A 72,089-nucleotide genomic window follows, 5' to 3' on the forward strand; every position below is an offset into this window, starting at 1 on the left:
TATATATTTTTCCAAAATAGAAAAATGTTCAATGTCCTCAATATAGGGCTGCCTTTTCTATTATACCAATTACTGTCAGTTTTGAAACATGTGAAATAAAATACCACAAGTAAGACTAGATTTCTTTGTAAGAAAGATACAGTATTAGCTCTATAATCCTTTCCTGTTACATTTATATCATCCCATCTTCGCAAAGAACAGCACTTTATCTATGATTAGCTGCACCACACTGAAACATATATTTTCCACCAGATCTTGCTGTTTGACGCTTCAACCCATCTCACAAAATGCCTCCATCTCACATTTCAGCAACATTAGATGTGCAGGTCTGCAATATAGTATCAGAAAAGGTAAGAATAAAGGACAACTCATTCTATCAAACACTATTAAAATCACCTTAAAATTAAATTTTATTTTATCTTATGATACATAGAATTAATGGCAAAATTAGTAAAGTTTTGTGTGGAAGAAAGGAGAGGAACATGGAGTAGAATTAAAGTTTGCTTTTTTTTAATATTATTTTATTTTATTTGAGAACATACTGTACAGAGGGGCTACAATTACATGGGCAGGATAATGCATACATTTCTTACCAAGCATTGCAGCCTCTTCCTTTGTTTACCCTTCACCTCCCTTCCCAGCCTCCCCCCTCCCCCCACCCAATTATACCACCCTCCCCCCCCCACACCGACATTGTAAAGCTGGTTTTGACATGACATTTTGTACTTCTCATTGTTGCAACAGGTCCACCTGAATCCTTAAACGACTTGTTTGTCCCCATCTCCTCCACATGTTATACTGACATCAAATATAGTGAAAGCGGGGGTTACACTGTGGGGGAGGGACATACAAAGCAACAAAGAAATAATCTTATAAATGCGTTAGAAACACATGCATGAAAGAAACGAAAACATTAAAATACATATTTAAGGGTTCATTTTCCTAACATCACATTATCTGACCTTTTCCGCTTGACTCATACCTATACTAGATATTGCAAATAAGGGAAACCATGGGACCTATGCTTCTTTGGGCCAGAGCATTTTTCTGCCTCTTCCAACCAACCGACTTAAAGTTTGCTTTTTAAAAGTGTATAATATACAATAAACAGCAGGTATTATCTTATTAGAAATCAAGGAAAATTAGCAGAACCAAGACAAGAAAAGAACAAATAATGGTTACCTGTCTAGAACTTGCTGTTTGTAGTAAAAGTATTTGCCTCATCTGGGAACTTGTTAAGAGGTAAATATTCCAGCCCATCCATAGACATTCTAAATCCAAACACACATCTTGACAAATTCTCCAGGTTCTTGTGTGCATAGTACTGTGTGGGAGACACTGAGCTACAACACAAGTTTCTATGCATCCCTTTCTTTCATTAAGCTTTGAATACATTTTTAAACCTTTCAAAAAATCTTTACTAATCCTATCAACTTGCTTTAAGAAAGATATTTAAACCAAAAGCAGTGTGTTTCATTTTGTAATGTGTGTTTATTATCTAATATACTTGAGGCCAATATTTATGAGCTAACCAAAAACAAGTATAAAATGGATTGGTGCTTACAATTTAAATATTTAGTTATAAATTTATAAACTTTTGCAATTAATTTTTGGTATGAATTAAGATCTTTTAAGTGAATCTTGAAATCTGTTCAGGAACCTCTATGGAAAACGTTTTTGATTGCAGAACTTATATAAAATGTAATTTAAGCACACTTTCTATAATTTTGCTCTTCTTTCTTTGAAGTGAGAACTAATTTATTTCAAGAAATTACTAACAGTTATAGATTTTGCAATTGAGACTACCTTTTATACTCTTTTGCTTATACATGATTACATTACAAACTTTTTTGACAAAAAAGCAAAATTTTCTATTTGTACTTTTCTTTAATAGTTTCAATTGATATTTTTATTGTTTTTTATTGTGAAAATACCATACAGAGGGGTTACAATTACATTAGCAAGGTAATGAGTACATTTCTTATCAAGCATTGTTGCCACCTCCTCTGTTTCCCCTTACCATTCCTTCGCCCCCATCCCCTGCAAAAGTTGTAAAGTTCGTTTTTCGACATAACATCTTGTACATCTCATTGTTGCAATGAGTCCACCTGCATTTAAACAATTTTTTCCCTTCCCCTCTGCAACCAATACCAATATCAAATACAGTGAAAACAAGGGTTATACCATGGGGGAAGGACATACAAAGCAACAGAAAAATCATCTTATAAATATGTTAGAAACAATAGCAAGAAAGAAAAACCATTTGGGTCCTTATCTTGGGGTTCATTTCACCTAATATCAACTTATCTGACCATTTCTGCTTGTCTCAGACATATACTAGTTATTGCAAATAAGGGAAAACATGGGATTTATGTTTCTTTGGGCTTGGCTTACTTCACTTAATTTAATTTTTTCCAAGTCTTTCCATTTCTTAACAAATGGAGCAATGTCATTCTTTCTGATGGAGGCATAGAATTCCATTGTGTATATATACCACATTTTCTTGATCCATTCATCTATTGAGGGGCATCTGGGTTGGTCCCTAGCCATAAAAGAAATGCAAATCAAGGGTTGTGAAGGTGGCTCAGTGGTAGAGCACTTGCCTTGCATGCCTGAGGCCCTGGGTTCGATTCCCCAGCACCACATAAGCAAAAAGAAAAAAAGCCGGAAGTGGCACTGTGGCTCAGTGGTAGAGCGCTAGCCTTGAGCTGAAGAGCTGAGGGACAGCGCCCAGGCCCAGAGTTCAGACCCCATGACCGGACCCCCCCCAAAAAAGAAATGCAAATCAAAGCAATATTGATATACCACCACACAACCGTTAGAATGGCTATAATCAAGAACTCTAATAACAACAGATGCTGGAGGGATGTGGACAGAAGGGAATCCTATTGTATTGTTGGCAGGAGTGTAAACTTGTTCAGCCACTGTGGAAAGCAGTATGGAGGTTTCTCAAAAGACTCCACATAGAGCTCCCCTAAGACCCAGCAATCCCACTTTTGGGAATTTACCCAAATGATCACAAACAAGACCATACTAAAGCTACCAGCACAACCATATTTATTGCAGCATTATTTACCATAGCTAAGATATGGAATTAATTGATATTTCAATAGCAAGAATAATAAATAGATTCCGGAAAGCACATGTGATTCTTCATACTAATAATACATGGTTAACCTATGATAAAGTTATGGGCACACATAAAAGCAATCTAAAATTCATGAGACTTGAATGTGAATTTCAAGTTGATTTCTTAGAGAACAAACTAAAATAGAGAGGATAATTTGAAGAGGGATTATTAGAAACTGATCTTGCGAACCACATCCATAGAAGGAAAAGAGAAGGAAGGAAAGATGACAGATGCAGAGTTCAGATGTGATGCTCGCTGAGAAAATTAATAATTATGCACTTTGCATGCATAATGTCCTGAGTTCAATCCCAATTATCTATCTATATTGATAACTACATGGATATATCAATATATCATATTCTTTTTGACATTTGTGTAATATTTCAATACATATACGTATACATATACATTATGTATACATGTAGTTGAGCTATTTTACTGTGATTATAATAAAATAATAATTTAAACATAAGTCCAACAATAGTGTATCTTGATGTTTAAAATGAATTGAAAGAGCTACTTATGAGACATGGCTACTTACAATAAGATTTGCTTTTCTAAGCTTTGCAAACATTGATTTTGTTGGAGAGCCCTATTTTTCACTGAAACTGGGTTTATTACTTAAACACAATTCACAAGCTCTCATTATCCATGATCTAAGACAGCCTGAATATTTTCTTGAAACCCAGTGCTTATTTTAATTGAAAAAAAAATTGACCCCTAAACTAGAATGTTGTTTGAAAAATTATATCTTACTATAACAAATGACTCTGGGCTGTGGTCTCCTCCCTAAAATGCTGCAGAACATTCACCCACTCTTTCATTACCAATATTGCTTTAGCAGCAGTGCTAAACACATTAGGAAAAACATTTTTATATCTCAAGTGTAACAAGTCACTTTTGATTCCTTATAGAGCTTACAGAATTAAGAGGTAAATAAACATCTCCAATGTGTGTGTGTGTGTGTGTGTGTGTGTGTGTGTGTGTGTGTGTGTGTGTGTGTGTGTGTGTGTGTGTGTGTATCCCCAGAGAGAAAACTTGAGTGACAGTTTTTCTAAAAATTATTGTGTTTTTCTTATTGTAAATAATTTGGAGGCTTTAACACCTCAGGAAAAATCAATCTCTCTCTTTCTCTTCAGCCATTTAAACAACATTTAATCAATATTAAGTAATATAAGCACTTATCACAATGTGAGGTAAAGGCAATTTGGGAAGGACCTTTGCCTACAGCTCTTTAACATTTTAATCTATGTGGAAAAAAAACCCATCACCCTGATAAGCTCTTCCCTCTGATACTCAGGTGGAAGAAGGTTCTCAGCAGCTGAGCTTAAGGATCCTTGAAATTTAACACCCATAGCAACAATACTTTTGAAATTCTTAGACAGTTCCTTCTCTTTCTGTCTCTCTCATTGTCTCTCTTCTTCTCATTTTATTGAGGAATAATTATCGAAATAAATTGTATATATTAAGGCACATTAGATCATTTGGTAAGCAATGCATTTTGTAAGGATTATTACAATTATTCTTCATTTCATCCAATTTACCCCTTTGAGGTGATTAGACATGCTTGATTTTCTCAGAGCATTCAGCTTAGTAGTACAATAGGTTATACTTAGTACAGCCAATCTACTGTGTAGTAGATCTACAGTATTTATTCATCTGTAACAGTAAGTGTATGACCTATAACCACATCTTCACTACCACCCCACCCAATCCCTGCTATCATTATATACTCTGTTCCTCAGTTTGACCCTCTTATGCTCCATGCATGAGTGAGATCATGTAGTGTTTGGATGATTTTATCTAACATATTGTCATCCTAATATTGTTTTAGTCATGAATGTTGAATAGTGTTCAACATTTACTCTATAAGTTATTACCAGTATAGTTATTAAGTTGTGGGCAGTTTGAGTGTGCTTTAAATAAAAAATTAAAAATTGTTGTAAATAGACCCATATTTAATGAAAAGACCTTAACTTTAATAAAAAATACATAATATACAAATCACAATTTCTGTGTCAGTTCATCAAGCTCAAATTAACTATCTTAGCTTGTAATCACATCTTGGTTATTATGTATAATTCTGTAATAAACATGTCGACATAGATAGTTCTTCAAATTTGTGATTTTTGTTTCCTGTGGCTTTAAAGCCAAACATTGGGATTGATGGATCACAGACGAGTACTATTTTTTATTTTTTGAAGAATTTCCATGCATACTTGCTATAAAATTATGAAAGTTTGCAATTCTGTATAATCTGGGCATTTCTCTTATTTGAGGAATAATCATCACTTACATTAAGAAAGAATTTTTATTTCTAAAATACCTCTTGGTTTTCAGGGTGTTAATGGTAAGGAACTATTGAGAATATGATTAGCATAAATTGTCTTTGATGTACTCTACAATTACAATTAAGTCTTTAATTGGATTATACAGGCCACAAACATAGAAACATAACATAACAATTGCATTAAAGCAATAGCAAATAAAGTCTGAAACATAGTAAAAATTAGGGAAGAATAGAATTAAATTAGAAATTTTAACTCCTTAAATTATATCAAAATGTCTCTGTACTCTGTGAGTTCTAGAAAATGCTTCAAGGAAGAAGAAGGGGCAGGAGGAGAAGAGGGAAAAGAAGAAGGAGGAGGAGAAAGAAAAGAAAGAAAGAAAGAAAGAAAGAAAGAAAGAAAGAAAGAAAGAAAGAAAGAAAGAAAGAAGATCTAATTAAATATTAAATATTTGAATCTATGTACAAGAAATAATTTATAAAACTGGGTTGCTATTTATTTTTATGGCTTCACTATATATACTACAAGCACAAAAATTCAGCTATATTATTTCCTGTTTTTTAAGTTACAATTACATAGCCAATTATTTGCTTCATTCTCATTTGCATTAAATGATAAACCCTCCAAATATTAGGACTCATAGCTAGTTATTAGTATAAGACACAAATTTTAAGCTGTAAGAAATAACCCATCAGACATATTGATTGAAAGAGTAGCATGACATAATTTCAGGGAGGGAAGACAGGAAGATGGTGGAGGTGCAGCTAACTGAGCTCTTTTCAAGGAACCAGAGTTTTAGCATTGCAGAGATAAGTCCACATTTAGGGAGTTAGACTAAGTGAGCAGTAATTATACATAGATTTTGGCTAAAAAGGAAAAAAACAGGCAGCCTGCTTAAGGTTCGGCTGCAGCCAGAAAGAGCTTGGACAAAGGGATCAGAGACAGAGTGAACACAGCATTTAAGTCACCTCCAGTGCAAACTGGATGATTAAGAGCAGAAAACCACATTCTACTGGCCACAGACTGCAGATTGTGGACAGGCTGAAACACCAAGGGAAAGCGCCTTGAAAACAAGCAACAAGCCAAACCCCAATCCAGTCGATGGAAATAAATAATTAAAATTAAATCAGAATTAAATGAATCAGAGTAAATAACATAACAAAGATCAACAAAACAAAGAGTTGGTTCTTTGAAAAAAATAATAAAAATTGACAGACTTAGCAAATCTGACTAAAGGGAAACAGAGAGAGAGAGAGAGAGAGCACCCAAATAAATAAAAGCAGCAGTGAGAATGTGAGAATATGAACATCACTACAGAAACAAGATTCAGAACATCACAAGGGAATACTTTGCCAAACATGTTAACAAATTTGAGAATCTGGAAGAAATGGAAGCAATTTTAGCAAATACTGATATACCCAAACTGAACCAAGAAGATCTAAACCACTTAAATAAACCTTTATCAAGAATTTATACGGCAAAATAGAGCATCCCATCCAAGCTCAGCCCAGGACCAGATGGATTCACAGCGGAATTCTATAGGGCTTTCAAAAAACTCACTCCATTACTCCTCAAATTATTCAATGAAATTCAAAGGGAAAGATCACTAGAAACACAACAAGTCAAAGAAAGATTGGATAATTGGGATTGCATGGAACTGCAGAGCTTCTGCATGGCAAACAACATAGCTAGCAAAATAGAAAGCCCACAGATTGGGAGATCTTCACTATCCATACAACAGACAAGGGCCTCATAACTAAAATATACTTAGAGCTCAAAAAATTAAACATCCCCAAAGCAAATCTTCAAAGAAACAACTGCCCCTCTAATAAGTAGGCTAAAAACTTAAAGACAGATTTCTCTGAAGAGGAAATGAGATGGCCAATAGACACATGAAGAAATGTTCATTATCTCTGGCCATAAAAAGAAATGCAAAGCAAAACCACATTGAGATTCCACCTCACCCCAGTTAGAATGCCTATTATCCAGAAAACAAATGATAAAAGATGCTGGCAGGGATGTGGCCAAGAGGGAACATTACAACACTGTTAGTGGGAATGTGAACTTGTTCAATGACTCTGGAAAGCAGTATGAGAAGTTGCTCAAAAGATTAAACATAGAGATCCCCTATGATCTACAAATTCCATGCCTGAGCATTTACCTAAATATTCACAAACATGGACACGCTAAAGCTATCAGCACAACCATGTTCATTGTAGTAGTATTTTCCATAGTTAGGATATGAAATCAATCCAGATGTCCTTCAGTGGATGAATCAATCCACAAAATGCAGGAAATATACACAATGGAATTCTTTGCTTCCATGAGAAAGAAAGACATCACCCCATTCATAAGGCAATGGAAAGACTTGGAAAAATCATATTAGGTAAAGTAAGTCATACCTAAAAACATAGGATGCCAGATTTCCCTCACTTGTTATATATGTCTAGGATAATTCTAGCAAAAGATTGCAAATAACTTAAATCTATGTGCATATGACCTTATAAATACGATCTTATAAATATGACCTTATAAAATGATACTAATCAAAATGATATGAAAACAAGAGCTCTTTCTTTTTTTTTAACCTCCTTTGTTTTACCCCCTGTTGTCAATGTTTTTTATTTCAGTACCCTTTGTATTGTATATAGGATTATCTGCTTTGAGGATGGGAAGTGGAATCATAGAAATGGTAAGACAAAACACGAAGAATAAACCAATGCAACAGTGATACTGACAAGACACTGTGTTGGAAATGAACTTTACAACTTGGGGGGGGGGTGATGGGGGTTGGGTGAGGAAGGAAAGTGGGAGAAAATGAGGGTGTGTTAAGACCGTTCAAGAAGAAATATATTTATTACCTTACTTATGTAACTGTGACTCTGTACATCACCTTTCCAATAAAAAAAAATCTAGGTTGACAATCAGGAAAAGCATCTCAAAGTTAGAAATATATCTGTTCTATAAAACCTGAGTACTCTTATTAATATCAGTGAACTGTATTGCAAATCTCTAATTCTATAATGTAAAAGCTAAGATTTCTTTACATAATCTTCTTATGAAGCAATGATATTTTTTCTATGATTTTCATTTAATTTTCTCCAGTATGTTCTAGTATTATTGTTTGGGTTCATGCCCTTCTTAATCCCATGGGTTGCCATGGTGTCCAGTCCATCCATGGCCCTCATGGGAGTAGTGGAATCTAGGAAATTCAGCCTTATGAAGGAATTAGGTCATGGTAGGCCTGCTTTTTGATGGGATAATGGACAACTGGTTACTTCCTGCCTCTTACCTTGGCTTGCTGTTGTCATGAAATGATTAGATTCTCTATACATGTTTCCATCTCCATGTACTACCTTCTTACAGCTCAATAGCCATTTGTCAGCAAACTGTACATTAAAACATCTACATAATTGAGTTCCTTGCTTTCATCAGAAAGAGCAAAGGAGGGGGTAACAATGTTCAACAAGAAATGTACTCATTACCTTACCCATGTAACTCTAAACCCTCTGTACAGCATCTTTACAATAAAATAAAAATTTTAAAAAAGAGGGGGGTGTAGTTGAGGAGGTGGGAAAGATGGGATGGTAGGGGGAAAACAAAGAAGGAGGCAACAATGATGGATAAGAAATGTACTTATTACCTTGCTCATGTAACTGTAACCCCTCTGTACAGTATTTTCACAATAAAAACTTATTTAAAACAAAAAAAGAAAGAATGATATTTCTCCATTCATAAGGAAATGGAAAGATCTGGGGAAAGTATATTTAATGAAGTAAGCCAGACCCAAAGAAAAGTGGGTTGTATGGTTTCCCTCATTTGTAAGAACTAGAATATGTCTACTTTTTTATATTTTATTGTAAAGATACTGTACAGAGGGGTTAGAGTTACATGAGTAAGGTGAGTCCATTACCTATTGAACATTGTTACCCCGCCTTTGTTTTTCTCCTACCATCCCTTCCCTCCCCACTTCCCCAACTGCTCTCTCCTCCCCCTCAACTCCCCACTTCCTCACCCTTCCCCACCCCGCCAAGTTGTAAAGTTCATTTCAACATCGTGTCTTGTACAGATCATTGTTACAATGGGTCAAACTGTATTCTTGTTTCAGGATTTTGTTATTTCCCTTCCCCTCCCAAATTAGAAAAATGTATATATACAGTGACAACAAGGGTTATACCATAAATAAATACAGTGACAACAAAGGTTATACCATAGGGGAAAAACATACAAGAGACAAAAATCACATACTACATTAAAAACAACAGTGACAAAGATAAAACCTCTTGTGTTCATTTCATATAGCATCTTGTATGTACATAGCTTTTGACCTTTTCTTCTTGTCTGGTAATATTATCCTAGACGTATATTAGTTATTGCAAATAAGGGAAACCATGGAACCTATGTTTCTTTGTGTCTATGATATTTTTAACAGGAGATCTCAATAATCCAATTGCTTAGTGCATAGGACCATATAAAATAAAGTGTATCAACATGAACTCCAATATATGGAAACAAGAGGTTCTTATTAGACCCTGCATGTAGGTTTTTTTCATTTTTTTTACTTTTCTCTATCTTGTGTCTTGCATATAAGATTAATTGATCCGTGGAAAAGAAAAGGAATCATAGGAACAGCAGAGCAAAGGATGAACTAATGCAACATTGATATTCACTTGATGCAATGTTGGATATGAACCTTACAACTTGTGGGAGGAGGGGAGTAGGGAGGAGTAAGCAGGAGAGAAAATGAGGGATTGGTTAACAGTGTTTAAAAACAAATGTACTCATTACCTTACTTATGTAGTTGTAACTTCCCTGCTCATCATCTTTCACTAAAGATTATTAAAAATAACAAATAAAACCTCCATAATTATGAGCTCAAATAAACTATTTCTCTATTTCTCTTTCTAAGTTGGTTATTGCTGCTATTTTACCACAGTGACAATAAAATAAGAAACAACCAGCACATTTAGTTCACTTTCTGCTACCTACTAACACAGTACAAGAAAGTAGAACTACTAAAGTCTCAGTCCTTTAATTACATTTGTTTATTTCCCTTCCTCAAATACCACAAAGGTAAATCTGCTAACAACACATGTTTGTCTTTTCTCCTCTTTCTATTCAAGCGTACCTTATACCTAGTTTAACAAATACCTTTGTGCTATCCAATCTTTGCTAAGATCCTAAAGCCACTAAGTACCTCAGGTGTTGGTGGTCTGTAACTAGCACTCATTAAATGCATGTGTGCTTACACCTAATAACAGATTTTAAACAATTGTTTCCCATCTGAGTTGCAAGCATCTTTGTAATAGGGGATTAAAGCTTGCAACTTTTATATCAATTTTCTTTATTTAATAGTGATTTATAGTGATTTTGTTGATTAAGTTGTCAAATAACTTCAGAACAAAATAATACTAACAGAATGAAAATAATTGCAGATGAAAAGTTTCTCAGAAATTTCAAATACTTTAAAATTAATTTTATTCATTTATTTTTATTGACGTGGTACCAAAAAATCAGACTCGGTCTCATACATGCCCAGCAAGCACTCTACCACTAATCCATATTCTGAGCCTTAATTTGCAACTGCTTTAAAAATACTGATGGCTTCTATTCATGAATAAAATATTTTTTAAATTTGGACAACTGCAAAGATTCACTGGATAAAAAACTTTAAAAAAAAGAAATTCTTTTAAGAGGATACTGGTTTTGTGTCCCTTCAAACTTGATTTGAAAAATGACCAGAAATTTCATTTTATAGATTTAAGTAATTATTGCTTCTCTTGTCATAATTTAAATATTTAAAATCTTTTAGAACCCTGAAGAGTAGTCCCAAATTGACTACAAGTATGTCCTGAGTGTTTGCTTTTCTTGTATATATTTGTAAAGTTTTTGGAAAACCCTTTAATTCTTTAGCATAAGCTTTACTTCTTTTTATTATTTAAATGCTTTTTTTACTTAAAATGTATTTTAATAGAAAATGAACTGTACCATTCAGTGACTATAATATTGTGTTTTAATAGAGTAGATAGGATTAGATTTGTGTTTCTCTGACTTATTTTAGTGAAAGTTCTGGGGGAAATAGAAGATGAAATTAATGAGCAGATTGAGCCACTCTGTTCTTTCCTTAACTTCTATGCTGCTAATAGCCCACATGTACACATAGGAAGGGCTCACACTCTGACTAGATCCTTTATCACTTCACAAAGGCTGAAAGAACTGAAAAATCAGGGCAGGAGTGGGGATGCAATCAGTGCCAGCACAGACAGAACAAGCTCTTCAGTCCTGAGGAGTTTCAACATTAGGAGTTGCTTTTGTCTAGAATGTTAACAGTATTTATTCAATTGAGAGATGGTTAATGTACTTCATCAGTCTCTCTTGATGAGACACATTTCTTGCAAATCCCAGTGGCAAGAAGAATTGACTTTTGCCAGGCAATTTGCTTTTGCCTTAATGACTGTAAGCTTAGAAACCGATTTTATTTCCCCCTTTGTTGCTTACAGGCTTTGATCTAAAATGCCTGTCTACCTCTGCAAATAGAGAAGCAAGGCATGCCACATATTTTATGAATTAATCCTATACCTATATTTCATTCAACTTTAATCCTTTCTCCTTCTGAATCACACTACTAGCTTCTCTGACGTACCAGAATCATCTTTTTTCAGATCTCTTTAGCCACTTATCTAAACCTAATCAATCTACAATAAACCACCAGATATATACGTGGTTTGTTGACCTTTGCTAGAGGTAGACCATATGTGAACAGGAGTATGAGCATGGAACAAAACAAAGGATAAAAGTAAAAATTTTATAAAACTGAGAAGGCAAAGGATACATGGTTAGAAAATGTATATAAAGTAGATTTTCAATAGACCTTAAACAGGGCCTACAAAGTGCATTCTGTAGCTATGTGTTTGGAAACCACAGTTAATTAGGATGCAGATAGAACGTTGTATTTTAAAATCTTATAGTGAAGCTCTAGGTCATCCTAGATTTTGAACCATTCTTTGTTCTCTGTGTCAACTTAACTTCCATATTCCAGGCAAGCATGTAATGCTTAATTCTTACTGATTCATTTTCAGAGAGCAAAATTTCTGATAATTTACAGTTGTTGAGAACAGTTTCTTGCTCAGTAAAAGGCAGCCTTCACTTGATTGAAGCTAGTCATTATGGAAGTTTCTAGCTGCAGTATATCCCTTGGCAGAAATACCATTTCCTGTTAAATTAGCTGTTATCTGTGTCTGTATTTGAGCCTATTCAATAGCAGGGTAGACTTTTACTTTCTTAGTTCAGCCAGATTTTTATTTTCTCACATTTTAGAATGTAGCAATATACAAATGAAAAATGAGGAATTAAATTATGAAATGCTAATTCATTTAAGAATTTCATGAAACTCTTGGCAAAATATCAAACTACAAAACTAAGAAGGTTAAATTGTTAAGTCAGAATTAGGCTTTTACTACATGCAAAAAATGCTATTTATCCAACAAATTTTCAGCCAACTTAACCCATACTTACCAAGGAGTTTTGTTCTCTTCTTTTTTTTTCTGTGTCTGTCACTGAACTAACATGACAGTCATGCACTTTTCTAGTGTGTTGCTCTATTTCTATGAATGAGGTAGGTGATGACCAGTTCATGGAGTTAGGCCTGACTCCGTACCTCAGTTTGGTTTTCTTCATCATGCAATTTACAGAAGTAGGTTCCTGTTAAGAGATTCACTACAAGCTGGGTGCTGGTGGCTCATGCCTGTAATCCTAGCTACTGAGGAGGCTGAGAACTGAGGATCACGGTTCAAAGCCAGCCCAGCCAGAAAAGTCCGTGAAACTCTTATCTCCAATAAACCACTAGAAAACCGGAAGTGGCACTGTGGCTCAAGCGGTAGAGCCCTTGCCTTGAGCTGAAGAGCTGAGGGACAGCGCCCAAACCCAGATTTTAAGCCCCACAACCGACACAAAAAAAAAAGAGAGAGATGCACTAGCAGCTTCCTTGTACAGTTCCTGAAGAAATTTTAACTAAATCTACCTATATCTATATACATGTGTTTTTAATCTCTCTCACACATACACATACAATGTACACACACACAAACACAACATACACCTGTTATGCAGAGAAAGAAGGGAAACAACAAGTACTTCAATTGTGCCATATTTGGAAGAGTAGTAATAAAATTCAACTTTGTTCTTGATAATGAAAGTAATTACCATTTATCTTCTTCATAGGCAACCTCAGTAAAACAGAACTTAGTCCTGGATTCCTGCAGATTTGTTAGAAAGACAGTATGTGTACTCCTGCCCACCCAAAGGAGACTGCAAATCTAAAAGTGCATGCAAGAATAGAGAATTGGTTGTCATATCCAGTCGTTTTTCAGGTAATGATAGGTTTGTGATGGAGTTGGCATGGAAACCAGTAACTTCCCTTAGATGCCAGTGTTCAAGGAATCAAGCAATCTTTGTGCTCCTGCTACCTTCATCTCTCCCTTCCTCTCTCCTTCTATCTTTCTCTACCTCTCTCCTCTTCCCTCTCTCTATTTCCTTTTCTCCTTCCCTCCTTCCTCTTAATTCCACACATTCCTTCATCTCCAGATCTTAGGGCAGAAGGAAGCTCAGATGTCCTCCTTCTGCAACTAGAGTCAGGCTATGTTGATTCAAAGTCTGGTACTATTAAACCTCTACTAGATGCTTTGGGTAAGAGTCTTAATATCTTAAAATTTAAGAGTAACTATTATTATTCCTTTACTTATTAAATAGAGATATTGATGATATTATTTTTCAAATTATTATTTTTTAATAAAAGTAAATTTAAAATTTTAACAGTACCTATCAAAAGTATACACTCTATCAATAATGCTACTTTGTATGTTATATTTTCAAACTTCAGATGAATAAAACTTTTACTCCAGTAGCCATAGAATGTCTTTATGAAAAGAGCAGTTATTTCCAAGACAGCAAATCTTATGTAGTTCCATGAGAAACCTTGTTTCTAGAAGTACTATTTGAGTAAAGCATAACTTTTCCTCAGATATTCAATGAATATCTCATATAAATAGGGAATTATTTTAATAGCTTATTTAAATAAAAATGGCATTGTGGTATGTCTCCATTTTTAAAAGTGTATTAACTATATCATACATTCCATAGAGAATTATGACACATACATAGTAGACAAGCGTACTGTTACATCTTTTATGGATAAGGTAAACATTCTAATATGACTACCTCAAAGGAGAATACAACATCACACACATACTGTACAGTAACACCTACTCTAATGGAAGAGAGGTAAGTAAAGGGAGGGAGGCACTTATGGCCAGGTGGCTTATCTTCTCACCATTCACAATGGGAACAATATTTCCAGAGATATGTGGGGTATGATATTTGGCACAAACAGATGAACTTCAGTGAGGAGCTTTAATGAGGATTAAAGAGTAATGAATGTCTAATAATGTAGAATTCTTATAACTGAAGCCAATAAGCATATATTTAGAATCTTCTACTTGCTAGTAAGGGTTAGTACTGCCGTTTTAAACAAAAGAGATAAGAAATGTTTTTATTTTTTAAGGCTAGGCATGGTGCTATATTACTATAATCTCTGCTACTCAGAAGACAAAGATGAAGAGGATCACAGTTTAAATTCAATACAAGTAAAAGTATCTTAACCAACAAGAAGTATGCATCTGGAAGCCATGGATATGGCAGCAGGGAAGAGGCAGATGATGGTTCACAGTCTGAGGCAAGCACTAAGCAAAAGTGTGAAACCGTATCTGAACAGCAATGGGAGAGAAAAATGGGCTAGAGGAAGTTTCTAATCAGATAGGAAATAAGTATTCATGTTCATAACATTTTATAGTCCTTAACAATTAAGACCAATATCTTCAGAATGGAAAATTCAAATCACCCTTAAATAATGGAAAGTTCAAATCAACCTCAAAACTTTAGAATTGCTTATATAATAATAACTACAAACCAGGTACTGTTATCCCATGCCTGTAACCCCAGCTCTACAGGAGGCTAAGACCAGGAGGATGGTTCCTTTCTGAAGGAAAGGCAGAAATGTCTCCAAATTTTTATCTCTAATTTAAAAAAACAAAGAGAAATACACTGGGGTATTATTTTTCATGTATCCAGATTGGCAAAATGCAACAGTTAAAGAGTATCTAATGTTTAGCATAGCTGGGTACATTCTAGAGGATTGTTTGGCATGAAAACATTAAATGTGAACTTCATACAACAATTTCACTCCTGGGGATTTATTCTACAGATGGCCTTCCATAATGCAGACTGATATAAATACAGTTACTAGTTGCAGCTTTCCTTGTAATAGCAAATATTTGGAAACAACTCAAAACATATCAATAGATAGACAGTTAATAATATTATAGGAGGTCTGGATTAATATCTCAGTGATAAAGCCCTATCCTAGTGTAGAAGACCATGGGTTCCATACCCACCAGCACAAAGTAATATTAATAATGATAGTAAGAAGAAGAAAAGGAAATCCTTACAAATAATAATATCTTGCAAATAATATTAGTATATAGCTACAGTAGGGTGCAAATTAGCAAAAGAAAAATTTCTCATGGTATATCAAACTCTCCAAGATGTATTAAGTAAAGAAGAAAAATAAAGAAAATTTGTGAAACATATTACATGTGTAATGTGTAATTTGCTTAAATTAATATTAGAAAGACATGTGTACAGCAAGAAATGACAGTCACCATGGTAGTGAGAATAACATCTGAATAAAGAAAGAAGTAAAGCCTCCTATGTAAAGCTTTGAATTGTTTAAGTTGAAGTTTATAACCTAGAAATATGTTACCTATTGAAAGAGTTGTGTATGTTTTAAGGACACATCAGTAAGTCCACATTAGTGAGAAAAACTAACATGTATTGACTTCTTATTTTGTCAACTATTTTGCTAGTTGGTCAGAGAGAGACTGTGCGTAGTTTACTATATAATTATATATCTTTTCTATAATTTAAATGTAATAGAAACTACAAGATAGATAATAACCTTGGTAATCAGGTCAAATAACAAATAGCTTCGGTGAAATAAAGATGCTGGAATTATAACTAATAATAGTACTAGTTACCTTTACATCAATTTAACATGTACTAGGTACAGTTCTAAACTTTTATCATATTTAATCCTCACACAAGCTTATGAGGTAGTTACAACATATTTTCATTTTACAAGGTGAAAATAAAGTTTTACTAAGTGTAAATGGAGACTTCACACACACTAACAATAGCAACTTAAAGGTTCAAACCTTGGAAAATCTAATTCTTCAGTACATAGTGGTAAACACTTTGCTACTTTCTTTTTTTTAATTTATTTTATTTTATGTGTGAACATACTGTACAGAGGGGTTACAATTACATGGGCAGGATAATGTGTACATTTCTTACCAAGCATTGCAGCCTCCTCCTTTGTTTACCCTTCACATCCCTTCCCAGCCTCCCCCCACCCACCCCCAGTCACAATCCTTCCCCCCCACCCCCCGCAGCAACATTGTAAAGCTAGTTTTCTACATGAAAACTTGTGCTTCTCATTGTTGCAACAGGTCCACCTGTATCCTTAGACGACTTGTTTTTCCCCATCTCCTCCACAAGTTATACTGACATCAAATATAGTGAAAGCAGGGGTTATACTGTGGGGGAGGGACATACAAAGCAACAAAGAAATAATCTTATAAATGCGTTAGAAACACATGCATGAACGAAAAAAACATTAAAATACATATTTAAGGGTTCATTTTCCTAACATCACATTATCTGACCTTTTCCGCTTGACTCATACATATATTAGATATTGCAAATAAGGGAAACCATGGGGCCTATGTTTCTTTGGGCATGGCTTACTTCGCTTAATAAAATTTTTTCTAAGTCTTCCATTTCCTAGCAAATGGGGCAATGTCATTCTTTCTGATGGAGGCATAGAATTCCATTGTGTATATATACCACATTTTCTTGATCCATTCATCTACTGAGGGGCATCTGGGTTGGTTCCATATCTTAGCTATGGTAAATAATGCTGCAATAAACATAGTTGGGCTGGTAGCTTTAGTATGGTCTTGTTTGTAAACATTTGGGTAAATGCCCAAAAGTGGGATTGCTAGGTATAGGGGAGTTCTATGTGGAGTCTTTTGAGGAACCTCCATACTGCTTTCCAGAGTGGTTGAACAAGTTTACATTCCCACCAACAATGAAGTAAGGTTCCCTTCTGTCCACATCCCCTCCAGCATCTGTTGTTGTTAGAGTTCTTGATTTTTGCCATTCTAACTGGAGTGAGGTGGTATCTCAATGTTGTTTTGATTTGCATTTCTTTTATGGCTAGGGAGGTGAGCATTTCTTCATGTGTCTATTGGCCATCCTTCTTCTTCGGAGAAGTTTCTCTTTAAGTCTATCGCCCACTTGTTTATTGGGCAGTTGTTTCTTTGAGGATTTGTTGTTGGGGGATTTAATTTTTTGAGTTCCAAGTATATTTTAGATATGACACCCTTGTCCGTTGTATGGCTAGTAAAGATCTTCTCCCAATCCGTGGGCTTTCTATTGATCTTGCTAGCTATGTCCTTTGCCATGCAGAAGCTCTGCAACTTTATGCAATCCCATTTGTCCAACCTTTCTTTGATGTGTTGTGTTTCTGGGTCTCTATTCAGAAAATTTCGGCCTGAGCCAAGAAGACCTAGGGTTTCTCCTATTCCATCCTGTAATGTTTTCAGAGTGTCTGCTTTGACTTCAAGGACTTTGATCCATTTGGAGTTTATTCTGGTGCAGGGTGATATATAAGGATCTAGCTTTAGTTTTCTACAAGTAGTTAACCAATTTTGCCAGCACCATTTACAGAAGAGGCTGTCTTTCTTCCATTCTATTGTTTTAGCTCCCTTATCGAAGATTAGATGGCTATAGGTCTGTAGGTACATTTCTGGGTTTTCAATTCTATTCCATTGGTCCTGAGGTCTGTTCTTATGCCAATACCAAGCTGTTTTGATTACTATGGCTTTATAGTAGAGATTGAAATTTGGTATTGATATTCCTCCAGCAGTGTTCTTTCCGTTGAGGAGCGTTTTTGCTATTCGGGGTCTTTTATTGTTCCATATGAATTTTTGGATTGCCTCTTCTATTTCCTTGAAGAATGAGCTTGGAATTTTGAAAGGTATCTCGTTGAATTTGTAGATAGCCTTGGGAATTATTGCCATTTTCACAATGTTAATCTTTCAAATCCAGGAGCATGGGAGGTTTTGCCATTTTTTAAGTTCTGTGTTGATTTCCTTTTTGAAGATTTTAAAGTTTTCATCATAGAGGTCCTTCACTTCTTTGGTTAAGTTAATTCCTAGGTATTTTATTTTTTGTGGGGCTATTACAAATGGAGTTGCTTTCCTAATTTCAGCCACACTTTTCTCGTTGTTGTCATACAGAAAGGCCATTGATTTTTGGGGGTTAATTTTATACCCTGCTACTTTGCCAAAGTTTTGAATCAACTTGAGTAATTTGGGTGTGGAGCCTATGGGATTCTTAAATACAAGATCATGTTGTCTGCAAAGAGGGAGAGTTTTATTTCTTCTTTCCCTATTTGGATCCCCTTTATGTCTGCATCTTGTCTTATTGCTGTAGCTAGGCATTCTAATACTAGATTGAAGAGAAGTGGAGAGAGTGGACATCCTTGTCTTGTTCCTGAGTTAAGAGGAAATGGCTTTAGTTTTTCACCATTGAGTATAATGCTGGCTGTAGGTTTGTCATATACAGCCTTTATTGTATTGAGGAATGTTCCATGGATTCCTAATTTTTCCAAAACCTTCATCATAAAGGGGTGTTGGATCTTGTCGAAAGCTTTTTCTGCATCTATTGAGATAACCATGTGGTTCTTATTCTTGCTCCTGTTGATGTGATGAATAATATTAATTGATTTGCGTATATTGAACCACCTTTGCATCCCTGAAATGAATCCTGTTTGATCGTGGTGTATGATTTTTTTGGATGAATTGTTGAAGTCGATTGGCCAAAATTTTGTTGAGAAGTTTTGCATCAATGTTCATCAAAGAAATGGGTCTATAGTTCTCTTTCTTTGATGAGTCCCTGCCTGGTTTTGGGATGAGGGTTATGATGGCTTCATAGAATGTGTTCGGTAGTGAGCTTTCTCTTTCAATTTCATTGAAGAGTTGAAGGAGTATTGGTGTGAGCTCAGCTTTGAAGGCCTTGTAGAATTCCGCTGTAAAACCATCTGGTCCTGGACTTTTCTTAGCTGGAAGGTCTCTTATTGCTGTTTCTATTTCAATGCTTGATATGGGCCTGTTAAGCTGGTTTAACTCATCTTGGTTTAGTTTTGACATGTCAGTATTTGCTAGGAAAAGGTCCATTTCTGTCAAGTTCTCAAACTTATTAGCATAAAGTTTTGAGAAGTATTCCCTTATAATGTTTTGAATCTTGGTTGTTTTCGTGGTGATGTTTCCATTCTCATCTCTGAGTTTATTTGTTTGGGTGTGTTCTCTTCTTTTTTGATAAGATTTGTTAAGGGTCTGTCATTTTGTTAATTTTTTCAAAGAACCAACTCTTTGTTTTGTTGATTCTTTCTATAGCTTTTTTGGATTCTAATTCATTTAATTCTGATTTAATTTTAATTATTTCTTTCGGTCTACTGGATTGGGGTTTATCTTGCTGCTCTTTTTCAAGGAGGTTTAGATGTGTCATTAGATTGTTGGATTCAGATATCTCCAATTTGTTGATGTAGGCGCTCAGAGCTATAAACTTGCCTCTGAGTACTGCCTTTGCTGTGTCCCAGAGGAGCTGGTAATTTGTGTGTTCACTTTTGTTGAATAGCATGAACATTTGAATTTCCTTTCTAATCTCTTCCATTACCCACTGGTGATTCAGCAGTGTGTTGTTCAGCCTCCATGTGATACCAGACTTTCTTTGGTGGCTTTTGGTGTTGAGTTCTAATTTTATTCCCTTGTGGTCAGTGAGAATGCAAGATATAACTTCAATGTTTCTGAATTTGGACAAGTTTGCTTTGTGGCCTAAAATGTGGTCTATTTTAGAAAATGTTCCATGTGCTGCTGAGAAAAATGTGTATTCTGATGCTGCTGGGTGAAATGTTCAGTAGATATCTGTTAAATCTAGTTGATCTATGCAGCTGTTTAGATCTGTAGTTTCTCTGTTGAGTTTTTGCCGAGTTGATCTATCTAGTGGGGAGAGTGGTGTGTTAAAATCCCCAACAATTAATGTCTTTGGATCTATATGGGATTTGAGGGAAAGTAGTGTTTCTTTGATAAATTTGGGTGCTCCATTATTTGGCGAGTAGATATTTAGAATTGTAATATCCTCCTGAAAGAGAGATCCATTAATTAGTATGTAGCTACCTTCTTTATCTCTTCTCACGAGTTTTAATTTGAAGTCTATTTTATCTGATATTAGGATTGCAACTCCCGCCTGTTTATGGGGGCCTTTTGCTTGGTAGATTTTGTCCAACCTTTAACATTGAAAATGTGTTTGTTTTTACGGGCAAGATGTGACTCCTGAAGGCAGCAGATAGAAGGGTATTGTTTTTTATCCAACTAGACAGTCTATGTCGCTTAATTGGAGAGTTTAGTCCGTTAACATTAAGAGAAAGGACTGAGAGGTATTTGGGAGTTCCTGCCATGTTATCCACCTTCTTGGGGGTTGCGAAAACTGGGTTCTTCCTATGGTTCTTGGATTCTCAGTTTGGGTGCAGTTTTTTGACCTTTATTGTGGTCTTGTTGGTTTTCTATGTGTAGGACATCTTTAAGAATCTTTTGTAGGGCTGGTTTGGTGGAGATGTATTGTTTCAATTTTTCTTTGCTGTGGAAGGTTTTTATTTGGCCTTCAGTTATGAAGGAGAGTTTAGCTGGGTACAGTATTCTTGGTTGATAGTTGTTTGTTTTTAGGGCATGGCATACATCGTTCCAGGCTCTTCTTGCTTTGATTGTCTCTGCTGAGAAATCTGAGGTGATTTGAATTGGTTTTCCTTTATAGGTGATTAATCTTTTCTCCTTGACAGCTTTAAGGCTCTTTTCCTTGGTCTGAGTTGATCCTGTGTGGATTATAATGTGACTGTGGGATGTCCTATTCTGGTCTGGTCTGTTTGTTTGAAGTTCTAAAAGTTTCTTGTATCTGAATAGGCCTATCTTTTTGTATGTTTGGGAAGTTCTCTGCTAGGATCCTGTTAAACAAATTTCCTAGACCATTGACTTCTGTTTCTAGGTGCTCCTCTACACCCATTATCCTTAGATTAGGCCTTCTGATGGTGTCTTCCACGTGTTGGATAGATCTATCATATTTCTTGGACTTGTCTTGGATGGTTGTATGTTCTTTCTCTATAATATCTAGGCTGTCTTCAATCCCTGAGATTCGATCTTCTGCATGGACTAACCTGCTGTCAAGACTTTCTACTTTGTTTTTTATCTCTTTTCCTTCTAATTGGTCAGCTCTGATGGCTTCAAGTTCTTTGTTGAAGCTTTGTTTTAGATCTTGTATGAACTTCTTTACTTCCTTAATTTGATGTTCAGTGTTTATTCTCAGATCACTTAGTTGATTGGTTATGGTTTCCTTGGACTCCGATTCCTCCTGTTGGGTTCCATTCAGCATTCCCTTTGTGGTCTCCCTGACTTCCTTCAGCTCTTTGTTATGGATTCCATGAACGCCTTTAGTGATCTTTGTGTATTCTCTTCCTTCTCTCTCAATTCCTCTATTACTCTTTGATAAGCTTCCTCCCGTTCGTGGGATTCCTGTAGTTCTCTTTGAGTGTTCTCAGCCTGTTCATGCCATTCCTGTCTTTCTCTTTGAGTATTCTCAAGCTGTTCATGCAAATCCTGTATCAGCTTTTGAGTAGCTTCCTTATGCTTATGATATTCCTGTATAAACTTTTGAAATGCCTCCTCTCTCTCCCTATCACGCTCATACAGAGACCTTTGTATGCTTTCAATCTTTTGATTTATCATGTTTGCCAGCAGTGTTTGTAGAGCTGTTTGGGAATTCTCCTCTGGATTATTCATTATCTGTTCTGTCCCCTGATTATCGGGATTGTGAATTGAGATACCCGGATTTGCCATTTTCCTTGTGTTTTTCCGGCTTACTCTGCCCATTTGAGATGAAAATAGCACCAGTTTTGTGCTAGAACACTATCTTAAGGCAAGCATCAACCCAAGTCTGAATTTGCACAGTCAATAGTCTACAGATACAATCTAGTTCAACAGATTCATCTATTCAACATCAAACAACTATACGCTAATGGGCTACTGACTGCAAAGAAGAATTTGGAAGACCAGAAATTATTAGGGTTCGGGAGAGATGTGGGTAAAAAAATAGGAATAGATTGATGTGGGGAGGCTCTGGGGGAGTTAACTAAGTCTTAATCTCAAAGCAGGAAATAGGTTGAGTAGGATGAAAGCAGAGAGAGAAAGAAAAAAGAAGAAAAAAAGAGAAAGGGAACAGGAAAAGAAAAGAGACCAGAAAAAATAGAAAGGTAGAAATTCATAAAAATTATGTAGATTCGATAACAATCTATTTAGATAAGAACGTGAATTTATTCAGAGAAGGGGAGGGATATAAAGTAGATGTGAAAAACTTAAAAATAAAAATGCTTAAAATATTATATACGTATAAAGAGGTAGTACTGCTATTAGGGAATTTACGTCTTAGAGGTTTTGACTTGTGTAATAAATTTGTGGATTAAGTGTGTACACAGTGGGGGATAGGGTCTAATAGTCAACTACATGTTTATCTGAGGGTGTGCAGGACAAGAATTAAGTAACATAAAGAAGAATGAAAGAGAGGAGAAGGTGAAAAAGATAAGAAAGGAAGAAGAAAAAGATGAGAAGTTCAGTAGAGCTAAACAAAAAACAAAGATAATTTAAAAAGAGAAAGAAGACCAAAAAAGAAAGCAAGAACGTACACTCCCGTATCCCCAAAATAAAAATTATAAGAGGAAAAGAAACTTTCTGGAAAACATTTTTTTATCAAAAAAGGCAAAGATTAAAGATTGAAAAAAGTTTTAGAAAAGAAACAAAATTTTTATATAAGGTACCAAAAATAAAAACTAAAAAACAAAAAACAAAAAACAAAAAACAAAACAAAACAAAAATTTCTTTGATTTTTTTTGGGGGGGAGGAGTGGGAAAAATCCTGTATCTCCCTTGTGTCCGTAACCTGCCTCTTGTTGGAGTCTCTGGTCTGCTTGTGGTCCTGTGTTTTGGTTGGTTTCTTAAGTCAGTTTGTTCAAACAGGCAGTAAAATGCTCTGCTTTACCCAGGATTTGGCGATCCTCCTCCCAGGCTAGTTCATTGGGAGACAGATCTGCTTTGAGTATCACAAAAGAGGGGGATGCAGTGATGAGGCTAGGTTCTGGTAGCTTTTCTGGGGCTGGTTTGTGAAAACCTCACAGAGCCCAGCCTGGAGCCATTCTCAGGGTTTCTGTTTACTGATTTTCAATTGCTTGTCAAGGCTGCTAGAGGGAGGGGCAGCCTCTGGCTCTGATTACCCAGTGAAGAAACCCACTCCTCGGGCTGGCGCCCGAGCTGGGTGACTTTTCCCTGGGTGGAGCTGAGTCTGGCAGGTCACTTCGCCGTTAAGTTCTTGTGACCTGCTAAATGACTCGTTTTATTCCAAGGCCTGGGTTGGAGCTAGCAGCTCCTCCGAGCTTTGTCGGTATCCAAGATGGAGATCACCGGTGCTGGGGGGGGAGGGGTGGCCTTCCCTCTTCTGCTCCCTGAGAAGGAGTGAGGACATCAGGCTTCTACTCACGCCGAGTCTTGGATCCTGGGTCGTCTCTGGTCTGTGACCTGCAGGATGAAGATGTCCTCTCCTTGTCAGTTCTTGCTGCTGTTGAGTAGAATCCGCTTGCCTGCTGTGTCTGGCTCCTTCATCCCGGACTCTCTGTTGCTCAGGTATGGCGGCTGCGCTCGCCCGCCACCGCCATAGCTGCCGCCGCCGCAGCAGCTGCTGGCAAGGGCTCAGAAGTGTCTCCTTGCCTGGGTTTCCTTCTCTGGCCAAACTCTCTGTCCTGTGATGATTCACTTGGTGTAATTCTCTGACTTAGGACTGTTCACTGCAACTCTAAAACTGCTTTCTATGCAAGAGCTAACTTAGACTCCAGCTTCTCCTCCGCCATCTTCCCGGACTCCTCCTTTGCTACTTTCTTAATACACAGTAAACTCCTTTATTTTTCCTCTGAGGCAGGTTTAGTTTGGGGTTGAACTGTAAATAATGATAGATCACCTTTGTTGATACATAATAACAAAAGTAAGAAATTATGAATCTTTATTTCTTTGCTTATTTAATAATGTCTCAAAATGTACCCTAGACTGGCATTAAACTCACTTTGTAATCAAGTCAGAATTCATGAATAATCCTTCTCCCTGAACCTCTCAGTTGTTGGGATTACAAGAACGTACATTGCACCTTACAAATGGACACCAAAATATTAATGTTCTCCAATGTGTTGAAAAAAGTCATTAAAAATAACAAATTTTCTTTCTTTCCTTCTTTCTTTTTTGTCTTTCATTTCTTTCCTTCTTCCTTTCTTTCTTTCTTCCTGTCTTCATTTCTTCCTTTCTTCTTTTCTTGTGCCAGTTCTGTAGCTTGAACTCAGGGCCTGGGTGCTGTACCTGAGGTTTTTTTGTTGTTTTGCTCAAGGCTAGCCTTCTAACAATTGCATCTGAGGTTGATTTCTGACTATAGTGGTGGTTAATCAGAGAGAAGAGTCTCACAGACTTTCTTTCTCCAGGCTGATCTCAAATCACATTCCTCAGATCTCAGCCTGCTAAGTAGCTAGAATTACAGTGTGAGTCAATGGGCACCTGGTATCTATGATTCTTTTTTAAAGCATATACTATGAACTGATGAAGATTTGGACTCTGAATGAAACAACATCAGTTTCTCAAGCAAGGCTATAGCTATACATGGTGGATGGCACATGCCTGTATGTCCAGCTACTAGAAAGAAGCAGAATGATCATGGGTTGAGTTGACCTTGGCAAACTTATGGAGAACCTCTCTCAAAAACAAAAATCAAATCAAAAAGGCTGAGATTATGGCTCAAGAAGTAGAGGTGATGCCTCACAAGTGTGAGACTCTGAGTTCTGGAGTTCAGTCCTCAATACTGCTAAACAAACAACATACAAATATAAAAATCAAGTCTGTCAGATTATCACTATGTGGCCATTTGGAACTTCATGCTCCTCCTTTGTCAAGAGGAAATGATCTCTTGGGTTTATCATTGCTTTACATTGCACTATTCCAAAATTCAGCAAGTGTGGCTAACTGACATTACAGTAAGCTGACACTATAGAAGAACCTTTCCTAGCATATTTTTCTACAATGTCCCAAAAAGGGCCTACTAAGTTTACAGCACCTTTAGAAAAGCAAATCCTAAAGGCACAGGGTCATAGAACCACATGGCTCCTTAAACTGTGAAGCAGAGGAATTTTTCCTTCATTCTCCCAAGTGATTTCTAAGAGACTAGAATGGTGTGAAAGGTCAAAGCTGAGCCAGCCAGCAGCAAAAGATTGAATTGTAATTCTGCATCCAGGTGGGAGAGAAAGCTATGAATTAGTTCCCCTTAGCTCTGCATTTTCTACTCTGCCAAGTGACCTTACTGAAGATAGAGGTAGGCAACTTAAGGCTTACACTATTTAATCCCATATATATATATATATATATATATATATATATATATATATATACATATATATATAATAGCATACATATATGTGTTCATTGGCTATTTATAATATAAAAAACACTTCCATTTTAAATTTAGAATAGCAAAGCTGCATTTTAGATGCTTAAAATTTTTATCGTGTGTGTGTGTGTGTGTGTGTGTGTGTGTGTGTGTGTGTGTGTGTGTAACCATAGAATATAGCCTTCAATTTCATTTCAGAACCGTTAATTAAATTCCCAGATCTAAAGATTTAAATGTCTGTTCCAGTCAGCTGCCAAGTGATGACAGACACATATAGAGACAAGAGTTTAAAATGGGATTGCATGGTCACAGCCAGAGCTTAATGTCTGTGCTGAGTAGGTTGCTGAATACAGCCATCTCAGCAGACTGCAGCTTAACTGCCAATGCCTGACAGAAAGACTGATTTTGTTAAAGGCAGCTCAGTGTTTTAGGAGATTGCATTGGATTGGATTTGTAAAATATCTGCAGCATCCTTACATTTGAATTATAAGGTTTTATTGAAGAAGTTCATTTTGAATTCGTTCCAAAAAGACCCTATGTATGTATAAAGCACTTCAAGAATCATTCTGTTCCTAAGTACTCATAGAAAGAAGTATACAAGCCTCTGAATCTATACCTACCATTTAAAAGAAAAATCTAGCAGTCATTATCCTGAAAGTGACCCTTACGTCGAATAAATGAATGGTCTTATTTTATATATTTAAAAGCATCTGATGACAACAGTTGAAAATAAGAGAGAAAAATCCATTATCTTGATAGCATTTCAAATATAACTTTAGGAGTTAAATTTGGCTTTTCTCATCAGTAGTTAAAATCAATACAAACTGGAACAATCATTTCAGTCCTTAGAGACAATAAGAAATTAGATATTAGAACTTTTATAAACAGGAAGGGACCAAAGAGGGATGAATATGAAATAAAGTTGTTCAATATCATCTGTTCAAATCCTGATTTTAATATTTGTGTGACCTTAGGAAACTAATAAGTTCTTATCTGAACCATTAGTTGAATCATGCCTACATCTCCAAGCTAAATTAAATGTGAAAGCAATATGTATGGTGTCTGGCACTCAGAGGACAATCACCAGACAGTGGCTGAATCTAGAATCTTAACACATTCATCTCATACCCATGATATGTCCTTGGGTACCCTTACCTGTACAATCTTTGATTCTCTAAAGTATTAGTGTACAGGAAGTTTCCTTTTGCAGGCATTCCTAGCCACTTTTCTGAGTTCTAAATTATAATTCTTGACAAAAATATATAAGAAAAAAGCAATTTATATTAAGATTGTTATTATTGTCATTATTGTACCACTTGAGCACAACAGGATCACAGAGAAGTAAGTATGATATCTTGTCTAACCCCTTTCTCACTTTCTGTGACAAACTGACCAGTTTGCAGATATATTCACTCCTTTCATTACTTAGAGACATGTCATCCTTTGCTTTTGGTTCTGTATTCTAGATTAATATGATGAGGCAATTTTAGCCCATAAATCTAAGTTTAGATGGTTAGTCATAGACGTAAATGACTAGGAACCTTTATTACATACTCCTTTCAACACTAAAAGTTGCTTTATTAGCAATACAGCTAACATATTTATGGCTGCCTGGCTGACTCCTTCACCTGGTAAGAATTCAGTAGAAGAGACTGATGCTAGTTATTGATTCCTTAAAAGCTCAGTAATAGATAAAGAGTAAATCTCAGAGTTCAAACACATCCATATCACTACAGGAGAGCATCTGTACTGCACATAGAAATGTGAAGGATGACACTCTACTGTGTGAAAAGGAGTGATGAAGGGTCTCCTGTAGCAAAATTCCTGTGTGTGTAAAATGGAAATCATCACTATATATTGTTCTTCCTTTTCCATTATGTCATGATTCCTTATAGGGCCAGGGGAGAGCATCAGCACAGTCACAATTTCTACAAATACAGAAGAAATACACACAGAATTAAAGATGGAAAGGCTTTTAGACAGTCCTACCTAGAAGTTGAATAGATTATTAGACAATAAATGGAAGGTTTTCTGTAGTGAAAGAGTAGGAACTTGACCCACCAACTAAGAGTAATGATTCAACCCCTAGACTTTAAGATTATGTCCAGCGGTAGTTTCAGGTTATTTTATTACCATTATTTCTTTTTATAGACTAGTAGCTATCTTAACTCTTATTTTTTTTTACTTAGAGTGTGTGTTTTTGTATGTGAGAGAGAAAAAAGTGTGTGTGTGTGTGTGTGTGTGTGTGTGTGTGTGTGTGTGTGTGTGTGTGTGTGTGTGTGTGTTGGAGATTAAATCCAGAAGCTCAGGCATTCTGCTCAAATTAATTTCATCATTCATTTCGCAGGAAATGAAGAGACTTGTTTGTCCATTCTCACATAAAAATCAAAGTAACAGCAGTGTAGTATTAAAAACAAAAATGGACTTCCTTAAAAATGCTGAGGAAAGTGATTAACCCAACTGCATAATGGACTTTTTTAGAGAAAATGAAAATGAGCCCTCAACAAATGACAGGTTTTTCAGCAGTACCCAAAATAATGAGTAAAGTGTATTTTTTCCTGTGGCCTAGAAATTTTCATGTATTAACAGCACGAGTCAAAAACAAAGTCACAAATGCACATGATCTGCAGATTATTGCCTTTCTGAAGGTAATTAAAAGGGGACTAAATCTGATCAATTTATCTGACAGTGGTAATTATCTTACAGAAAAAAGGAGATACTGATACTCCACTACATGAACATCATGTACATTATCATCTTTTGGATAACTTCATTCAGTCAGAAAACTGCTTTTTGAAAATTCACTTGAGAAGGTAGAAGATGACTGATTAGAGAAACCCAGTTCTTTGCTGCATCTTTACAAGATTGAAACAAAGCATCAGGTGCTTGGGTAAAGGGAGTATGTGTAACATGAAAAGGCATGGTGCTACACTAATAAACTAAATATGGGCCAGATAAGACCTAGAAAAAAGGAAAGAATCCTAACATTGAGTTATTGGAAACACAGTTAAAGAAAGGGCAAATCTACCTGAATGGTGCTTTAAGTAAAACTAAGAAGGATAGTGTTGGTGAGTACCACATGTACATGGCACTTTGTAGAACTTTACTTAAGATTGAAGATACAGGATCTGGAAGTAAGCAGATACTGGACAAGTTCCCCTTTGTTCTTCCTGGCTTACTAAATGGCATCTTGACGATAAATCATCTTAGGAAAAATCTCACCAGCCAAACCTTACTGCTGATGTGATCGAAGTCTCCATTTTTATTTCTTCAAGTCCTAATAACCTTTCCTTCTGCACAAGTTAACCAGTAACGAATATCCAATATATTAGTATGGACCCAGGAAACTGGTTATGACTTTGATACAGATTCATGTCCACAGTGTTCTATGGTGAGACATATGGGTTGTGCTACAGGAAGATGCATTTTTGGAATAGTGGCTCAAATTGTGTGAAGTTGAACAAGACTAGATTGTGTGTACATATTGCCAGGGGCTTGGACAGAGATGAGTGAGACTAGGGCAGACAGGATGGTTGAGTGCCTGAGCTCTATTTCTCTTCCAGTGCAGATTGTTTAGAATGGGTCATCTTCTCCACAGTCAGAGACACTTGGTGGCAATAAAAGCCACCACTTTCATGAGCATTTCTTTTATAAATATATACTGGTAGGTACCTCTGGTACAAACAGGCAACCAAATGAACAGACCACAGAGAAATAGTTCCTGTGCTTTCTTCCTTGACACCACAACTTCCAAATCCTTGGTATGTATTGAGTTGAGCAACAGTCACTGCTTTAGCCCATGCTACTCTGGTAAGCCAAGGCAGGATTCAGCCATTTATTTAGCCTGTTTGAATATAACAGAGAAAGCAATTCACAAACAGCTTTCATATATCTACTCAACTTCAAAATCAGAAGGTAGGAAAAAGGTAAATATTTTCATCCTCCATCTCTTCATCAAATTGGAGTTACTAATTTGTCTGTTTTTAAAATGCTTTTCTTTATATTTGTGTTCCTGACTAGTATTTCTTGTACTTATCCTATCTACTCCTTCTGTCATCCTTTATCTTGCCTCTTCTCTTTTTTTGTCCTTTCCCAAATCTGTTTTTGTTACTTCTTATGAATAATTTTACCTAACTTTTGCTCCTTTCTTGGGGATGAAGTTGGTTCAGATATTTTTACCTAATATTTAAATATCTGGCTTGTTTCTGTGTTTTTGTTGTTGTGGTTGTTTTTACCAACCTAATCTTTTTCCTTCAGTAGAAGTAGAGACTAAGATGTTAAGAAAAGGTTTTATATCAAGAATGGTATGAAACCCATCCCTCACCCATATTAAAACAATAGAGATATCCATTATAGCAAAGACATAAGTCATAAAATAGAAACACAAGAAATGTAAAATCCCAAGTCAACTTGACTTCTCTAAATATTCATAAGACTTTAGTAACTGAACCCAAAGACATTTAAATGCCAAAGAATTTAATTGTGTAAAAATGATTAGTGACTTCAAAGAAAATGCAATAAAGAAGTCAAATTAATGAATTAAAAAGGAATTTCAGCAGGAATAGAGATTGTGGGAAAAACTCCAAAATGATCCATAAATCAAAATAAAACAAAATAAAAATCATCATCAATAGATTAAATCAAGCACAAGAAAGTATATAAAAGTCTGAAAATGAGGTGGAGGAATCACTCTAATAAACATAATCACACATTTTCAGAATTCTGATGTATTACCATATCTATGAATCATTGCTGTGGAGGAAGCAGTATGGATGTAAACCAAAGATATGTAAATCATTGTAAATATAATTATAGCAAAAAAGTCCCAAATTTAGGAGAACATAGGATAGTAAACTACTGAATATATTCAGAACTCCAAATAAACAAGATGAGAAAAGAACCCATATCATATTATAGTTGGAATGGTAGTAATACAGAAGAAAGAAAGAAATTTAAAATCTGCAAGTTAGAAAATACCAAGTTATTTACAAAAGCAATGCAATCAGAATACAGGCAGATTGCTCAGTATAAACCATAAGTCAAGAGAGCATGAGATAATTTATTTCAGTTCCTGAAAATGAAAAACTACCAGACAAGATTACAATATCCAGAAAAGTTATCCTTTAAAATTAGTGAGGAAATAAAGACTCTTCAAGATAAGCACAAAGTAAATGAATCCATGACCAGTCAGACACTTTGAAGAGTGCCATAACAGAAAAGTAACAAAGATATTCATAAGTACAAGAGTACAGGTTAGAATAAGTATCACTAGAAGATTTTGTATCTTTTGTATGTTCTTTCCATGATATAACCCCCATTGTCACTGTATTTGATTCCGGTGCCCTGCATCATATATATATATATATATATATATATATATATATATATATATATATATATATATATTTCTAATTTGGAGAGGGGTAGGGAAATAACAAATTGCTGAAACACGGATACAGGTTGACCCATTGTAACAATGAGACATACAAGAGCCTATGTTGAAAGGAGAAGGGAGGAGTTGAGGAAGTGGAGAGGGAAGGATAGAAGGGGAAAAGCAAAGGTGGGGGTAACAATGCATGAAAGGAAATGTACTCATTACTCATGTAACTCTAAATCCTCTGTACAGTATCTTTACAATAAAAAAAGAGAAATGGAGGAAAATCAAATATTCTCAACTCTGTAAACCAGAGAAAGCTCTAAAATGAGTAAGGAGAAATAGGAGAACAGAGTATAGAAATTTGCATTTACTTCTCATTAATCATAAATCTAAATGTTAACTCTCTAAAAATTCTGACTAGCATAAACAGGATGACTCTATATCAGTAACCAATATCTACAGAATATTCTATCTAAAAGGTGCAGAATAGACATTTCTTCTCAGTAACTCTAAGAAATATCTCCAAAATAGATCCCAGTTTAAGTCATAAGTAAATCTCAGTAAAAGTCTATTTTTCTTGTACCTTAAAAATCACAATAAAATGAAATTAAAAAGTAAAACCAGTAGAAGCTACAGATACTTCACAAACACATGGAGATTGAATAGTTTACATCAATGAGAAAATCAGGTAGGAAAAAAAAGTAAATTCCTAGAACTAAATAAAAAAAAACATAATCTAGCAGACCATTTGGGATACAGTAAAAACTATGCTAAGAGGAAAGTTAAAAGCTATCTGTGCCCACCTGAAAATGGATGATACCAAATAAGTTACAAGATGATATTTGCACAGGTCTTAGGAAGAACTAATCAAACCCCATATCAACAATCCTAGTGAGAGTGCCAGTGATTCATGCCTATAATTTTAGCAAGTAAGGAAGCTGAAAGATACTTGTTCAAAGCTAACCCCAGGAAAGTTGAAACTCTTATCTCCAATTAACCACCCAAAAGCCACAAGTAGACTTGTTGCTCCAGTTGTAGAGAATTAGCCATGAGCAAAAAAGCTTTAAGACAATGCCCAGGCCCTGAGCTCAAGCCCCAAGTAGTAAGCTAGATATTAAAATTGACATGAAATGTAAACATGTTAAGGAATCAGATGACACATGCCCAAATTCCTGTCCTAATAACAGGAAAAGCATAAAGCTAAATAAATGCAAATATGTAGTGGAAATAGGAAGAAAGCTGCTCAGCTGAACAAAAACTATGATTTGGCTGTCACACAAGGAATAGGATTCCCTGTTAAATTTGAATTTCAGACTAACAACTAATGTCATTTTAATGTACATATGGTTCAAGAGATATTGTTTTATCTGTAACTAAATAATTATGTTTGACTCTACTACAATGCCATAGTAATCAAAACAGCTCGGTACTGGCAGAAGAAGAGCCCTCAGGACCAATGGAATAGAATTGAAAACACAGAAATGAACCCACAGACCTATAGCCACCTAATCTTCTATAAGGGTACTAAAAAAATAGAATGGAAGAAAGACAGCCTCTTCAGTAAATGGTGCTGGCAAAATTAGTTAATCACTTGTAGAAAACTAAAACTCCATCCTTATATATCACCCTGCACCAGAATTAATTCCAAATGGATCAAAGACCTCAGAGTCAAAGCAGACACTCTGTAAACATTACAGGAAGGATTAGGAGAAACCCTAGGTCTCCTTGGCACAGGCCAAATTTTTCTTAATAAAGACCCAGAAACACAACAAATCAAAGAAAGGTTGGACAAATTGGATTGCATGAAATTGCAGAGCTTCTGCATGGCAAAGGACATAGCTAGCAAAATCAGTAGAAAGCCCATGGATTGGGAGAAGATTTTTCACTAGGCATACAATGGACAAGGGTCTCATATCTAAAATATACTTGGAACTCAAAAAAAGTGAATACCCCAACAACAAATCCTCAAAGAAACAACTGCCCAATAACTAAGTGGGCTAAAGACTTAAAGAGAAACTTCTCTGAAGAAGAAATAAGAATAGCCAATAGGCACATGTAGAAATGCTCAACCTCTCTAGCCATAAAAGAAATGCAAATCAAAACAACATTGAGATTCCACCTCACCCAGGTTAGAATGGTGATAATCAAGAACACTAATAAAAAACAGATACTTGAAGGAATGGGGCAAGAAGGGAACCCTACTGCATTTTTGGTGGGAGTGTAACCTTGTTCAACGACTTTGGAAAGTAGTATGGAAGTTCCTCAAAAGACTCCACATAGAGCTCCCCTATGACCCAGCAATCCCACTTTTGGGCATTTACCAAATGATCACAAACAAGACCATACTAAAGCTACCAGCACAACTATGTTTATCACAGCATTATTTACCATAGCTAAGATATGGAACGAACCCAGATGTCCCTCAGTAGATGAATGGATCAAGAAAATGGAATTCTATACCTCCATCAGAAAGAATGACATTGCCCCATTTGTTAGAAATGGAAAGACTTGGAAAAAAATTATATTAAGTGAAGTAAGCCAGGCCCAATGAAACACAGGTCCCATGTGTTCCCTTATTTTCAATAACTAGTATGTGTCTGGGACAAGCAGAAAGACCAGATAAGATGATGTTAAGCAAATGAACCCCAAGATAAGGACACAAGTGGTTTTTTCTTTCTTGCTATTGTTCCTAATGTATTTATAAGGTACCATGTTTTTTTTGTTACTTTGTATATCCCTCCCCCATATATAACCCCTGTTTTTACTGTATTTGATGGTGGTATAATTTGGAGAGTGGAATGGAAAAAATAAATTGTTTAAATAGGGATACAGACTGACCCATTGCAACAATGACATATACAAGATACTATGTCTAAAAACAAACTTTACAATTTAGTGGGAGGCAGAGGGGTATGTAGTTGGGGAGATGGGAGGGAAGGGATGGTAGGAGAAAAACAAAGGAGGAGGCAACAATGATTAATAAGAAATGTACTTATTACCTTGCTCATGTGACTGTAACCCCTCTGTACAGTATTTTCACAATAAAAACTTATTAAAAATAAATAAATAAATAATTATGTTTGATATTTAATAGTACATTTGATGTATTTTAGACATTTATTTTATTTTCAAAGTCTCATTATTAAAGTAAGTCATTCATTAAAAAAGAAAAGAAAAAAGAGAAGAGAAGCTACTCAGGAAGCTGAGATATAAGGGTTTCAGTTCAAAGCTAGCCTGGGCAAGAAAGTTTGTGAGATTTATCTCCAAATAATTACCAAAAGGCCAGAAGTAGAGCTGTGGCTCAAGTGTTAGAGTACTAGCCTTGAACAAAAGAGCTCAGGGATAGTGCACAGGCCCTGAGTTAAAGCCACTGAACTTGCACAAGGAAGGAAGGAAAGGAGGGAGGGAAGGAGGGAAGGAGGAAAGGAGGGAAAGAGAAAGAGCGAACTGAAATTATTCATAGACATTCACAAAGGTATGGAGGGAAAACACATAAGAACAGTGGTACTGATTCCACTATGTTATGCTTTATCCCAAAGACAGTATATACTAAGAACAAAAAAGTCATTGAAGGGCAACATTCATTTAATTGAGTACAGCTGCAAGCATAGACATACAGCTCCTCTCCCCTCATGCTTCACCAAGGTGATTGTTTACGATAGCAGTAGTGGGTCTCGGATTTGTTAACAGAGGCAAAACTATAGGCACTTTCCAGCTTTCCATCGTGCTTTCCTTTCTCATTTAAGAAAACAGAGACCTGGGGCTGGGAAAGTGACTAAGTGGTAAAGCGCTTGCCTTGCAGGCATGTGGTCCTAGGTTCGATTCTTCAGCACCACATTAGCAAAAAGAAGAAAACAGAGACCGGTGTACCATTTATATGTGTAGTGTACCTAAGGTACCCTTACAAACAATAGGAGGAAAACACAGGTACTCAATCAAATATGAAATCTTAAATACAAATATAAGCCCTAAATGAAGAATCAGTAAGATTTTGAAGAAATTCACAGCTATTAGGGACAACAATGCAGGAAGCAGAAAAATTAGCACCTGTGAGACAAAAAGATTTAATATAAGGGACAGAAAAAGATTGATAACTGTTTTTCCCAGAGTGATGTGAGAAAAGATTTTATTCAAAAATATGAAAGAAGAATCATGGTAGAATTAAAAACCTACATGGTCAAAGGTAAAGGCAAGTGAGAAAATTCTCTGATAAAGAGAAAGAGAAGAGAGTGGAAGGTATAAAAGGAGAGATAGTTCACGATGTTGAAAGACACACCTAAAAGTTCCTATGATATGTCAATAAAGTTCTGAAAAGAGAAAATAGGCAAACAATATATAATTTTCAAAACTTTCTTAAAGAAGAAAGATAAGGCTACTCAGACTACACATTCATCTAAAAGTCAACAGAGACCAACACAGGGACACAAATAGAAACAAATACACACATGCACACATGTTTCAAAAGAAAAGTGTTTATTTTTGAGTTTGACACTAGTGACTCATGCTTGTAATCCCACCTACTTGGGAGCTGAGATCTGAGATTACAGTTCAGAACTAGCAGGGCAGAAAGTTCATGAGTCTTATCTCCAATTAACCAACCAAAAGTCAAATGGAGCTGTGGCTCAAGTGGTAGAGCACCTACCCTGGGTTAAAAAGCTAATGGACAGCACCCAGGCTCTGAATTACAGCTCCATATATATATATATATATATATATATATATCATATATATATATATATCATATATATATATATTCCAAGTTTAAAATATAGCCAAAATGTCATTCAAAGGATAAATTAAAATATGCTTATATCTGCACATCATTTTGTATTGCCATATTTTGTAATTCATTTACCACTTTTGAAAAAAATGCTAAAAGAAGCCATCACATATAAAACACCAATCCAAGAGAAAATAAAATCATAGCTTAACAAATAAATTAGAAAATTATATCTTCTCTTCCTCCTCTCCCTCCCTCCCTCCCTCCTTCCCTCCCTCCCTCTCTTTGTGTCTCTCTCTGTCTCTCTCTGTCTCTGTCTCTCTGTCTCTCTGTCTCTCTGTCTCTCTCTGTCTCTGTCTCTCTCTCTCTCTCTTGTGCGGTTGAACTCAGGGCCTACATGCTGACCCTGAGCTTTTGTGCTCATGGTTATGAATCTCACATGAAACAGAGCTCCACTTCCAGATTTTTCGGTGGCTAATAGAAGAAAAGAATCTCACATATTTTCCTTCTCAGGTTGGCTTTGAACCTCAATTCTCAGATCTTAGCTTCCTGTGTAGCTAGGAAGTGAAAGCCACTGAAACTTGGCTATGGCTAATTCTTAACAATTTATAAATGATATTCTAAATGATAACATACATAGAATCTAAGCATGCACATGTCTTTTTTCATAGTTCCAGAAGTAAGTAATACCAGATATTTTTAAATGCTGAGGAAAGTTAAAAATGTTAATCACTTATAAGAAAGCACTAGAAACAATATTCAAATTAAATAAACATATTGTGGAGACTTCCATCACAGAGGAAATGGGCAGAAAAATCAATCTGATAAAGGTAGCAAAGGAGAATAGTAAAAATATGTAAGCATAACTACTTTAAAAGTGGAAAGAGTCTACTTATTATATATTATTATAAATAATTACATAAGATATAAAATATATGTAATACATTCAATATTGTATATATTTATATATCAGCAGAGTATTAAAATCAGTGAATCTGGACAATGTTATTGATACTACTCCTGGAATTCCTGAGTTGAATCCTTCCCATAGCAAGTGTTGCTGTCCTTCTCCTTCGATTCCCAAAGTTTTCTCTAGCTTTTCAGGAGCTTGCTCAGCCTAATTCTACCTAAGTCTGAAAGGGATGAGGAGTTAGGTTCTCAGAGACATCTTTCAAACCCTGAAAGACTAGATTTGTTACTTGAGCCTGATAAAGCTATTATGAAGAAAAAAAGCAAAGAAAGTAAACAAGACAGAAAGAGAGGAGAAGAACAAGACACATCAGTGATCAAAATATCTTCAATTAATATTTGGGGATGAACTTATTATATAGATAAATTTAAACATATCAATAGAAAACATACTGTGTAATAGTTGGAATATCATAGTATGGAGCTTGATATCTAACATGAAATTGTGTCCTTTTTTCTATTATGTACAGCACATAAGAAATGAACAAAAGCTGTACTTTTGGGAGGGAATATAGAATACATAAGAAAGCTAATACTTTAGTAGATCCAAATAATTAAAAAATCAGAAATCACAATTAAAAATATCACTGAGACATGTAAAATGAAATAAAGGTAGGCAACAAATTAGATAAGTTCAAATATAACATGTTGGAATATCATGGTAGTACTGTTTCTAATTCTAGAAATCTCTTAAATAATTCCTACTCAGGACTCTCTCAGACTCTTGTTTCTTCTCTGTAAGTCTCCTCTTCACGCACTGTATGTAGCAAGAGGTAGTTTCTTCAGTACACATGGAGTCCTTTTCAAATAGTAAGAACTACTGAGCAAAGTGGACTCATAAAGATTCTCCTTTGCTCACTTCTCACATCCAAGGTCTGATAGGGAATTCTGAGAACATTTAGGTTTGTTGGTTTGTTGGCAAGCATCACCCTGGAATCATGTGCTTATCCTGCTGTGAGAATGGTCTTCTTTAAAACATTCCCTCCACACTGCAATGAAATGCACACCATAAAAGACATGACAGCTAAGTCCATAGCTGAAACCCAGGAATTTATCAGCAAAGGTCAGACTGTCATTTGCATTTACTTATTTCCATAATGTTTGCTCATGATTAATAATAATAGCTACTTAGAAGTAAGTATCCTTTGGTCTCAGCAAGGTGCATATGTTGGGTAAATGTGGCCTGAAATATATACATCTTGAATCTATTTTTAAAAACTCAGCTAACTTTGCTTACTAACAATCTTAAAATTCTCCCAGAGCCTACTATTCTGACCTTTCTTTTTCAAGGACTTCTTTCGTTGGTTGTATGATATAATCCATATTGCAAGTATGTACCTTTGTAAGTTTTATGCATTCCTATGCATCAAGAAGTCCACTTATTTCTAAAAACTCTATCAGAAGTACAAACTTTCCTCTCTTCTCCATCACTTTCTTCACCAAATTCTGTTTGTAAGGAGTATGAATGGTTAGTAATATTTTATATTTAATTATTTTTTGAATTTGAAATATCTGCATACTGGGGTTTAATATTACCATGTTTATTATTTGTGTATTCCCCAAGTTTAGTAATGCTTCACCAGCTTTGTATGACTTATGGGACAATCTAAATTTTATTCTAAACTTTGTCTTTATGTTGATATACTACCAAAATATTCTACTAGAAGTATTCTAAAATAAGATGTATTACTTATTATTTTAGAGTAATATTACTAAATATAAAAAATTTAAATAGTTTAAATGTCTTACTTCTTTCTATTTAATGTTACAATTAAAGTAGTGTACTTCATTTGTACTTTATGCTAAATCCACAATTTTTCAAAATCATTTTCAACTCAGAAAAACAGATAACAATAACAACCAAAAAACAATTTTCAGAAATGAAGGAAGGATATTTTTTTCTTGAGTCTTTCAGACGAGGAAACTAAGAAACCAGGAGTTTATTGACTCATTTCATGTTATATCTCTAGCTAATAAAAGAGCCGAGAATCTAGCCCCCTGAGTCTCATTGCCGTTTCTCTCCAATGTCCTTCTGAACAGTTTATGTTCCCTACTTTCTTTTATTTGCTTCATCATACCCACTCTATAATGAGATTTTAAAGAAAGAAACTAGTCTACTTTTATTACATTTCCCTATATAGCTGTAACCCCAAACACTAAGAATTCAATGCATGTCAACTTACTGAATATCTATGACCCTGCAAAAAAAACAAAATGCTTTTTCAAGAGGTAGAAAGCATAAAGACAAGAGTGGTGGTTACAGGCTGGTACAGAGTTAACTATAAGACACTCAATAAAGAACAATTTTATAGAAGTAATTCTCAGGTATTAAAGGCAATTACCAAAAAGAAAATCTTCCCATATATCACTGACAATGGGATGGGTAAGACTAGGATAATTTAATGCAAGTCAAAAATGGTCTCAATGAGTTGAGTTCTGGTGGGCTTTGGGAAAATTTCCTTACCTGACTTGAATGTTTCTATGAAAACTGAATGTCTGATGGAGTTACTATGCTCTGCAAAATCTTCGTATGATTCATCAGTTTCCCCAAATTTTATTTTCTTATCTCCAATGCCCTACAAAAGGAAAAAGCTAATTCTCCAAACATATCATCAGTCAATTAGACACAGTAATTAATAAGGTCTGGTAGTATGTGACTAGGCTTTGAAAAATATTTCTGACAGTATAAAGGTCTTTCCTTAGCTATAGCATGTTACTTAAAAAAGACATTTGTCAAAACATTTTTGTTCTCAAATATTAAATCTAAATGCTGGAAATTGACCAATTTTATCCAATTTAACTAGTAGATAATAAAACTGTGACTGCATAATTATGAAATACCCCTAATTTTTTCACCAGGACTGAGAATTGAAATCAGGGCATCACACTTGCATTTGCCTTTTAGTTTATTTTTCTGATAGGATGTCATGCTAAATTTGCCCAAATTGACCTTGAACCTTAATCATCCAATCTCTACATCTCAAATAGCTGGTATTACTTTGACATGTGATTTGCAGAATATTTTCCTTTACATAACATAAAAATTTAATTACAAATGGATATTTTTGTTGTTTCATTACCTTTACCCAAAACATTATCATATTGCTTTCAAGTTAGTGACATAATATGTTCAATAAATGTAACAAAGCAGCCTTGTGCTAGGAGGAATTCAGTGTGATTTTAAAAAATTGCATTCCATTCACATATTCAAATACACAAAGATTCCCTCATAATTTTCAAGTAACCTAAATTTCTATTTAAAGTTACCAAAGGATTTTATGCTACAATTTCTTTATTTTATTTTATTGTAAAGATGCTGTACAGAGGGGTTATAGTTACATGAGTAAGATAATGAATATATTTCTAGTTGAGCATTCCTTTCCTCATAAGATAGAAGCATCAAGTATAAATACCTAGACTGACTAATTCAATTAATGACTTTCTGAGGCAAACATACTGGCAGCTTTGTTTACTGCAGGGCGTGGAAAACAGATTTCAAAGAATGACATTACCCCATTTGTTAGGAAATGGAAAGACTTGGAAAAAAATATATTAAGTGAAGTAAGCCAGGCCCAAAGAAACACAGGTCCCAAGTTTTCTCTTGTATGTCTGAGTCAAACAGAAAAGGTTAAATAAGTTGCTGTTAGGGAAATGGACCCCAAGATAAGTATCCAAATGTTTTTTTTTCTTTCATGCAATTGTTTCTAATATCTTTATAAGATTATTTCTTTGTTGCTTTGTATGTCCCTCCCCCATGGTCTAACCCCTGTTTTCACTGTATTTGATGTTGGTATAATTTTTGGAGGGGAAAGGAAAAACAAATTGTTTTCACTGTATTTGATGTTGGTATAATTTTTGGAGGAGAAAGGAAAAACAAATTGTTTAGATATGGATACAGGTGGACCCATTGCAATAAAGAGATGTACAAGTCATTATGTTGAAAAACGAACTTTAACTTAAAGAGAAACTTATCTGAAGAGGAAAGAAGGATGGCCAATAGACACATGAAGAAATGCTCAACCTCCCTAGCCATAAAAGAAATGCAAATCAAAACAACATTGAGATACCACCTCACCCCAGTTAGAATGGCTATAATCAAGAACTCTAAAAACAACAAATGTTGAAGGGGATGTGGACAGAAGGGAACCTCACTGCATTGTTGGTGGGAATGTAAACTTGTTCAACCACTTTGGAAAGTAGTTTGGAGGTTCCTCACTAGACTCCACATAGAGCTCCGCTATGACCCAGTAATCCCATTTTTGAGCATTTACTCAAATGTTCCCAAACAAGAACATACTAAAGCTATCAGCACGACTATGTTTATTGCAGCATTATTTACCATAGCTAAGATCTGGAACCAACCCAGATGCCCCTCAGTAGATTAATGGATCAAGAAAATGTGGTATATATACACAATGGAATTCTATGCCTCCATCAGAAAGAATGAAATTGTCCCATTTGTTAGGAAATGGAAAGACTTGGAAAAAATTATATTAAGTAAGTCAAGTCCAAAGAAACATAGGTCCCATGTTTTCCCTTATTTGCAATAACGAGTATATGTCAGAGCCAAGCAGAAAAGGTCAGATAAGTTGAGGTTAGGGAAATGAACCCTAAGATATGTATTCAAATGTTTTTTTTTTCATGCGATTGTTTCTAACACATTTATAAGATGATTTCTTGGTTGCTTTGTACGCCCCTCCCCCACGGTATAACCCCTGTTTTCCCTGTATTTGATATCAGTATAATTTGTGGAGGGGAAGGGAAAAAACATATTGCTTAACTAGGGATACTGGTGGACCCATTGCAACAATGAGATGTACAAGTCATTATGTGGAAAAACGAACTTCACAACTTTGGTGGGGGGTGGGGGAAGGAGGATTGGGTGGGGAGTGTGGGGAGGATGGGAAGGGATGGGAAAGCGAAACAAAGGAGGAGGCTACAATGCTTGATAAGAAATGTACTCATTATCTTGTCCATGTAATTGTAACCCCTCTGTACAGTATTTTCACAATAAAGAGAGAGAGAGAGAGAGAGAGAGAGAGAGAGAGAGAGAGAGAGAGAGAGAGAGAGAGAGAGAGAGAGAGAACTTCCTAGCTAAAAAAATTTTTTTAGCCTGTGCCAAGGAGACCTAGGGTTTCTCCTATTCTGTCCTGTAATGTTTTCAGAGTGTCTGCTTTGACTCCGAGGTCTTTGATTCATTTGGAGTTGATTTTGGTGTAGGGTGATATATAAGGATCTAGCTTTGGTTTGCAAATGGTATAGTTATTGCCTACAAAACCCAACATCCCGAGTTCAAAAGTCACTACTGCCAAAAGATTTTTTTAAAAACCTGCTGACAACAGCCTTCAAACACAGTCTAATTCTCCAAACCCACAGAAATATTGTTACTGTAAATCCTGTCTACTCTTTTTTCTAGATCCCTTCTGAGCTCTTATACTTCCAATGGAATGAACCCAGGTAACAGCCATTATTACATTGTCCCCTTTCTTGACCTTTTTCCTTTGTATCTATGTTATATTTGTAATCAACACTGTATTTGTTTCATGCTAATTCCTGATTAAGTTATAATTCCAGGAAAACTTCATATCTCTATTTTTATCTAAGTTTTCAAAGCAGTGAATAGTTATTAGATTATATGTGTGTTGAAGGGGTGTAGGTGTATTTAATTCACTGTCAATAAACTTCTGGTACAATTCTTAAGAACAGAATATAGAAGTGAGGTGCCCTCTGGATAGCATTATACATCATCTCGCTCATTGGCTTCTCCAGAGTAGCTTAGGATAAGGACACAAAGTGGCCACTATAAGCAATCAGGTCCTTTCACTTTTGAGGTTTCTATACTAAAACATGAGCTCTTAAGACAAGCATCAGGATATTTCTTTACAACTTTTTTTTTTGTCAGTCATGGGGCTTGAACTCTGGGCCTGGGCACTGCCCCTCAGCTCTTCAATTCAAGGCTAGTGCTCTACCACTTGAGCCACAGAGCCACTTCCAGTTTTCTGAGTGTTTTGTTGGAGATAAGAGTCTCACAGACTTTCCTACCTGGGCTGGCTTTGATCCTCAGATCTCAACCTCCTGAGTAGCTAGCATTACAATGAGCCACCGATGCCCAGCTCTTTACAACTTTCTAACACGGGATTGAAATGCTTTAGGTTTTCTGGAACTAATTGTATAACAGATAGAAAACAACTCACTCTGCAACAGAAATGAAAACATGCAGTATGACTAAGACAGTAAAATACAATTTGTCTTATGGTGTATATCATAAAACATATCCCTCTTTCTCTAAAAATACCACCATAATAATAGTTTAATGTACTATGAAGTTTAATACCTTGATGATATAGCAATGCAAATGGGCTGCAAAATTTTGGCTTAACAAGACATTATTCTAGTTGGATTCCACTTCAAAGTCATCACCCCAAAGAAAGAATATTTTAAAAACACATTAAACATTTATCATATGGCTTGAATTGACCATAATGTATTTTAGATTTTTCTCTCTATGTCACATACTGTGATATGATTTCATAAGAAAAAATAATTTCAAGTCGAGTTCCATTAGATCTATAGTCTCATTAATAGTAGGTTCATATTGATCTTGCAGATATAAAAATGCTCATTTATCTGGCTATAAGTAAATTATACATATGTCAATGCTTTCAAGTGGACTAGTAGGAGAAATGATCTATATTCCTAGGTGTGTTCTAAAAATTTGTGAATCTGTTGCCTTTCTATCCTTGATTTACCCTTATTTAATTTCTCAGATACTTATTTTAGTCATTTTCACTGTACTTATTATTGTAAGCAGCTTCATTTTCTTGATTAAACAAAACACAAGTCAGTAATGTTTACTTCATCTGGCTTAATGATTTTAATGAGAAATTTGTTCTATTTCTAATCTAAATCTTCACCCATATGTATGTGTGAGTTTTAATACTCATTGAGTTTGTCCAGGAATAAAGACACACTGGAAATTATTTTAATATAGTTTTTCCTTATCTGCAATTTTCTTTGAATTACACAACAGACATAAAAATCTTTTTATTTTTCTTTTAGCTCATTCATAAGACTTCTGAAGCCCATGAAAGAAATAAGATAAATACAAAGATTTCTAAAGGGGATACAAATTAATAAACTCTAAGAACCTTCACTAATCCCGTATAGGAAATTAGTTCTTTGAAAATCTCCTGGTAATCCACTATTCAGACCTCTCTGGTTTAGTCAATAACAGTGTAAGTTTGTATTGGTCCCAGAGTAAGTCACTTCTCTGTAGCCTGGTTTCAGTGTTTAGCTCGTAATTAAACACTTCATGCTTGAGAATATACTTATCAGGGCATCAACATCTTGCATCATTTTTTTCTTTTCCCCGTGAATAAATATTATGAAATGTCAGCATGAGTTACAGGATGTATTATGCATAGTGAATTGGTCAGCATTATCCACCCTCTATTCTGCTTAGGAGACAATGTTTAGATTATGTAAATTAAACTACATTGTCATTTTTTAAATTTCCTTACTTGATTCTGGATGCTTAGGAATGTACTTACTTTTATAAAAGGAAAATTAGGGACAGATTTTGCACAATGGCTGCCCAAAACATTTATAAAACATAAAGGTGATAATCTATTTATTTAGAACAATATGATATATAAAATGAAACTGATGCATGCAATATAGTAGAATTTACCAATTTGAAAAGGAAAGGAATATTTAAAAGTGATTTCATTCAGACCCCTTATTTTGTAGTTGGAACAGTTAGCTGCGAAGTTGAGTAGCTTTTAACATTTACTGTGTTCAACATTTTTTTTCATTACTGTGACAAGTACTTGAAAGTAAGAATTATAAAGAAGGAAATAATGAATCATGGTTTCAGAAGTTTCCATCCATTGTGTTGTCTCTATTGCTTTAGGCTTGAATCATCATGGCAGGAAACACATGCTTATTTCATAGTGTCCAGGAAGCAGACAGTCCAAGTCAGAGAGAAAGAGAAAAGGACACACTGAGAGATAGAAAGACAGAAAGGAAGAACAAGAAGAGGTGAGGAGGAAGAGGAAAAGGAAGAAAAAGAGGAGGAGGAGGAGAAAGAGGGGGAAGAAGAGGAAGAGGAGGAGGAGAAGAAAGAGGAGAAGGAGGAGGGGGAGCAGAAGGAGGAGGAGCAGGAGCAACAACAACAAGAAGGATAACATGAGAGGGACAAGAAACTTTTCAAAAGTATGCCCTCTAAACATGTCCTGCTTCCAAAAGTTTCTACCACCTCCACAAAGAGCATCACTAGCATCACCATCTAGGGACCAAACCATAGTGAGCTTGCTGAGGACTTTTCATTTCATTTCATTACAGACACAAAGCATCAGCATAGGTTAGAACTCAGGCTTGCCCATAACTCATGTCTGCAAGTCTATTATCATTTCTCCTTTGAAGAGAAAAAAATATTTTAACACTTTCTACATACCTTTTAATCTCACAGAACATTTGTGTATAGTCACAGTTATAGTTAGATCTGAAATTATCCTAAATACTCAGTATTCTGTTGCCACAAAGAAAATAATTCTGCAACTTGAGTATAATGATTTACATTTTAAACACTTTTCATATTTATTTTGGTAGTTATTGTAAAACTTCTATCCTTTTAAAAATCATTAACATTTATATTTGGAAAGAGGAGAAATGAAAATTAATTACTGAAAAAAATCTGTAAAATAACAAATAATATAACGAATGTCAATCTTTCCCAGAATTGATTTTTCAGATTTTTTATTACATAAAGTGTGACTTGGTATTAATATGAACTAGACAAAATTTAAATACTGATATAAACTAATCTGAAAGTCTTTCAGTAGCAAATCCTAGAAAGAAAAAAATGACCAAAATTGTGACTTTGACTTACTAAATTTCTTGTGTCATGGAAATCTAGAGGTATTTTCAGGAACAATTAAAGACAAGAAATTATATCACAGAAACCTTCTTGCTTTTGCTCTTATGCTCTTGTGCCTTGAATCAATTCTTAATTCCCTTCACCTGGTGAAAATATGGTTGCCTATTTTCTTCTTCTCATGTATCATTCTAAGATCAACTTCCCTGGAGGAAATAAAGAAAAGCTTCTTTTCAATAGTTTCAATAAAAATCCTACAATAGAGCTTTCAGGGCTTTGATTAAATCACCTGCTCCCTCTTAATCACTAGAATTTGATCATTTGACTTCTCAAGCCTGGATCACAGCCATACAGAGAGCAGGGTTTGAATCCATCTCAATAAAAACATACAGTCTGTAATTAGAAAAGCAAGAATGGCATTTACAGAAGTGCAAATAAATCAGGGGAAGGCTAAAACTGACAATGAAGCAGAAGCAAAGAAAGACAATTAACACCTCTTTCCTTTCCTTATCTCTCAACTTTTCCCCTATATGGAGTTGCTATGGATCAAATTTTTTTCTGGTACATTGACATGTGCACTCTGAAGAGCAGGTAGACTCACAGATGGTATTCATTTTCACATGAACAAAAGTCCTGCCTCTAACTCCCTGAGTTTACGAGGCAGAAATGTAAAGTTGAAGAACTGCTTCCATGGTGGTAGATTGATTTCTCTCCTTTTTCTATTTCATTTCTTGTGTTGTTACTTTACATGACAGTGCTAGGAGTCAAGCATAGATTTGAAGTTGTAGTGGAAGAAAAGTTTAATAAGACAAAGAAATCTTTATTATAAACTTTGTACTGGAACATATTATCCTTATCTAACTTAACAAAAGGGAATATTCCTAGCCACTCTGTGGTGGCTCATTCCTATAATCCTAGATGCACAGGAAGCTAAGAACCTATGGATCATGGTTGATAATCAGCCTGGGCAAGAAATTCTTTTTTTTGGGGGGGGGTCCTGTCATGGGCCCTGAACTCTGAGCCTGGGCACTGTCCCTCAGCTCTTCAGCTCAAGGCTAGCGCTCTACCACTTGAGCCACAGCACCACTTCCGGCTTTTTTCTTTTTGCTTATGTGGTGCTGAGGAATCGAACCCAGGGCCTCATGCATGCAAGGCAAGCACTCTACCACTGAGTCACCTTCCCAGCCCAAGAAATTCTATGAGACTTAGCTCCAATTACTCAGCAAAAAGCCAAAAGTGTAGCAGTGGCTCGAGTGGCAGACTGCTAGCCTTGAGGGAAAAAGATTGGGTTCAAGTTCCAGATCAGTCTCTCTCCTCTCTCCTCTCCTCCTTCCTTCCTCCCTCTGTCTCTATCTCTATCTCTGTCTCTGTCTCTCCCTCTATCTCTCTCTGTCTCTGTCTCTGTCTCTGTCTCTGTCTCTCTCTCTCTCTCTGTCTCTCTCTCTCTCTCTCTGTCTCTCTCTCTCTCTCTCTCTCTCTCTCTCTCTCTCTCTCTCTCACACACACACACACACACACACACACAGAGTATTCCCAAAGATCTAGCCTATTTTAGTTTTCTGTTATTAGCTATTCATTATCTCTATAGTGCCATGATGCATTCATCCTTTATTATAAATTTAGTATCTCCCTCTTGGGGATTTGAGTTTGTCTATATGATTTACGTTGGCCAGTGTTATATAAAAGAATATAATATATTCTCCATCTATCCAAAGGTTTTAAATTAACTTGCATGCTCAATCTAATGCTTTTGCTCTTCTACCATCTGTCAGAAGATGTTGACTGAGTCCTAGAATTGAGGAAAAGGGGAGAAGTCATAAATATGACTTACAGAAACTTACTGAAACAGTCACCTCAGGTAACTCTCATTCATATGTGCAAGATAGTGTCTCTGGTTTGAAATCACTGGGATTTCTGAGCTATTTGTTAGGTAGATTTATACATGAAACTGACTACAACATATTACATGAGTTGCCTATAGTGCAATACCATATCTTTAGGCAAAGAGAAAGTGATTGAAAATATGCTTCTATCTTTACTATTTTCTTTCCTTATACATACAATTTACCATATCAAATGTCCTTCTTAAACTGAAACATCTCATCCTTATTAATGGATTTTTAATCCTTATCCTAGCCTTTCTAATTCCATTCTAATTTAATTGACAAAAAAGCAAAGAACTGATTTGATAAATGAGAATTTCCTTGCAGAATTTCACAAAAACATCAGAGCAATCAGACTTTTCCCTTCCTGAAAGGGAGAGAACACTGCCCCTCCTTTTCCTGGCTTGTCTTTAGAGCTGATTGGGGAAGAGAGATGAGCAGCCATATGGAGTCATTAGTAACGACTTTCATATGAATGACCTTCATAAATCCTTTCTTTTTGCTTATATATTTCTATATTTTTGTGCAATTTTACTTATAAAAACATATAGCCTTATAGTAAGAAAGAAGAAAGTATTAGTTGGGCTCTGATAATCCTAGCTACTGAGGAAGCAGTGTGATTTGAAGATAATGATTCAAAGCCATTTCTGGCAAGAAAGTCTGTGAAACTTTCATCTCTAATTAACCACCCAAATGTCAGGAGTAAAGCTGTAGCTCAAGTGCTAGGCTTTAGCAAAAGAAGCTCAGGAACAGTGCCCAGGCCTTAAGACCAGGTCCAATACCAGAGTGAGCATGCATGGGCACGTGTGCATGTGTGTGCACACACACACAGAAATAAGTTAAACAATACACTTTACAAAGAAAATTCTAACAATCAACTCTTCTATACAAATTGTCTTTGAAGAAATAGATGTCCAATAATGCCTTCATTCTTTGGAATATTTATGTTTACAACACTAAATGAACTTATAGTTTTCTATAAAATGATTTTTATTATGTTTTAATATAGACTTTCTTCTCTAAATGAAATTATATATATTAAGAAAATATCTTCAAGTCAATAAATGTTTAAATCCAATTCTTTGTAATAACTCCTAGCTGTATAATACTTCATTCTCTATGTTGATCCAAAACACATTAATCTTTCTTAATTAAAATTTAGATTATTTTGAATTTTTTGTGAGTATGGCAAAGTCAATTTGGGGAAATATGTAGTCTTTGATGAGTGAAGAACAAATTCTGTCAGTCAATTATAGAATTTTCCATATACAATCTTTACTATTATAAAAGTGTGGGTGTATTGTTTTATCATTGTTCTTTTTATTATTTGACTTAACTATTTCTGAACTTCTAGATTTTTCCAATAAACCAAAGTAAAAGCCATGTAAATATATGATGTACAGAACAGAAATGTTGAGCAGAATAGGTAATTGTGTTGTGTTAGGAATTTAGGGAATTTAGAAAGACTCAGTAGTCACCTCATTCCTTCTTAAATTATTTTCTGATACTTGACATTTCTTTGTCTTCAAATAATTGCAAATACACTGGGAACACTAGCACAGTAAGTCATTAAACATTAACACATTGTTTTTAGTACTTTACACATTGATTTTAATATTTTTAGTAATCTTGCAGTAGAGTCAGTTTTTAGATAAAGCAAAAGAATTAAAGAGTAATATTCAAAATGTATGAAACAGCATAAAGAAAGATTGAGATAAATCAAAGACAATCTTCATCTAAATTATAACTTTATGGCCAGGCATCAATGGCTTATGACTATAATCCCAGCTTCTCAGGAAACTGAGAACTAAGGATCACAGTTTGAAGTCACCCTTGGCAGGAAAGTCCATGAGACTCTTTTTTTTTATCATTTTTTTTAATTGTGAAAATACCATACAGAGGCGTTACAATTAGATGAGCAAGGAAATGAGTACATTTCTTATCAAGCATTGTTGCCTCCTTCTTTGTTTCCCCTTCCCATCGCTACCCTCCCATCTCCCCGTCCCACCCCCTCCCTGCCAAAGTTGTGAGACTTATTTTTAATTTCACCAGAAAGCTGAAAGTGGAGCTGTGGCTCAAGGGGTAGAGTTCTTGCCTTAAGCAAAGAAGCTTAAGGACAGTTGCCTAGGCTTGAGTTTAACCCCCAGATCTGGCACACATACTCAGAAAAAAAATAACTTTATGAAAGAAAATATTCTAACAGATGACTTTGTATTGAAGATATTTTGAAAATCAAATCAGTTCAAAGTTTTATGTCAGTCAAGGGCATAAGGTAACTGAAATATTCAAATTGGGTTTTATCCTTTAGCCTGAAGTTGGATAGAAGAATTTCTAAACAAAAATAAAGTGCACTTTAATCTTCAAGATGCATTCAAATTTCATGGTTGAAAGAAACAAATTTTGTTGTATTTCCCTAGATCCAGAATTCAGAAAATCACCAAATAACTTCTGAGTGAAAAAAACCAAACCAAACCTAACAGAAAACAGAAAAGTATAGCATAAGTGGAAGACTTGAGTACCTACTAAGTCTTAGTAAATTTGGAAACAATTATTCTCTATCTGGTCTTTGTAAACCAAAAGTTATCTATAGGGGATCAATAGATACACAATTGTTCTTTGCATAATAAAATACTCAACAACTATGAGGCTATTACTAAGCATAATAAGAACTTTCCTTTTTTAATGTTAAGAAAAACTAAACATTAAGAGTCTCTGATTCTCTGTAAAAAAGGAGCTTGCAGATCTATCTCCTTGGCTTCTTCCCAACACAAGTTTTATTTTCTGAATTTTTGCATCTTCAATGACTGGTGTCCCTAAGCCTTAAAGAAGCTGCTGTGGAACACCCCCCTCTGCTCACCCCCAGATAATAATTGCTTCAATATGCAGTTAAAATATTTTATAACTGTCTTTATAATTGTACACTTGAAAGGTAATTTTGGTTTTTTTCAGAGTTATTTTCTTCATCTTCAAAATGATCTCTTAAAGGCATAGGGAAACACAATGGCAAATAATACAGTTTGAGAGAAAGTGTAGCCTTTGACATGCTCTTGGATTTTTAAATAGCTTAACTGAGAAATTAGTCTCCCAGTGTAACATTTAAAATAAATAAAACTGAACTTTAGAAACCTGCTTTTTACTGGCCATATAGTATCAAATATTAAGTGAAGTTTAAAAATATAGCCCTCTACAGATATCTATTAAAAGCTATATATTGGATATTAAAATAGAGCCTATGAAAGCTTCTTGATTCTTGACTATTCAAAGACTTTTAAGAAGTCTTCATTGAACAGAATTTAGCCTATATGAAAATTACTTTAATAAAGAATAATATAACTAGGCTGGGAAGGTGGCTCAGTGGTAGAGCTCTTGCCTTGCATGCCTGAGGCCCTGGGTTCGATTCCCCAGCACCACATAAACAAAAAGAAAAAAGCCGGAAGTGGCGCTATGGCTCAAGTGGTAGAGCCTAGCCTTGAGCTGAAGAGCTGAGGGACAGCGTCCAGGTCCTGAGCTCAAGCCCGATGACCAGACACCCCCCGCCCAAAAAAAAGAAAAGAATAATATCACTATACTATAGATTAAGCTGGAACCAGTAGTGCTCACTTGTGATATATTTAAATCTTTCCACTGAATTATTTTTAGAATGAGATACCAGCCTGAGCTTTCCATTCAGTTCTGTACTGAACACAGAGCCCAGCTTATTTAGGCTGGTACTCTACCATCTGAGGAACATCTCACCCCACCTGTATTCTTTGCTGGTACTTTTGGAGATAGAATATCTCACTTTCCTGACTGAGCTGACATCAAGTAATCTAGATTTCAGTCTCCTGAGTAGATAGGATTTCAATTGTGTGCCACTTGGTGTCTAGTCCTTCATTTGCTCTCTAAACTTGGGCCCCTCTAAACTGGGGAATCCCCAGAGAAGGTGGGGCCACACTTGCTTCTTCACTAAAAGCTCCTCACTTGTTCCTTCTCTTGGTTCATTTTGCTTCTCCAATTTAGGGTTAAGAACAAAAGGAAAGGTTTTAATACTTTTGGTCCCCTTATTTTGCATGGATATAGTAAAAGAAATGAAATGAGTTATCTTTGGCACGTGAATAATTCTATTTTTTTATTTTTCAATTTAAATTAAAATAAAAAAGATTCAGAAAATCCAAATAAAACTTCACTTATTTGTACTTGTCTATGACTTGAGATAGTAGCTTTCAGACCACTGGACACTGAGGAAAGACATTCCACAGGCGAAGGACTTAAATACAGGTGCGGGGGGGGGGGGGGAGGGGGGAGGGGAGTGGGAGAGAGGGGAATGAAAAATAAATGCCAAACTCTTGGGGCAGGAGCTTGTTAAGGACAGGCAGGTGCTAGGTGGTCAGTGGTTGAGTACAAAAGGCTCTAGGCAGGTGAGATGACACCGCACAGAGGACCAGTCAGCCACTGTGGACTTAGCCTTTCACTCTCATGAAATTGGGACCATTTCAGAGTTTAAGTGAAATATCTTAAATTATCTGATTTACAACGTTCCAAGGCTGGCCCTGGCTATTGTGTTAGAAAATAATGGGATAAACGAGGTAATGTATCTGTATAAAATGCATCAGACAATGTTTGCCTGAAACACAACATTTCAGAGAAATAGAAAGCAAAAGGAAAACAGATTTTTTTTCCTCACTCACATTACATTGTGGCTCCTATTTTACAGAAAGCCTTCTCTCTGAGACATGGGCTGAAAAAGCAGTTGCTACCTGGAACACTGACAATCTCGTGGACAAGCTTCACCCTCTCAAGCCTTCTGCTCAAAAGCATATTGAGTATTTCTATATGCATTTTATGGACCACAGAAAGCCCAGAAGTCAAGACGGATGCCATGAGATCCAGATAGGAGAGAAGCCCTGAGGAGGAAATGAAATTCTTTTTCCAAAAGGAGGAAGAAGAAAGAGACATTATTGTGATGGTCTAGAAGAGTGATGATAGTGATCAATTCCATATTAATCACATTTTAAACTGTGAAGACTTGAGATGTACATGCATGTTACAGAAAAGAGCCAGCACAGTGGAAAAGGAAAAAAGATCATATCAAGATCAAATAAAGCTGACATTGAGACCTAGAATAGAAAAAGACATAAGAAAGGGATAGAAACATTTATACCTAAAATTCATGAGAAAATTTTCAAATAAATATGTGGTAGAGAGGAGATGTTGATCACCTACCTACTGCTTTTCATAGACTTATCTGACCTGATAATTTAGAAGAAACTCTTCTGCTAATAGCAGGCCAATTTTGCCTCCTTTCCTAATCTGCAGTGTTGTCTTTGCCAGACAGCACGCACTCTCTATTAAATGCAGTATTGGATGTCTCTGAGTCCACTGGATGCTTTTAAGTATGGAAAAACATTTAAAAATTTCTATTTCTGCTCTTATTTCCATTGTAGAACCTTCTGTGCAGTAATGAGTCCCAAACATTGATATAACTAATAATAAAATTGTTTTATGTTTAGTCCCAGTCTGTGCTAGAAAAAATGCTAAATGCTAGTAATACTAACATAAAAATTAACAATCACTAGGTATGAGATTTCATAACCCAGGAATAAGCACGAATGATATTTGTTGAGGTAAATGCTGTTTTGGAGGAGTCAAAGTTTGGAGAGCCAAACTCCACATGAGAAGGCTTCAACAAAAGAGAGCTGCTTTAAATAAATCTGGATTAAAAAAATCTGAATGGGTGAAAGTTCAAAATGGAGTTTAGAAGGAACGGCCTTGTTATAGGACAAGCATGTGTTGAAGGGAGGAACATATATATAAGTAACGGAAACTAGAGGGTGATAGAATGGAAAAGGAGAGCAGAAGAGGCTGAGACAGGGCAGGTAACGAAGGACCAACCACATCATAAAGAAGGACTCCCGAAGACACTCAAGCTGGAAATGAAGACAGTAAATATTTCTGGCAGCTTTTGACTATTTTACATAAACATTACTTTTCATTTGTCCATAGTGTTGAAACACATGAAGGTATCTCAATAATGAATAGATGAGTCAATGATCATATCAGTGATCAATGATTCTCTTCATCCCATCAGCATCCTATCTTGGGCCTCATGGAACACCTCTCAGATTGTCTTATTTTCACAGAGCCACAAGAGCAGCTCTCAAACTTTTGGGTTTTTTGATCTTTAGATGATCTAAAGTCAATGCATGAGCTGAGTGCCTGTGGCTCATACCTGTAATCCTACCTACAAAGGAAGCTGAGATCTGAAGGTTTTGATTCAAAGCCAGCTCAGGTAGGAAAAGTTTGTGACTCTTGCCCTCAATTAACAAACAAAAAGCTGAAAGTGGAGCTGTGACTCAAGTGGTAAAATTCTAGCCTTGAGTGAAAAAAGCTAGAAAGGAATACTCTGGGCCTAAATTCAAGCCCAAGTACTGACACAACAAACAAACAAATAAAAATTAGTAGAGACTCCAAACAGCTTTGGTTTATATGGGTTATATCTACCAATATTTACCATATTGTAAATACTTTTAATGTGTGTTTATTAACTCATTTAAAATATTAATAATAATATCAACATACCTTTATTCCTTTTAGAAACCTATATCCTCTAAATCACAAAGGATTTAATCAGAAGCAATAGTGTTTTACATATTTTGTAAACTTCATTAATGTCTGGCTTAATAGTGGATCACTTCTGCATTCAGTCAGTACCAATTTATTATGTTGGTTGAAGTATAGGATGAAGATAGACAGACAGACAGACAGACAGACAGACAGACAGACAGACAGACAGACAGACAGACAGACAGATAGATAGATAGATAGATAGATAGATAGATAGATAGATAGATAGATAGATAGATAGATAGATAGATTAGATAGATAGATAGATAGATGGATGGATAATGGCAAAGCCTTTGCACAAATTTAATTCAATCTGCTGAGGGCATGTACCAAAATGGAGTGTAAGGCTGAATTTACTCTCTGCCTGAGTACTTGTGCTATGATATCGATCTTCTCTCCTGCCCACATTGCTCCTTATTCAAGGCTTTCAAATCTAGACTACAATCTACACTAATAGCTGTCTTGGATTTAAAGCTTTTCAATTACTTTTCAGCTTCCTTGTGTCCTTCAGCACCAATACCTTAGAATATATCTCAGTCTTTCTCTTTCTCTCTCCCCCCTTCACACATGTACACATACAGTGTCCTTCTATATTTTAATTAAATATTAAATATTATATTCTACTGGGAAGATTTTTGGAAGAGTGATTAGGGACCTGAGAAAAGATGACAGAGGCAGTAGCCTCTTCTTTCTTAGATATTTGAAAATTATAATCACAAACCAGAGTGCCAGGAAAGCAAGAACTCCCTTGAGTTCTAGTTTAATGAACTTGAGGGAATGTTTGTAAGTTTAAATAAGAGGGGAAAATGTATTATGAATATGTTTACTAGATGTTGAAAACCAATTTTTAAAAAATGCTTCAGGGAATATGAAGTAAAAAAGCTAATATAAAATAGGCTCACTGAGGCATATAGTTATGCTTAGTCAATTAATGAAAGGTTTATGGGGCTAAAAGGAGGAAAAAAGACAAAAGAAAATTAATTGCTTACTATGCCCAGTGGCAGCACAGTAAAACAAAGGCATATTCATTCACATAATGGAATTAGGAGTTAAGAAAAAAATACTATATCAGATTATATATTTTTGAAATGGAAAAAGTCAGTATTAGGTGTTTTAATCATTTATTAGACTTAAAGGATAAAACCAAATCCACACTAAATTTTTTTTTTGATTACTACATAGCAAATCACCAAAACTCAACTGATTAAATAATGCATATTCACTTTCTCACTGTTCTGAGTGTCAGGAGACTAGGCAAAGCAAATGAGTCTTCTATCAAAGGTTCACAAGGTGAAAGTAAGGAGCTCACCAGGGGAGGCATCTCATCTGAAAGTTTAAATGGAGAAGAACCTGCTTCCAACCCCCTTGGAGCAGATTGGCGGAATTCATTTCCTTAAAAGTATAGATCTCAAAAAAATGTGCTTCTTCAACGCTAGCAACAGAAAAAACCTTCATCAATATAGATACCCCACCTTTATGTGTTCATCTAAGCATAATTAATTAGTTAGAATCATAAGGCACTGTCTCCATCAAAGGGAGATATATATTAAAGTATAAATAATAGAAATTTGAGGTTCTAGGGATCATTTCCATGTTAACCACCAAAAGATAAAGTGGTTAAAATAACATAACTATGAATTACAATGGCTAAGTACAAACACTCAATGATTTAAAATAGTATAATCTAATTCCATCACCAAAAGTGGCCTAATTCAAACAAATTTATGTGTTCAATCAAACATAACATAGAGAGAAGCATGGAATTAGGATACAAGATTTAACTTTGGCTCAAAAACTTAGTAGATATTTGTTCTGGCCATGTCTTTCTAGAGACTTCAAATTTTAACCTATAAAATGGAATGTTTTTATACTTACCTAAAAAGATTTTTATCTCAATTAAAAGAAATTGCTATTAAATATGCTTGATAGGTCTGGTACATGTGGTAAAACAAAACTGTCACTAATTAAATCCTCTTGTAGATCCCATTGTATACACAGTATATTCTGTGACATTATGAATATTGTGAAGGAAATTATAATGTATAAAGAAAACAAAACAGATATACTTCTTAAACATGTATTGGAAAAAAACAAATGATATGCATAATATACATACACAATTTGTTCATTTTTATTAGAGCATTTTATGTGCATTAAACATGAATCTGTTCCTTTTGGTTTTAAGTCTTGTCTGCATCTATACTATATGTGAAGTATCTTCAGTGGTTTAGAGTGCCTCATTCTCTTTCATAGTACTGGCAGTGCCATTCAATATGTAGATTTTCAGACAGCAATCTTAGGGACAAATCAGGGATTGTACATTTGAAATGGCTTCTCTTATTTGGGGAAGTAGATTTTCATGAAGAATAGAGAAATACATAGACAAATTAAAATAGATTTTTGCCTTCAAGACCTGAGAGGTTAAGAAATACTTAGTTACTTCTCTATTTCTGACTTCAAGAACACTAAAGTAAAATGTTAATCAATTTAAAGTTATAGATGAACAAATGTTAGGACATATAACTTAATGTCAAAATAATAAGACTTGGAAAAAGCATAAAACCTTTCAGAAAACAACTCATTCCATTGTGCTAGAAACAAGGAAAGAGAATACACATTTCCTAAAGAGTGAGGAGCTAGCAATAAAGAATTTATATACACAAAGGTATTGATCAAAGTACGATATTTCCAAATGACAATTCAAACCATGTAACGCTTTAGAAAAACAAACTCACTATCCATCAAAATGAGTACCAGGAAACTGCTACTTGAAAGTAGGAGAGTTAAATGAAAGGTAGGTAGAAAATAAATAGAATAATGGGAGGAGAATGCAGTCATAATATTGAATGTACAGCCTATGAAACCAGGAAAATTGAGGGGGTGAGTGGGGTTGGAGGGCTGGGGGAAATATGAAAGGAGTGACATGGATTAACATGCATTGTGTTTATAAACTGATTTCTTGACTGGTAACTCCTTTGTATAACAGCTTAAAGAGAATAAAAATATAATTAAAAATAAAAGATTATAGGAGAGAAAAATTAGGACTGAAAACTAAGATTAGGCAAATTGAATGAACTTATGTTTAGATAAACTATGAGTTGTATTTCTTTTATGGTCAGAGACACATAAGAAATGTGTCTTATGTGTCTATTGGTCATTCTTATTTCCTCTTCAGAGAAGTCTCTCTTTAAGTCTTTAGCCCACTTATTAGTCAAGTGGTTGTTTTTTTGAGGATTGGTTGTTGGGAATTTAATTTTTTTGAGTTCTAAGTATATTTCAGATAGAAGACCCTTGTCTGTTGTATGGCTAATGAAGATCTTCTCTCAATCTGTGGTCTTTCTATTGATCTTGCTAGCTATGTCCTTTGCCATGCAGAAGCTCTGCAGTTTCATGCAATTCCATTTGTGCAACCTTTCTTTGATTTGTTGTGTTTCTGAATCTTTATTAAGAAAATTTCAGCCTGTGCCAAGGGGCCCTAAAGTTTCTCATGTTCCTTCCTGTAATATTTTCAGGGTGTTTGCTTTTTACCTTGAGGTATTTGATCCATTTGGAGTTAGATTCTGGTGCAGGGTGATATATAAGGACCTAACTTTAGTTTTCTACAGGTGTTTAACCAATTTTGCCAGCACCATTTACTGAAGAGGCTGTCTTTCTTCCACCCTACTTTTTGGCTCCCTTATTGAAGATAAGGTGGCTATAGGTCTACAGGTTCATTTCTGCATCTTCAGTTCTAGTCCATTGGTCCTCAGGTCTGTTCTTGTGCCAGTACCAAGCTGTTTTGATTACTGTGGCTTTGTAATACAGTTTGAAGTTTGGTATTAATATTCCTCCAGCATTGTTCTTTTTACCAAGGATTGTTTTTGTTATTCAGGGTCATTTATTGTTCCATATAAATTTTTGGATTGCTTCTTCTATTTCATTGAAAAATGAGCTTGGGATATTGATAGGTATCACATTGAATTTGTAGATAGCCTTTGGTAGTATTGCCATTTTCATGATGTTAATCCTCCCAATCTAGGAGCATAGAAGGTTTTCCCACTTCCTTAGTTCTGCTTTAATTCCATTTTTCAGTTTTTTAAAGTTTTCACCATAAAGGTCCTTCACTTCTTTTTATAATTAAGTTGTTTTATTGTGAAAATAGTGTACAGAGGGGTTACAGTTACATGAGCAAGGTAATGAGTACATTTCTTATCCAGCATTATTGCCTCCTCCTTTGTTTTTCCCCTACCATCTCCTCCCTCCCATCTCCTCAGCTAACCCTCACCACGCCCCCAAATCCCTCACCCCCCTGCCTAAATTTAAAGTTCGTTTTTTGACATAGCATCTTGTACATCTCATTGTTGCAATGGGTCAATCTGTATCCCTATTTAAACAATTTGTTTTTTCATTTGATTAAGTTGATTTCTAGGTATTTTATTGGTGGGGGCTATTACAAAAGGAGTTGCTTTCCTGATTTCAGCCATGCTCTTCTCCTTTATTGGGCTCCAGAAAAGCCATTGATTTTTGAGGGTTAATTTTATACCCTGCGAATTTGCCAAAGTTTCATTTCAGTTCAAGAAATTTGGGAGTAGAGTCCATGGGGTTCTTTAAATACAAGATCGTGTCATCTCCAAAGAGGGAGAGCTTTACTTCATCTTTCCCTATTTGGTTCCCCTTTTTGTTTGCATATTGCCTTATTCCTCTAGGTAAGCATTCTAATACTATATTGAAGAGGAGTAGAGACAGTGGACATCCTTTTCTTGTTCCTGAATTTAGGGGAAATGGTCAAAACAACATTGAGATTCCACCTCACCCCAGTTAGAATGGCTATAATCAAGAAATGTAATAACAATGCTGGAGAGGATGTGGCCAAAAGGCAGCACTAACACTGTTCGTGGTAGTGTAAACTCTGGAAAGCAGTATGCAGGTTCTTCAAAAGACTAAACATAGAGCTTCCTTATGACCCAGCAATCCTACTTCTGGGAATTTATCCGAATGATCACAAACAAGGCCATACTAAAGCTATCAGCACAACTAGGTTTATCGTAGCATTACTCACCATACCTGATATGGAACCAACCCAGATGCCCTTCAGTAAATGAATGAATCAAGAAAATGTGGCATGCACACACACACACACACACACACACACACACACACACACACACACACACACACACACATATATTTCCATCAGAAAGAATGGCACTGCCCCACTTGTTAGGAAATGGAAAGACTTGAAAAACTATTATATTAAGTGAAGTAAACCAGACCCAAAGAAACATAGATCCCATGTTTTCCCTTACTTGCAATAATTAGTATACATCTAGGATAATCTTAGCAGATGAATATCTCAATAGATAGGTACCTATGACCATATAAGAGGATGTTAAGCAAAATAAACTCCAACACGTGGACAAAGAGGTTTTACTTTGTTGTTGTTGTTTTTAAAGTACTACGTGATTTCTTGTTCCTTTTGTGTGTTCTCCCTATGGCTTTTTTTTTATTGTGAAAATACTGTACAGAGGGGTTACAATTACATGGGCAAGATAATGAGTACATTTCTTATCAAGCATTGTAGCCTCCTCCTTTGTTTCCCCTTCCCATCCCTTCCCATCCTCCCCCACCCCCCCCAATCCTCCCCATCCCGCCTTCCTCCCCCCCAAAGTTGTAAAATTCGTTTTCCACATAACGACTTGTACATTCCATTGTTGCAATGGTTATCCCCTGTTGTCACTGCATTTGATTTTGGTACTCTGGTATTGTATATATGTATTTATCTGAATTAGGGAAGGGAAGAGGAACAACAAAATGGTGAGACAAAGGACAAGGGGGGAACCAATGCAACAGCGATACTCACAAGATAAAATGTTGGAAATGATCTGTACAACTTGGGGAGGGATAAAGGGGTAGGGAAAGTGTGAGAAAAATGAGGGAGTAGGTAACAAGTTCAACAAGAAATGTACTTATTATTATGTAGCTGTAACCCCCCTGTACATCACCTCGACAAGAAAGAAGAATAAAAAAAAACATGAGTAAGATGTTAAAATGAGTCTAGTTAGAAAATGGTTTTGATCAAAGAGTTATATTACAAATAACTGTTCTGATGTCTTGGAAGACCACTGAGGCTTACCCCCAAGTACCACAGACAATGTGTTCCTAATGCAATCAGTTGTTTACTGGGTATAAAACAGTATGTGTAAGCTCCAAGGTTAAAGACAGACTCAAATGGTTTTTTAAATAGGAAATAATAAACTTATTTCATCAGGATAAAGGACACTACATAAACTTATGTACTTAGGATTACATTTGTAAAATATTTATAATTTCAACAAGAAACTGGAGGAGATATTTCAAGTAACTTTTATACCAATTTCATAATTTTTTTCGTTCTGGGATTTAAATTCAAGACCTATGTTTCTTAGGCTGGTGTTCTACCCTTTGGAATCAAGTTTGACAACAATTGGCTTATTGTTCTGCAGTTGGAAAGTTTCTATAGAAATCTCTGGCAACAATATATAATCAAGATAGTAGGTTGACCAAAAACAAAGGTCTTCAATATTATTGGTGTATTTGTCGTGAGAGATAACAAGGGCTTGGATAAAACCAGCAGCTGCTGAGAAAGAAGAAAATGGCTAGATCAACCTGATATCAAAAAGGCAATGGCTATAACAATTCAGTTATTTGTAAACGTCAAAAAAAAACATTACCTTTTTAGATTGTGAGGTCAGAAAACGGAAATGAGAAGATGGGTATCACAAACACAAATTTGGAAAAAGTCAAAGACCACAGAGGAATTAGCACAGTTAATATGTTAGAGGAGTGGAAGCTTTGATAATGATTCAACTTTTATGTCTTTTATTTTTATAATAATTTTATAAGTTTATGAGGTTGTACGTGTTACAAACTAGAAGTATAAAGCAGCAAGCATAGCATCTATCTCCCTAACCAAGAGTAAGTGGTCTTTTCATTACACTGAATCAACTATTTATAGTATACAGCAAATGAAATCATGTAGTACACTAACCAGTATTCACTGCTAGCTTACTATGACAGAGAATTAGTTGACCTGCCAGCATCACATTGAAATTATCAAGTGGTAATTATAAAGGCTATTATCATCTTGATTAGCTTACCAGATAAAACTTCATTGTGAAATAATTAGAAGGGAGCACAAATACAGTATCATCACTGGTAACTAGGACTGAATTTAATATTCTGAGTATATTTCAGATCTTACTTTCTAAACATTCCTTGTAAATTTGGAGACTAATCTATTCCTCATGACAAGAAATGACCTTCTGTGACAATTACTTTATTGTCATACTTGATTTAAGTACATGTAATTACAGGCTCTATGCTGATTCCCATAAAAATCACATGAGATAAAGTGTCAAAACACGTAATTTCAAAGCGATTTGTTCCTTACAATATTCCCTTAGGTTTGTTTTGTGCTCTATATAATTTTATGATGATAATGTATACATTGTAAAAACTTGTAAACACCCTAGATAGATAATACACCTTAGAAAGTGCTATAATAATGTCCATCGAAAATTTCAACCAAATGCTGACTAAAGCTCAAATTAAAAACATTATTTAGCAACTATCTAAATTGCTTAGTTTAAACTTTTCTTGGCTTTCAGTAAATTGTTAAATATTTTAAGTAATTATAAAAAAAATACTCTGACTTTATGGGCATTGAGGGCTCATACCTATAATCCTAGCTACTTGGGAGGCTGACATTTGAAGACTGTGATTCAAAGCCAGCCCAGGCTGGAAAGTCCATCAGACTTTTATCGCCAATTAACTACCAAAAAAATTGTTAGTGCAGCTTTGGTTCAATTGGTAGAGTGCTAGTCTTGAGCAAAGAAACTCAGCAATAGTGTCTAGGCCCTGGTTTCTAGCCCCAGGACAGCACACACACACACACACACACACACACACACACACACACACACACACACACACACGCACACACTCACGCACTCACTCACTCACTCTCACACACACACACACACACACACACACACACTAACTTACGTTGCATATACAAATAATCCAGGGAAGTGGTGCTCTGGCGCAAGTGGTAGAGCACTCAGACTTGAGCTGAAATTGCTTAGGGATAGCACACAGGCCCAGAGTTCAAGCCCCATAACCAACAACAACAACAAAAAATCAAGATCAAGTCGTAATTGTTTCTCTTTTTCCATAATATATTGAAAATATAGAATATAGCAACATGCTCTAAAGGTAAAGTTGCTACAGATTAGACACTAGGAAATAGAATACAAAGATTTAGCAAGTAAAGTTAATGTAAAAACTATTTTTTCTACAGATCATAATAGACTCTCTTGTGTAGACATTCCTGACAACATCTCATGGAGAGCAGATCAGCCGCAATGAGTGTCATCTAAATATGATCATTCAGAGAAAATCACTGGGCTCTTCAGAAATGAAGAAGAGTCAAATAAACACCACAGTCGGGATCTGTGCAAGCATAAGAGATTGTAAAGGGACACATTGCTGAGAACCATGCTCTAATACTGTCTAGTTGATTAAACTGTTCAGCATTTCATTGTGCCTTGAGGCTTAAATATAATTGCATGCCATCACTGAAGCAGCACAGTGGTATTTGATATTTCGAATGTTGTTCAAAAAGAATGCAACTTACAAGACTTTTGCAATCTCCTATGATATGTGTTCTAATGAGGAGTTGTTTTATAGCTAGATTTCAGAGATGCAAATGAAACCATTTTCTTAATGGGGCACTACAATGATAAATGTATATATACACACCTATATATAACAGCTGCTCATTTGGGTGATGCTTTTGTTCAGTCTCTATTTTGTTTTGCATTATTATACCATAGAATCTTTGTCCTTTCTGAGTTCCCATTGTTCTTTTCAACTTCACTGACAGTTACTTTTTTTCCCCTGAGAGCCATCAATGTTTACCATACCTGGCTACAAACCTTGTGTCCTCCCACTGATAAACAATGAAACTGCAATGTCAAGCAATGTCATTCAACACATCTGTTTAGTTAATGCAAATTGTGATGGCAAAGAGCAACTTCCCTTCTGATTTCTTCTTCAATAACTACAGCAGAAGCAAAGAAAGAGGAAAGTACCATGAGCATATAAATGATGTGTTTGCACTATGTCAAGGAATATAAAACATCTTTTACAAAGAATCCCCATGTAAAACTTGCATGGAGTTTTGACTTTAAAGTAAGAGAGGGGAGAGCAATGTTTGACAAGAAATGTACTCATTGCCTTACTTATGTAATTTTAACCCCTCTATACAACACCTAATGAAGCACATTTTATAACCGATTGATGCTAACATTTCCTGAGTATATTTTCACTTGCAATATCACTTTATATCGTAGGTATTCATTTCATTTTGGCAAAGGTTGGTTGACATTCTCACCAGATTTTGTGGTGAAAGCAGCCCTAAAATCCAACTGATACATGAGAATCTGAGATACAGTTTCTACACATAGACAAATCACCTGTAAGCCCGAGAGAAGAAATGGATAAAATGGAAAACCCAAGACAATTTTTATAGCTTTTTCTTTCACCACTATTCTTTACCTCTTTCAAATTTAATTTCCTGTACAAGGAAATGAAGTCGATGGAATTTCATGGTGACATATACCTGACACCATTAATTTTTCTGTACCTGAGAGGGTTTTGGTATTATTGGTGTTTGGTTAGGATGCTTACATTCAGTTGTCAGCTGTGAATGCTTGGAGTATGTATTTACCAATAAGAATCATTTCAAAATTTGGGCCTGAAATCAAAACTGTTAAATACAAATGTTTTTCAACTGAAAAATAATACTGTCATTTAATTGCCATGTTTTTTTTTTTGGAGGGGGGGTCCAGTCGTGGGGTCTCGTGGGGTCTGAACTCTGGGCCTGGGCTCTGTCCCTCAGCTCTTCAGCTCAAGGCTAGCGCTCTACCACTTGAGCCACAGCGCCACTTCCGGTTTTTTTTTCTTTTTGCTTATGTGGCGCTGGGGAATCAAACCCAGGGCCTCATGCATGCAAGGCAAGCGCTCTACCACTAAGCCACCTTCCCAGCTCCTGCCACTGTTCTTAATTGTCATTGTTGAGCTTTCTGATTTCCTTGAAACATTTTATACATTTTTATCTGATTACAAGCCAATATCATCCACCAAATAAGGAATTCCAGTCACAACACAAGCTTTGAACCTAATAAAAATATCATATTAATGCTTACTGATATAGACTTTTTGTGGTAGGAAAAACAATTTTCAATAGCTTTTTTGTTTTCAATTATTTTTTTCAGTACAGTGGATGCTGTTCTCTTTGAGCAGAGTGATATATTAATGTTAAAGGGCATGAACCCCCAAGGTCATTATTTAGGTGAAAGTCAGGTTGCCAGATCATTTTGAGTGCACACAAAGGGATGTATTATGACCCTAGATATCATCTCAGTAGGAATTCTGTCAGTGAGATGATTATAAGAACAGCAACTCTGCAACTCTTTTTTAAATTTTATTTTCTTGTAAAGAGGCTGTACAAGGGGTTACAGTTACATAAGTAAGGTAATGGGTACATTTATTGTTGGGCATAGTTACCCCCTCTTTTTTAAATTAATTTTTCTTCAATTCCTTTTACTCTTTCCTCTTCCAAGGAAGGGACATTTATCTTGAGTCAAATATATTGTATTTCTTTTTTTTTCCAGGCTTTTATTTTATTAATGTTTTTTTATTGTGAAAATACCGTACATAGGGGTTACAATTACATGAGCAAGGTAATGAATACATTTCTTATCAAGCATTGTTGCCTCCTCCTTTGTTTTCCCTTACCATCCTTGCCTTACCATCTCGCCCTTCCCTTCAACCCCTCCCCCTGCCAAAGTTGTAAAGTTTGTCTTTCGACAATGTCTTGTACATCTCGTTGTTGCAATGGGTCCACCTGTATCCTTATTTAAAATTCTATGCCTCCATCAGAAAGAATGACATTGCCCAAATTGTTAGGAAATGGAAAGACTTGGAAAAATTATATTAAGTAAAGTAAGCCAGGCCCAAAGAAACATAGGTCCCATGGTTTCCCTTATTTGCAATAACTAGTATATGTCTAAGACAAGCAGAAATGGTCAGACAAGTTGATGTTAGGCGAAATGAACCCCAAGATAAGGACTCTAATGGTTTTTCTTTCTTGCTTTTGTTTCTAACATATTTATAAGATATTTCTTTGTTGCTTTGTATATCCCTCCCCCACGGTATAATGCCTGTTTTCACTGTATTTGATGCTGGTATAATTTGGGGAGAGGAAGGGAAAAAACAAATTGTTTATATTGTATTTCTTGATGGGGACTAAAAAGAAAAGAAATATCTGGGAATAAGTACAATTCACCTGTAGAAGACTTGCTTAGTATGTTCAAGGTCCTGGCTTTGATAGCCGGCAAAACACACACATACACTCAACTTAGTCTTTCTTTAAATTTCATATTTTTATATTGAGCCTAAACTTACAGTAGTACCCCTTCAAGTTGGTAGCTGCTCTTAAGTGTCATTTATTTGGCAGGTGGACATACAGATTTATATGTACTCAAACCACAGTACTTCAGTTTTTCTAACTTAAGTGTTCTAGGTTTGTGAACGCTAACATGACTTTCACAGAGAGCACTGATGTCAATATATTACCTTTGAAACAAGACAAAGTGAACAAAACCAAATTTTTCTTTTCTATCTTTTTAAAGAGTTGTTATTGGAAAAGGATCAGCATCCAATGTTCAAATCTTCTCTGTACTTAGCTCAAGGAGGCAGAATATAACTGCTTCCTAAAAACAGATAAAAATAGATCTGTTTCAGTCTTCTCCTTAAGTTTGAAATGTCTTTTCCTGTGCACTATTTTACTGATTTATAAAGTGAACAGATAACACTAAAGTAGACTCTGATCTTATGTCACTTTAAAGTATATGAGATGATCAAGATTTAAAATAGCTTAGGGAATATTTTATCTAATAGCTTTTTCTGGCTTTTCTCTAGTCTATCTGTCTCCTCCCCCCTCTCTGTCTCTGTCTCTCTCCCTCTCTCCTGCCTTCCCTCCCTTTCGTTCCTTCCCTCTCTCTTTCTCTCTTCTCCCTCTACTCTCTCTTGCCTTCTTTCTCCTTTTCTTCCTCTTCCCCCTTACCCTCTTTTCCCTAAGGCAATGTCTGAGAAAATTAAAAACATATTCATACAGTATCTTCTTTCTACTACAATCCATAAATTCAATGAAGTTCTAATGAGATCTAAAAGACAATTGTAATATCCATGTATTAGGAAAAGGAAAACTGATTGTTTTCTGTGATGTTAAATTGATCATCCTAAAAACTAATCAGAGTAAAAATGAGGAAGATGTTAGCCTTAATAATCTAATGTGATAGAACCATGTGCTTTAAATTAAACAGGTAGAGAGACCAAGGTTTTAATATTATAAAATGTTAATAATAAGTTCATACAAGAATTATCATGACAGATATGACTTGGAACACTCCCTAGGTTTGAATACTAAAGAACTTGAAAATAATTCCACAAAACAAAGATAAAGACATGAACCTGAAAAAAATGATTTTTAAGTATTTAGGTTCTTAAGAATATTGGGAATAAGACCAGATATTTCTAATTAAAGTAATTAGGATTTAGTAATATTAATTACAGTAAATGTTATTATGTGCATATTAGTGTAACAATGAATATAGTGGAATTTTAGATATTGCGGGCTGTACACCTCTTGAATTATGGTAGTATATTTAAATCTACAGTGCTATTTGTTCTTAGAAAGAAGACTAAATCTCCTGGGCTACATACTATTTAATGATTTTCACTGAATTTCATGAAATGTAAATATCTAAACTGGCCCTCTACTGTTAACTATCTTGAAAAATGGTTAAAGGATACCTTTGCTATTATTTTCTACAAGGCTGAAAGTGTGTATACTGTATAGACTACATACAGAACATATTAAAACCTAAGTAGTAAGGTTATTTTTAACCAACTTGCATATTAAAATTTAAAGGAGAAGGCGATGAAATAATAAGCAAAGTAATGTTACCAGATTTATAAAGCTAATGAATCACATCATCATTAAATTATAAGTATTGCAGGGAACAGAGAAGAGCAATGGCTCAGTTATTCTGGTGTGATGGCTTTTTTTCCTCTTCTAGACTCCTAGAGTAATGATGAATCCCATAGCAGTGTTCTCATGAGCATTGAGGACATGCAGCTCTAGAAGACATACCATTTTACCTTTTATCTCCTCTTTTCACTTCCTTTAGAATTAGGAAAAGAGGAATATTTGAGGATGAGCAAATGTGTGATACCTATCTTATCTGTGAGGTCTGTCTAATAAATTGGATCTTAAGTTGCAGTGGAAATAGAACTCTGTTCTTAAATAAAGGTAACCCGTTGTAACAAAGATGTACAAGACACTATGTTGAAAATGATCTTTGCACCTTCGGTGGGGTGGGAGGGCAGGAGAAGTTGGGGAGGTGGGAGAGAAGGGATGGTAGGGGAAACAAAGGAGGAGGCAACAATGCTCAATAGGAAATGTACTCATTATCTTACTCATGTAACCGTAACCCCTTTGTACAGTATTTTTACAATAAAAACATAAAAATAAAAAACAATAAGGTAACAAAAAAATAAAAAATTTTCTCTGACTGAACAACAACAACAAGAAAAAGAACAGAAAAGGCCTTAAAATTTTAAAAGTATGGGTTTTTGGTTGTTTGGGGTTTTTTGTTTTTTATTTTATTTTATTGTCAAGGTAAAGTACGTAAAGTAGTAAATACATTTCTTGTCACACTTGTTAAGGTATGTCTTAAGGATGATTCTCACATGTAATTGTTCATTTTAAAATTCTTTATGACTCAAAGTCTTCCAATATCTTCATAAAGTTGAAACTCTAGAAAGTAGATATTTATTTTTAAACTATTGATGTCTTATTTAATGACTTGCCACAAGAGCAACCTGATGTAATTTAGCTTTCTGAGATTTGTAGAATTCTGACTTAAATCTACACCATACAATTATTATTAATCGAATTATATGGACATATTCTGTAAAGTTTGCTAGACACCCAGTCCTCTAACTTTCTTTCAATAATCTTAAGAGGGAGCATTTTAAGAATATGAATTTTAAAAGACACACATGCCAGCTTTAATCAATGTCAACTCCCCATATGCTTGCAATTAACTTATGGATAGACAGTCATTTTGAAAGACTTACTTATCAACAGAATGACAGCATTCTATCCCCAAGTGAAAGCTCATTGAAAGGCAGTCTATAGTGTTTATACAGAAATATATGCCAGTTATCCATAACTACCTTCAATAGGAGGTGGAAAAGCCTTCTTTGGAACATGTGATCTCAGAGAATAAAAGAATTGTACACAGTACTCAAGCTGCAAAGTGACTGAATCAATGTAAATTACTAGTGATTGTGATGATGGTAAAGTAAGTGTGCTGACATTTTGAAAAGGTTAGCTCCCAATATGAAATGGTACACAAGCAACTGCTTCAACGTACAAGTTGAAAAGCAATTCTTACTTAGGAATCTGCCACAAAGGCGATGTGAATTTCTGCAGACATTGATGAAAGCTCAGAAGAGACAGGTATCTGCACCACATCTCAATATAATGACCTACTTGTACAAAATATGCCATTACTGAGGTCTTGCTGTCTTGCCCTGTAGGTCAATCCCATGTTAGCTCAAGAGGTTTGATTCCAGAATATTTCTTCTTCATCTGGTACATTTAAGAAACTAACCAGGCATTCATTTTAGTTACTTATTTCATTAATTTATTTTCTTTGTTAAAAAATACTTTATTAAGCAGCATCTATGGTTTAAGCAATATTCTAAATTAATTTGATTATAAATATTTTGAGCATATTGGCCCAGAATCTACCTTGCTTCAAAACAGAATGGATACCCAGATTTATTTATTGAACAGATAATATACATTCAGATTAAAGCTTGACAAAATTAGATTGTAATACACTCTCTGCAAAAGCAGAGGCTAATAAATTTTCTAAGTTTCCATTCAATATAGAAAATGTGGGAATTCTTTTATGATCTGAGAAAGCATTTTAATTTCTTTATCTAAACATTATCACTCTTATTCTCATTTTTCTCAAAATTTCCCTTCTGGAATATTTCCTAACTCTTACTATATTGTTTTTATAGAAAATTACATTCATAAAGCTGTCTCAAAAGTTAGCTTTTCTGCTTCTTGAGAACCTCCCACATGCTGAACACATTTTAATGCAGTGAACTTCTAAAGACCCCTAAGACATCATTACCCCTCATTTCACCTCTGACTCACTTCTGCCCACACCCAAAAGCTTAATTACCTGTAAAAAAAAATCTGTTAAGTGAAACAAGACACAGAATGACAAACTCTACATGGTCTCATAGGGGGAGTATAAAAACTTGATTGCTGAAAAGTTGAGATTGGTTGGACGAAAATGGCCCAAGTCTACAATCCTAGTTTTCCGGGACGTTGAAATCATAGAATTGTGGTTTGAAACCAGCCCAGGCAGGAAAGTCCATGAGACTCTTATGTCCAATTAATCATTAAAAAGCTCAGTGGTAGAGGCCCTGCATGCATGAGGCCCTAGGTTTGATTCCTCATAACCAGAAAAAGCTGGAAGTGGCGCTGTGGCTCAAGTGGTAGAGTGCTAGCCTTGAGCTGAAGAGCTGAGGGACAGCACTCAGGCCCAGAGTTTAGGCCCCATGACACACACACACACACACACACACACACACACACACACACACACACACACACACACACACACACACACACACACACACACAGCCAAAAGTAGAGCTGTGGCTCAAATGGAAGAGTGCTAGACTGGAGGAAAAAAACCTCAGGGATTGCTCCCAAGCCATGAGATTCAGACCCAGGACTCACTAACACACATAAGCACATGTGTGTGCACACACACACACACACACACACACACAAAGAATAATTGAGATTGGGGACAGTTGTGAGGGAAGGGAAGAATACTGAGAGGATGTGCAACAAATAAAATTCTATAGTTTGATGGAAAGAATAAGCTCTCGTTTCCTGTCATTCAACATGGTAAATATAAATAAAAGCAATCCATTTTTTATTTGAGAATAATTAAAAAAGAGAATTATGGATTTATTCTTAAGGGGAGGGAAAGTAGGAGAAAACGAGGGAGGGGATAACAATATTTGACAAGAAATGTACTCATTACCTAACATGTAACTAACCCCTCTGTACATCATTTTTGCAATAAAACAAAATAAAATTTAAGAAAAATAATAAAACTATACCTTGAAAGAAAAAAATAGTCATAATTAAAAAGTGATGCAACTTTAAGATGAAGTCTATTCTAATTATTCTGTAGATAACTACCCAATATTTACATGAATCCAACCATTACATCATACACTACATCCTAACTATTTATAAATATAGACTAGCCAATGAAAAGTCATGTTTGGAAAAATTTGGAGATGATAGATTTCTAATCCTTCTCTTAAATTACAAAAATAAATCTAAAATAAGGGGTATAATTTCCACTTTTATGTCCTGACAATGTAGAAACTTTACTGAATCTACTGTAATTTCAGAAATAGAAGCAGCAACATCACCTGGAAACTTTTTAGAAAGTATCTCAGGAATGGCACCCAGAAATGTAATTTAGCAAGTCCTAACACTGGTTCTAATCCATGAACACAGTTCTACATTTTGCTGATATCTCCCTCCTTGTCCTATTCAATCACTCTCTTTCCTAGTTTAAGAGTCAAATAAAATTTTTTTAAAAATTCCAAATCCTCTACTCTCCATTGACAATGTATTTAAATGCATTTTAATCACTTAGTGAAAGTAAAATCAAGTTTATTGGTAGAGAGACACTGGGCTTGAGGAGCACCTGAGAAGGAGATTACTACACAGAATTTTGCCTACACCCATTTTACTTTCTGTGCACTTTCTGAAGCCAAGGGAATTGTGAACGGATTTTACCAGCCACAAATCCAAAAATAAAAAATGATGTGTTAGGAGACTTCAAGTAGGAAATCTTGAATCAATATATGGGACGCAGATTAAGGCCTATATTTTAAAATAATATCCCTAAACCATGATGTGAATCCAAAATTCAAACTCAAGAAAGTCTGACTTATACCTCATTTAAATTAGTGAGATCACTTGTCCTTCTAGAAGTAATAATACAGTAGTCACAGTTCACGTGTTGTGCTTTCTTCTTTTGCTTGTAAAAGATACACCACCAGAATTTAACAAGAGCTTTTAGAGAACTAAATCCAAGCTTTCTTATTAACTCAGAACCATATCTCTCAATAAAGAAGCATCTGATGCCAGATCAACACCTTCCTAATAAATTTTCTAAAGATTTGTGACACCCTAGCATTATATAGTAGCAGTTTAATCGAGTTGTGAAGACCAATGTCTATAGCCAAATTGACATGATTTAATTTCTGAAGCTACTGCTTATTAGATGTTGATAATTGTTTCACCTCTCTGTTTATCCATTATCTTATTTATAAAGTAAAAATTATT

The 72,089-nt window shown here is 35.3% G+C and overlaps 1 long non-coding RNA gene across 1 annotated transcript; it reads left to right on the forward strand.

The window, feature by feature from the left end:
• Positions 1 to 14,628: 14,628 nt before the first annotated feature.
• LOC138832944 (uncharacterized) lies at positions 14,629 to 53,377 on the forward strand. The gene is made up of 3 exons (XR_011373749.1): positions 14,629 to 14,697; positions 42,591 to 42,631; positions 52,626 to 53,377. It is a non-coding gene; the product is annotated as an uncharacterized lncRNA (long non-coding RNA).
• Positions 53,378 to 72,089: the final 18,712 nt, after the last annotated feature.

This window comes from Dipodomys merriami, unplaced genomic scaffold (genome assembly GCF_024711535.1).
Source record: "Dipodomys merriami isolate MVZ:Mamm:240054 unplaced genomic scaffold, mDipMer1.0.p SCAF_1, whole genome shotgun sequence".
Classification (NCBI taxonomy): domain Eukaryota; kingdom Metazoa; phylum Chordata; class Mammalia; order Rodentia; family Heteromyidae; genus Dipodomys; species Dipodomys merriami.